Source organism: Schistocerca piceifrons, chromosome 8, assembly GCF_021461385.2.
Source record: "Schistocerca piceifrons isolate TAMUIC-IGC-003096 chromosome 8, iqSchPice1.1, whole genome shotgun sequence".
NCBI lineage: Eukaryota > Metazoa > Arthropoda > Insecta > Orthoptera > Acrididae > Schistocerca > Schistocerca piceifrons.
The window spans coordinates 64,054,933-64,127,021 of record NC_060145.1 but is presented as its reverse complement, the minus strand read 5'-3'; the positions used below and the strand labels follow the sequence as shown (position 1 = coordinate 64,127,021).

The 72,089-nt window shown below is 44.0% G+C and overlaps 1 non-coding gene across 1 annotated transcript; it reads left to right on the top strand.

Annotated features, from left to right (window-relative positions):
* Positions 1-44,397: 44,397 nt before the first annotated feature.
* Trnav-gac lies at positions 44,398-44,470 on the top strand. Its single transcript has one exon. It is a non-coding gene; the product is annotated as a tRNA-Val (tRNA).
* Positions 44,471-72,089: the final 27,619 nt, after the last annotated feature.

The following is a 72,089-nucleotide window of genomic DNA, read 5'->3' as shown; positions in this document are numbered from 1 at the left end:
TCACACAGCAATTCCAAACTGTATCAGGATCCACTGCAAGTACTATGACAATTAGGCGGGAGGTGAAAAAACTTGGATTTCAAGGTCGAGTGGCTGCCCATAAGCCACTCATCACGCCAGTAAATGCCAAACGAGGCCTCGCTTCGTGTAAGGAGCGTAAACATTGGACGATTGAACAGTGGAAAAACGTTGTGTGGAGTGACGAATCACGGTACACAATGTGGCGATCCGATTGCAAGGTGTGGGTATGGCTCATGCCGGGTGAAAGTCATCTGCCAGCGTGTGTAGTGCCAACAGTAAAATTCGGAGTTGGTGGTGTTATGGTGTGGTCATGTTTTGCACCCCTTCTTGTTTTGCAAGGCACCATCACAGCACAGGCATAAATTGATCTTTTAAGCGCCTTCTTGCTTCCAACTGTAGAGGAGCAATTCGGGGATGGCCTGCACAGAGTCCTGACCTGAATCCTGTAGAACACCTTTGGGATGTTTCTGAACGCCGACTTCGTGCCAGGCCTCACCGACCGACATCGATAACTCTCCTCAGCGCAGCACTCCCTGAAGAATGGGCTGCCATTCCCCAAGAAACGTTCCAACACCTCATTGAACGTATGCCTGCGAGAGTGGAAGCTTTCGTCAAGGCTAAGGGTGGCCAGCGCCATATTCAATTCCAGCATTACCGATGGAGGGCGCCACGAAATTTTAAGCCATTTTCAGCCAGGCGTCCGAATATTTTTGATCACGTAGTGTACCTCTTGTCTTCTCGGACGGTTAGAAAACAGCTCTCGTGCCTTGTTCGTACAGGGTCCTACATATTTTGCTAGAGATGAAAGGAAAGGAAGGAACGCAGTAGGCGAATTGTATCGTAATTTCACGCCGCAAGAATTCCCAAAATTCTGTATACGAAAATGTTGTCGCGGGAAACGTGTTCTCAAAAATAAAGGTGACAAAATGGCGAAAAAATATTTAGCTAAATTTTAACTACCTTGTTTTTCTCCGTTTTCAGCGCTATTGTTCTATATAAGGCAATTGTTGACGTTTGTGTTCTAAGAGTTTGTGTGTACACTGTCCACATAGTCTGGCACTAAAGATAACTTCTCATCTACCACTTTAGTAGTAGTTACAGTTGTAGTTCTGCGATTAGGTCGTGTGATTTGATTGGGCGAGCAGTCGTTGCGCAACGAGCACAGTTATTACGCAGCACTACGCGAACAGCCCAGACGGCCGGGTTCTTAATTCGCGAACAGCTGCGGGCCCTCACGGAGCAGTCAGTATTTTTGGTTCCGAAGGTATTGGCGGCCAGCAGAGGATCGGAGACCGCGCTACTGACTCCGAGTTCCAACATCCAGTAAACCAGGCGTTAGTCGCGCGCGAGCTACGCTATGCGAGTAAATTAAAATAATATGGCTTACAGGGAATATCATCTCAATATGAAGGGTGCGCTTTGTCGCGTTCACAGTAAATATCGGGAGGCTGCAAATACGTGGAAACACAGGGCGTTCAAAAAGTAGCGCTACTTTAAATGAAACTGACTTACGAAAGTTGCTCAAATAGGCCTCCATTATGCGATCCACATAAATTAATAGGACGCGGCACGTTATTTACCGCATTTCTGTAACGTGTTCCTGAGGAATTTCGTTTTTCTGTACTTGGGGAATGGTTTAACGTCGAATTCTGTAAGCATCGTTCTTGATAAATCCTCGCGAGTCGGTCTGGTTCAGCGAAGAACAGGAGACCGTGGACGCCACAGACCCTTCGATATCACTTGGAAGAGAACACAAAGTCAATTAAGTCGTGACAATCCTTCCTGCTGAAACCACGTACACTGTCTCTGGTGTCCAGGTACAATGTTTAGAAGTTGCTACGTCTGCATGTAGCGGTCACTGTTAAGTGATGCAGGTCCTCCAGCGTGTCGCACGCCACACACGCTTTGTGCTTGCAGAGGGAACTTGTAGCTTGTGTGGACATTCCGCGGCCAAAATGCGTGGATTCAGTGCGTTCAAGCGACCACTGAGATCGATCCATGCGTAGTGAGACAAGAACCAGTTACCTTCCCCATCCAACGCTACAGCTGGAATGATCTATTGACAGAAAGCTACATATTTTCTATTATGTTCAGGTAACAACCGACGTACAGCATCTTTGAAAATTGCGTGTTGTTGTGTTGACACTACAAACGAAGATGCCAGTCTTGTTAGTCTCCGTGGTACTAAAAATACATGTTACGAAAGTTATTCGGTCATAGCTGTATTAGGTATAGATACGTTACCTGTTCGTGATACATGAAAGTTTGTGTTGGGCAGGGACTCGAACCCAGATTCCCCGCTTATTTCGAGCACTCGCCTTAACCACTGCGGCTATCCGTACACGTTCCCTGGACAGACCCAAACCTCCAGACGCCACTCAGTGTCAACATCCCGCATATTTCGTGATTCCCGCAACAACGAAAATGAGACTACAAGGAATTAAGACAATTATTGCTATTGTCGTCGAGGCTTGTAACATCGATTTTTTAATTTTTACAGTGTCTATTCCTTTGGACATGAATGTCTGACATTGTTGACGATCCACAGCTGTATTAAATATTAAGAAGTTTATTCCCTTATGCCGAATTATTAATTCTTTGTAGCCTAATCCTCCCTTCTGGGAGAGTCACAATGTACGAGCATTAGGGGATGTAGACATCGTGTGCCGTGATGTAACGTATGTAGGGCAAAAGTGAGAATTTTTAATGAGAAATTGTACAAAGACTTCCAATGAAAATAAATTTTTATTGACAACCTATAATTATATTGTACAAAGATGTACATGAAAATTAATATATAATAGCGCTGAAGAGGTCAAAGGAATCTTGATAAAAACGAACATTTTCGAACTTCTTTTACCTTCTGGTACCTGTTCTGTGTTCTCGCATTAGCTGCACGGTAAGTAGTTCCTGTTGAATAATTCATGAAAAAATTTGTATATTTTATTGAAATACACTTCAAGAAAGTTTCTAATATTCTCTCTGTGAGTTGTTTAAAAACCAGCATGCAAATATTAATCTGTCACGGAAGATGGGAAAACACAGGTAGAAAGTCCGGTTGCTTTCCATTGGAATTGCACACGGCATGTCTCTATTATTAGAACAACGCCAAAGCCTACCACTTAGAGGGAAAAAGAAAACTTCGAAAAGGTTGCCTTTATTGGACACCACTCATAATGCGGGCTACGCAGCGTGTGAAAATACAGCAAGGAATATTAAATCCAACTTTAAAGGCAATAATAATAAAACATTTTGTTACCTTATAATATTAATCTTCCCTGTGAGGACAGCCGATTCATTCTCTCTTTACATGATAACATAAATATTTCAGGGAGGCATATGGAAGTTTGGGGAGCGTGAATGGTTAGCCGAAGTGGTTAAGTGATTGCTAGCGATAGGCGGCAAATCTTGGGCCGGAGTGTTTCACCGGCACAAACTTTCATGTGTCACGAATTGGTAGCATATCTTTACCTAACGCAGCTAAGTCACAGGATTCGCCATCAGCCAATAAATTTCGTAATATTTAATGCAGCAGTGGATCGTAAATAATGTCTGCTCTTTCAGACAAGCATATCTGTAGGAACAGACATTGTACAAAATAAAAACAACATGTACCCAGGACGTCGATGCAAGTGTCTGCTGGTGGTACTTTGGGTCGTCCATTTTTTGCTGCGTCTGTCACATTTTCTGCCTTCCGTAACTTGCCGTACAACAGTCTGAAGGTGGGAGCGTTTGCTGCAACAAAAACGTGTACATTCTTCCATCTCGTCCAATCTGCGTCACTGGCAATCGCAGTAGTTGTATTATGGTTGTCGTCGATTTTGTAATAACCGTGCAAGGTGTCAGCTCAACAGCTAGCACAAAGAGTATGAATAGGCGTGAAATTTACGTAATGAAGAGATAATTAATACTTGCAGTACTGGAATTAAAGCATGAATTCTTGTTGAAACTTAAATTGATGCCATGAACAAGTCTTCCTCGTAACTTTAGAAAAATACGATGCAACGTACCAATACTGAATTCACACAGTCACACATACAGTATTTTGCAAAACACACACACACACACACACACACACACACACACACACACACACACACACACTCTTTATATACATATATAAAGTTACGCTGGCATAATTTTCTGTGGTTGCCGATCATACAGCCCATCAATTAAATGTTGATAATTAGCAAATATATATTTTAAGATGTCTTGCACGAAGGTAGAAATTACTGTCTCTTTCTGTGATTGCGTTCGGAAGTCATGCTTGTGAACAAATACTGGAGTAAGAAAAAAAAAATATTGTTGCGTCTAAGATAAATCTTAATATATGCATTTTCTTGCATTTTTATCGCACGTATCATTTCCTTCACACATTGTTGACGCACGAGTAAAATTTACACGTCGTTTTTATGTGAAATCTAAAACATACGTACTCTAAAGCGAGATTGAAATAAGTTGTTAAAAAAAATGAAATATTCTCCGGACATCATTCTTTTGTTACAAAGATGATTTTAAAACCCTCTCTTTGCCGTGTTCTGCGGCACTGTAAAAATTTCTTATTACTAATGAGGGAAAGAAAACATTCATAGAAATTAATATCGAGAAATAATAAAAGGTTTGATGTTGGGAGCCAGTTGTTTATGTATTACACATTGTGCTCGAGGAAAGTGAAGGCGTTAAAGTAATATGCTAAAACAAACGGCACCGACCGTATCAGACATTGCAACAGAAAGCATTTCGTTAAACGATTCATTCGCCGCAATGTTGTACACGACAGATGCAAAGCGCCCTGTATATTTGTGATCAAGAAACGTTCTGTTTATTTGTGATACAAGGCAATAACAAGTGAATGTACTGATTACAAGAGGCTATAAATATTTAAAGCATAGGAATACATTGGTAAGAATTACAGATAACGTAAAATAAAATTCTAAATTTATTTTTTCATATTTTATTAGTGTTCTTTACGGTTGCCCTTGGTCTCACAGACAACATATAAACGTACGATAATTCGTTTGATGCCACACATTGTGAAGCATATGTGGGGCATGAGCACAAAAATCGTGTTTCTTCAAACTGTCGATGCCATCCGCAAATGATGTGGCGTATTTGGAGGTGCTCGGTTGTATCGCTGATGAATTTTTTTTTTCTGCTCAGTGATGATAGAATGACCACTGTCGAATTCTAACACGCAGAAAGCCTTCTGTACGGGATCCACCATTTTGCTTTATGCCACGGCATACACCCGTCTCCGATTCACCGCCATTACCCAGAGATCGAAACCTTAACACTTTCTTATACAATCTCTGTAACTCTTACCTTTGTATCGCTACGGAATGAACAGTTACAGTCGTTTGTAATCGCTTTCTTCGTTTTGAAATACTCCGGTATTCTATATCGTGCATCACGTGACACTTTTACGGCGAAATACACAACGCTAGACTCAATTTGCCGTAGTGATCAAGGTTGACGTATGCCTGCTGCGTCCTTAAGACTTCGCTGTGTGCGCCAGCTGCTGGCTGAATGAGCGCCAGAGCGTGGCTGCGGCTGTAATAAGCAGGAAACACGGCTCGTGGTTGCCCGGCTGCGGGTTTGCGAGAGGCTACGTTCGATGGCGGCTGTTTGCTCCCAAACGGGCGATTCCACGAGAGCCCCTAATGGGCCTTTTGGCTGAGCGCCAGGTAAGAGAAATTGCACTCGCTCTTCTGCGGGTGTGACTAATTAAATGGCGTGCACCTGTTATGCAGACTACAGCACACAGGACAACGTAACATTCCGTTCAGCCTTCATCTGCGAATGGGGAGGGGAAAGTGGAGGATAAAGGACGGCATAAATGGGAATGCAAGGGAAGGAAAAGATTGGTAGGTAAAACACAGCCTAGCTCCGTTTGAAATGAGATCCAAACAAAATATCTTTCAGTTGGTTATTGCTGTATAGCGGATGGATGCAGCAAGTTAGCTAAGAGATGCGCTCGCAAGAACGCGGTGTGCAGTGACGAGTGCAAGGGCAGCCGGGCAAGGCCGGAAACATCCACATCTACATCATTACTCTGCAATTCACGTTTAAGTGCTTGGCACAGGGTTCATCGAACCACAATCATACTATCTCTCTACCATTCCACTCCCGAACAGCGCGCGGGAAAAACGAACACCTAAACCTTCCTGTTCAAGCTCTGATTTCTCTTATTTTATTTTGATGATCATTCCTACCTATGTTGGTTGGGCTCAACAAAATATTTTCGCATTCGGAAGAGAAAGTTGGTGACTGAAATTTCGTAAATAGATCTCGCCGCGACGAAAACCGTCTTTGCTTTAATGACTTCCATCCCAACTCGCGTATCATATTTGCCACTCTCTCTCCCCTATTACGTGATAATACAAAACGAGCTGCCCTTTTTTGCACCCTTTCGATGTCCTCCGTCAATCCCACCTGGTAAGGATCCCACACCGCGCAGCAATATTCTAACAGAGGACGAACGAGTGTAGTGTAAGCTGTCTCTTTAGTGAACTTGCATCTTCTAAGTGTCTTGCCAATGAAACGCAACCTTTGGCTCGCCTTCCCCACAATATTATCTATGTGGTCTTTCCAACTGAAGTTGTTCGTAATTTTAACACCCAGGTACTTAGTTGAATTGACAGCCTTGAGACTTGTACTATTTATCGAGTAATCGAATTCCAACGGATTTCTTTTGGAACTCAAGTGGATCACCTCACACTTACCGTTATTTAGCGTCAACTGCCACCTGCCACACCATACGGCAATCTTTTCTAAATCGCTTTGCAACTGATACTGGTCTTCGGATGACCTTACTAGACGGTAAATTACAGCATCATCTGCGAACCACCTAAGAGAACTGCTCAGATTGTCAGCCAGGTCATTTATATAGATCAGGAACAGCAGAGGTCCCATGACGCTTCCCTGGGGAACACCTGATATCACTTCAGTTTTACTCGATGATTTGCCGTCTATTACTACGAACTGCGACCTTCCTCACAGGAAATCACGAATCCAGTCGCACAACTGAGACGATACCCCATAGGCCCGCAGCTTGATTAGAAGTCGCTTGTGAGGAACGGTGTCAAAAGCTTTCCGGAAATCTAGAAATACGGAATCAACTTGAGATCCTCTGTCGATAGTGGCCATTACTTCGTGCGAATGAAGAGCTAGCTGCGTTGCACAAGAACGATGTTTTCTGAAACCATGCTGATTACGTATCAATAGATCGTTCCCTTCGAGGTGATTCATAATGTTTGAATACAGTATATGCTCGAAAACCCTACTGCAAACCGACGTCAATGATATAGGTCTGTAGTTTTAGGATGAGTCGAGAAGTTATTAATGAATAAGAAATCACCTGACAGATTCGCGACATGTTGATGACCGATAAACTGCTGTTCTACCCTTTAATTTGCATATCTGGTTTATTTCGAAGTATGTAAAGATTCAACCGCGAATTAAAGCGTCTAGATAATTACAGAAACGAAAGAAACCTTGTAGTAACAGTACCCTACATACAGAGAATTGAAGTCTGTAAACATATTTCGGCTGCCGTCGTGTTTAGAGAAATTAATGAATAGTACAACATGGCGGCGGCCGTTAATCTGATTAAAGTTCCGATCAAGCATCTTGGTCTTGAGTCGCGCACGAACACAGAAAGGCCCGCCGTCCCAGCGGCGCCCTGCTGGCCTCAGTTTTCTTATATAAATACCATGCGCATTCTGATACTTACCAGCGCTTAGTTTGACGTGGATAAGACATCATAATATCTTAAGGTACGAATGGCTGGTACACATGGCTGTTAATCCTGTAAACACTTTTCTTTCTTACGTAGCACCGGGCTTTATAGATTTAGTGTCAGGGAACTGAACTGTTTTTGTTTGTAACCGATCTGAAGATGGCAGTAGCCGAAACCGGTTATAGTGAAGTGTAAACGTTTGATTGATCAAGACAGACCTGTTAAATAAAGGGCCAAAATATGATCACGGACTCATTTCCAGACTTCGTCTTAAATTGGGAGACACTCTCATTTAACAGTTAATCTCTCTACATTTTACTTCAAAGCTACCAGTTGTCTCGTTACAGGGCTATAATGAAATCGCAATCTGGCAGAGGCAGTGTCGAGAGAAGTGAAGATGCGCAGGGAAACAGCAGCTGGTACGTACAAGAAACAGCTTAGACCCTTCCCCCAAACCCTTTCATCCGCGCGTAGAAACAAACGCGCACGCGCAAGACTACAAGTAACCTCACACTACCGTAATCTGAAAACTGTGTATGTTAACAAGGAAAATTTGTATCTATCATCCGACAGAGAATAGAATAACCCCACTGACTATGCTGAAACTTCACTTGAAACTTCACCCCACAATCATTCAGCCACGCTGACCACTCAGCTACAGAGACGAATAACCACAAGACGAAGTGTCATTAATCTACAAAGGGGTAAGAAACAATCTGAAAAACCCGTAAGGGACTAAAAAGGTAGGGTGTGCTGAGAAATAGTTGTTGTTGTGGTCTTCGGTCCTGAGACTGGTTTGATGCAGCTCTCCATGCTACTCCATCCTGTGCAAGCTTCTTCATCTCCCAGTACCTACTGCAACCTACATCCTTCTGAATCTGCTTAGTGTATTCATCTCTTGGTCTCCCTCTACGATTTTTACTCTCCACGCTGCCCTCCAGTACTAAATTGGTGATCCCTTAATGCCTCAGAATTTATACTACCAACCGATCCCTTCTTCTAGTCATGTTTCGCCACAAACTTCTCTTCTCCCCAATCCTAATCAATACCTCCTCATTAGTTATGTGATCTACCCATCTAATCTTCCGCATTCTTCTGTAGCACCACATTTCGAAAGCTTCTATTCTCTTCTTGTCCAAACTATTTATCGTCCATGTTTCACTTTCATACATGGCTACACTCCATACAAATACTTTCAGAAATGACTTCCTGACAATTAAATCTATACTCGATGTTAACAAATTTCTCTTCTTCAGAAATGCATGCGTTACCGTTGCCAGTCTACGTTTTATATCCTCTCTACTTCATCCATCATCATTTATTTTGCTCCCCAAATAGCAAAACTCATTTACTACTTTAAGTGTCTCATTTCCTAATCTAATTCCCTCAGCATCACCCGAGTTAACTCGACTACATTCCATTATCCTCGTTTTGCTTTTGTTGATGTTCATCTTATATCCTCCTTTCAAGACACTGTGCATTCCGTTCAACTGCTTTTCCAAGTCCTTTGCTGTCTCTGACAGAATTACAATGTCATCGGCGAGACTCAAAGTTTTTATTTCTTCTCCATGGATTCTAATACCTACTCCGAATTTTTCTTTTGTTTCCTTCACTGCTTGCTCTATATACGGATTGAATAACATCGGGGAGAGGCTACAACCCTGTCTCACTCCCTTCCCAACCACTGCTTCCCTTTCATGTCCCTCGACTCTTATAACTGCCATCTGGCTCCTGTACAAATTGTAAATAGCCTTTCGCTCCCTGTATAATTATTAAGAAAAAAACTCTATACGTTGCGCTGTTTCTGAGTTAATTAGCATCGAAGTTAGACAATCAGGTCGTTGCGCCCTCAAATCCAAGAGGCCCGCCAGATGCAGTTGATCTCAGTTGGTCTCATAGGATATGTGATAGCGCACTAGACTGCACAGCCTTTGGCTCGGGTTCTAAAATTACTAGCGTCTCACGTTAAATTTTTGTATTGCTTTCTTGTTCGGTTTTAGGAAACAAAACGAAGGGCACATCTAGCGATGCCGTCTCTGGTGAACCGCTTGAATTTGCACGCGCAAGGGTCTGATTCGCTAACTTCGATGCTAATTAAATTGGAAAAGCCGCAACGTATCGAGTTTTTTCCTTAACAATTATTTTTCTGCACAACGTACCCTGCAACATCCTTACAAGCTTATCAGACTGTTTCTGAGAAGCCCGCATATGTCTCATATTTTGTCTCTACAACAAAACAATGACGAATACAAAAAGCATTAGTGAGCCCAATATCACATTGACTAACCACAACCAGAAAATTGGTACAGATGGGCAGGGAAATGAAACAGCACAATGTGGAAACCGAAAGACGTAGATACACTAAAAAAATCGGAAGGAAGCATTTTCGGAGTACAACATGCCGTTGTACAAAATCCTAGGGCCAACCTTTGATAGAGTGGCACACACTTTGTTCTGTACTGCGACAAGCTTTCGGCGATCAAGCCCCTATTAACGAAAATTGTGTCCAGTGGTACATCGTGCTGGTCCGCTGTTCGGTTTGTCATCCGGCGGAACGGAAGTTCAGGTCACGTAGCCCGTATTGGAGACGCCTCTGAAGCGTACGACATAAATAACCGCTTATGAATCCGCAAACATTTCAGAGTACATCATGTTGCCAGTATTATTTTAAACTCTTTAGCCCCATTCGATCAAGGTGGCTTACGCAGTTTAGCACACTTGGACTCCCATCGTGATTGTTTAGAAACCGGCTACAAATCTATGAAAAATTTTCTTTTCTCCCACCCTACACAAAACTCTCTTCAATAGTTTCCGTTCTCGTTTTGACTCTTCGTGACAGTACTAACAACAGTCACTGAAATGAGAAACTCCGATCGTTGGAGTTTACTAAAGCAGCTGACTAATCTGCACGGCGCCGTTGGTTTAAGTCTGTGCTCCGTCAACCGTTCTCATTTATTTTAGTCAGTGGTCTGGAGTCAAGTATTCGTTCCAAAACCTTCGGCTGTGCAGGCGACATGTGTACGCCTATCTAGAAAGTTCAGCTAGGTCCACCTCATTTACAAGTCACAAAATAACGATACTTGCGCTACAACACCTAAACTGACTGCTACAGCATTCAGTTTCCCAGGCTGCCTGAATGAAAATAATTTGTCCAGGCCATCTGGACCCCGTGTTGTTGTTCTACCCAGTATCTGACCGTGGGAAGACATGGACTACCCTACTTGCAAGGAGCCACTGAACTTACTGGATACTGGAAGGTGGTGGTGCAAATCTCAACACAAATAAGAGATTTAGACTCTAGCACGAAGAGATACAAAGGGCACTAGGAAAGTTTCGCAGTACGTTAGATTCTGCATGATGATTTCCAAGTAACGGAACATTGCTGTCTCCACATGCCGCATAGACCGACGGAAGAGCAGATGACACTACGTGTGATATGGTGCCGGGAGATTTTAAAGTTTTCTAATGAGCCATCTCAGTATGTGGAAAATACCGTGACGAGACTTGGCTGTACTATTATGACATGCTGACTAAGACTCAGAACAAAGTGTGGGTTTTCGAAGATGACAACACACCCGTAACTGTCAGAAAATCCCGATCAGTAAAGAAGAAATTGATAGCTTTTTTTCTTTTCTTTTTTTCCCCCCATATTCAGTAAAATTGGGGAGCATATTGTTTTGCACACATATTAGACAGTCACAGCTAAGTGGTACACTGAGCGGTGCCTCCCCAAAGTCATCCTTCTTTGAAGAACCTGCAATCGAAGTCAAGAATGGACACTTGATTTCACCATCACAACAACACCACAGCTCACTGCGCCAAACCATCCGCCGAATATTTGCAGGGTACAGGAATGAAACTTCTCGAGCACCCTTGTTACAGTCCAGACCTTGTTCCTTCTGACTTTGCACTGTCCCCATATGTGAAAATGAAGTTGAAAGGATTGCAGTTTTCAGGTGATGAGGACCTCCTGAGGGATATAACAGTGAGTGCGCCTTACTCTCTACAGAAACTTGAGAGAACTGGTTTACGGATTGGTTTCGGAGGATGGAGAGGTGTATTCAGTGTGGCGGAAATTACGTCGAAAAATATTTAAAAAATAAAGCTATATTACAAAACTTTACTATTACATTTGTATATTCTGTAATTAGCATAGAACAACGTAGTCTTAACCGAAGGCAGACACCAGTGACAAACATTCACAGAACGAGATATAGAAACAGCATTCACCGACAGCCACACAAGTTTAACAAAGAAACCGGTAATAGTGAAGTGTAAAAACTTGTGTGACCAAGTCGGACCTGTAAAATAAAGTGAAATAAGAGAATCTTGGCTTTATTAGCTAGAAAAGAGAGAAAGAACTCTCGGCTGATCTTCATGTAAAACCTCAAGACTGAAGCTGCTCGCCGCCTGTTAAGATGTTTGTTGTGCTGTGAGGCAGAACTCTGAAGAAAGTTCTATGCTATGATTATCTTAGTACATACGCACTTACACACATGCTAGTGCTGCTACTAGATATCTGTACTGGTGTAACATCGTATAAATGATTCACATGCTAACGAACATGAATAAATAGCTAAGCCTAGTTAATGTTTCCTATGTGCTGCTGCTGCTGCACTTCCACGGAACATATTACTCAGCCAGTACTGTTATACTCCAGGGGCTCATCCGTTGTCTGCCAAGCCACAGTCAAGAGTGTGAAGTACAGTCCCACGGGTTTTAGCAGGCCAGTGTCCGTTATTGCACTCAGCTGCTAGATTCTGATCAGAGCCAATAGGCGATCGCCCAACTCACCCCCCCCCCCCCCTCCCCAGCACAATCCAAGCCTCTTCTCCTTGTCGCGAAACAATGTTATTTTACACTACTGACCATTAAAATTGCTACACCATGAAGATAACGTGCTACAGACGCGAAATTTAACCGACAGGAAGAAGATGCTGTGATATGCAAATGATTAGATTTTCAGAGCGACACCTACATCGTGCTGACATGAGGAAAGTTTCCAACCGATTTCTCATACACGAACAGCAGTTGACCGGCGTTGCCTGGTGAAACGTCGTTGTGATGCCTCGTGTAAGGAGGAGAAATGCGTACCATGACGTTTCCGACTTTGATAAAGGTTGGATTGTTGCCTATCGCGATTGCGGTTTATCGTATCGCGACATTGCTGCTCGCGTTGGCCGAGATCCAATGACTGTTAGCAGAATATGGAATCGGTTGGTTGAGGAGGGCAATATGGAACGCCGTGCTGCATCCCAACGGCCTCGTATCACTAGCAGTCGAGATGACAGGCATCTTATCCGCATGGTAGTAACGGATCGTGCAGCCACGTCTCGATCCCTGAGTCAACAGATGGGGACGTTTGCAAGACGACAACATACTGCACGAACAGTTCGACGACGTGGATGAATCCAGGTTCTGTTTACAGCATCATGATGGTCGCATCAGTGTTTGGCGACTTCACGGTGAACGCACATTGGAAGAGTGTATTCGTCATCGCCATACTGGCGTATCACCCGGTGTGGTGGTATGGGGTGCCATTGATTACACGTCTCGGTAACCTCTTGTTCGCATTGACGGCACTTTGAACAGTGGACATTACATTTCAGATGTGTTACGACTTGTGGCTCTACCCTTCATTCCATCCCTGCGAAACCCTACATTTCAGCAGGATAATGCTCGACCGCATGTTGTAGGTCCTGTTCGGGCCTTTATGGATACAGAAAATGTTCGACTGCTGTCCTGGCCAGCACACATTCTTCAGTTCTCTAACCAATTAAAAACGTCTGTTCAATGATGGCCGAGCAACTGGCTCGTCACAATACGCCAGTCACTACTCTTGATGAACTGTGGTATCGCGTTGAAGCTGCATGGACAGCTGTACCTGTACGCGCCATCCAAGCTCTGTTTGACTCAATGGCCAGGCGTATCAAGAGCGTTATTACGGCCAGAGGTGGTTGTTCTGGGTACTGATTCCTCAGGATCTCTGCACCCAAATTGCGTGAAAATGTAATCACATGTCAGTTCTAGTATAATATATTTGTCCAATGAATACCCGTTCATCATCTGCATTTCTTCTTGGTGTAGCAATTTTAATGGCCAGTAGTGTATTATTTCTAATTTGTCATAAGTCTCTCTTTTGTATAAGAATCCTTAGCTTTTCTTTCCTCCACTTTCTTGTTAAACTAGATCACTCTCTGTACTAATTATTTGTAATTTTGGGTCACTATTTCACGCCATGGTTTGGTCCCACGACTATGGCGTCCGTTTGAAAATCTCCCTCCTCTCGAGAAGGCAGCGGGCGGAAGAAAGTGTCTGCAGTTTTCCGATGAAAGCTCCTCTGAAATGCGTTTTCCTGTGGTCGGTACGAAACTTTCCAGCATACTGACGCCATAGCCGACTATGTATGCTCCGTGCGCATCCCACGATGTCGTTACTTCACACGATTAAAAATCGGTACGCATGCGACAGCATGCTCCGCCAATATTGTCAAACCCTCGTGCATAAAAACAGGATTTTCCGGATCTCAAGTTTTGTTGATGACAGAAAGGTAGGGGTCAAGCGTTTCGGTGCCATCTTCCCGTTTTCAAAGATCTTTATTTTTTACCGAGAAACATCCCAAAATTTGTGTTTTGGGTACCAAAACCGAGCCATGGTTTGCAAGACGGCTATACACAGCAAATGGTTGTAATTTTTATGATATTTTCCTAAAATCTCGATCTCGAATAACCTTGGAAATGTTGTTATCTTTATCCGTTTCCAAGATACAAAGGTTCAAACTTACCCTACTTGTGCACGCAAAAAACGCAGGTAAAATCCTGTGTGAGGCGAAAACTTAGTTTTGAAAGTGACAGCACGAAGAAATACGGTGTAAAATGTCTGCGTAACCATCAGGTGGGTTTTGGGAACCGCATGTTATACTACTGAAACACATGCAAAATTGTTGTGTACGTAAGATCTGGTCTAAGGTCTAAAGTTAGTTGCACGTTATTTCAGTTTTATATAAACAAACTATCAAAATTATACTTACCCATAAAGTTAGTTTCATACGAGTAACATGTCTTGATGTGGCAGGAAAAAGTAGGGAACCTGTGGAAAAATGCTCCCATCCAAGCACAAAAGAGGCACATAGCCTCCTGTTTAAAGGACTCTGAAAAGTGTGGTATCACCTGCCTCATTTTACCTTCCTCAGCACCTTAAAAAATATCCCCGAAATTTTTTACATGCGAATATGTTCCTGCTTTTATGCTGAGATAGGAGGAAACGGTGGCAGTGGGAAAGAGACGGAAAAGTAATAAGTACTGGAAGATAGTAGACAGTGGTTGTGGTATAGAAAGAGCGAAGGAAACTGAGACATTGTGAGAGAAAGAGAGGGACACAGTGCCGTTGTAACACAAGTGACAGTGGCACAACTGTACTGGTGAAAGAGTGGAGGAGACGTTGCCACTGGGAGAGGAATAAACAGAAGGGGGAAGTGGCAGTGGGTGAGAGCCAGTGATAGCGAGAGTATGTTCATGACAATGACAACGAGGAAGAGAGGAGTAGTGACTGAGAAGAGACAGATGTGGGCCTACTTTGCTCCAGTTTGTCATCTGCAAGTAATGGGACTTCTTTGCATATTGCATGTACAGGGTGAGCGCCACACTCAGAAATTCATGGAAAATAAACAATACAACTTACTAGTTTCAGAAACTGACTGGTTATTACAGAATCTCTGGAAGTATTTTTTTTTCATAGGAGCATAATTCTTTCTTTCCAGATTAGCGCCGCCAGAGTGCTAATGTAGAAAATGGTTAATGTCCATGGCGTGTCCTTCATTTAGCAAAAAGGGAGTCGGTAACTGCTGTTCAAAGAGTATTTCGCACACACTTCACCGAGAGCCACCCGGCAGTGTTTGCATGTACGCCCGCACCAACAGTTTGAGGAGAAGGGCTGCATTTGCAAAGGCAAAAGTCATGGTCGGCCTTCCGTGTTGGAGCAAAAGGTTGATCGCGTTGGCGCAGCATTCCAGCCAGCGAAGCACGTCCAGCAAGTGGCGAGCTTCAGCTCCCACAGACAACCCTTTCCTGAATCCTGAAGGACACACCATCTCTACTGTCGTGGTGTACTTGCCATTTTTTATACTACCACTCAATAGCGGCAGCAATCTACAACAAAAGAGTTGTCTGTACGAAAAAAAAAGAAAAAACAATCCAACCATAGTTTAGTAGCAGGTCAAGGTTTGAAGCGAATAAGTTGCACAGTTTCGTTTCTGTGTATTTTTAAATGTGTGGAGTTCTACTGCGATCACCCTGTATTTATTGAAATATTAGACCTAAAATGAAATTAACCTTTTTCCCGATTAGTTAATGTTGTAGCACTGCAGTTACCTTACATTCTGCACTGAACATTGATTTGTGAATTATCCTTTAAACACCGTTAACAGTGTTAAAGTAATAGCTTTCTAAATTGGCATGTGGAGGGTACTTTGTATCTACTTTTTGTTTTTTCGATGTCGTCATGCCTCTATGCAAACTTACTTTCTAACACGCACTGTAGAGCAGAGTTACATTGCTGTGCATGCATTTCTTACATCGCATCTTTTCATTGTTTGGCTTTCCGCGTAAGACGATTTTTTCCATTATGCGTTTCTGTGGAGGGTTTTTGGTGCCTTTAAAAATTTTTGTCTCTGTGTTTGTCTGGTGGTCTGAGGTTCATATCTGTAAATGTAGAATGGCTGCCGTTACTCTCAAGTACAATTTTGTGTTAATTGCATCTAATGCTGCAATTTCTACCTGCCTCTCAAATATGAATTGAGTTACAGTCTTGGCATCTGAGCTGATAGATTACATGTATTGTGTTGTTTTAGCGCTGATTCTCTTTAGTTGCTTTCGTACTGAGTTACATGATTTGTAGGCTGCTTTCAGTCCAAGCCAGCGAGCTGCTTTGTTGCTGTAGGTGTGTGTTATTTTTGTTTGTTTGTGGTTGTGATCTGTGTGCTAGTGTTGTCTATGCGTCTGTTCGTGTGTTGCTGTCAGCTGTGTTGATGATGATGAAGAATATTGTTGGGTGTGTCTTTCATTTTACTTACGTGGTTACGTTAGGCAATTTACGACAGCTATTTATTCGTTTGTCGGCAGCTCATTTCTGTAGTAGTACACACAGACTCGGGTTTCATTCACCCTGTGTATCGGAAAGGTCTTGTTTGAGTTTCCGTAAATGGCTGTGCTGGTGGTAATCTGTTCACTGCGTATATAAACAGATATCTCTCTCTCTCTCTCTCTCTCTCTCTCTCTCTCTCTCTGTGTGTGTGTGTGTGTGTGTGTGTGTGTGTGTGTGTGTGTGTGTGTGTTTTGTGAGGTGTAACAGATTTTACTTTTTGTCATTCTCTGTTCCTGTGCTCAATTTTACCGTTTAGTGGACTGTGTTTGTTACTCCCCCCCCCCTCCCCCCCCCCGCCACACACACACACACACACACACACACACACACACACACACACACACCTCAAAGCCTGCTGTAGTAGTTCGCTGATCGTTGCACTGGGTGTAATTCCTGTTTATTTAGACCTTAAATGTAGCATTTGTTTCTTACCGGTTAACGATAGTGTCGTCAACCATTCTGCTGGTGAAATTTAACAGACTGGTGACTACAGCTTCCCTTTGTCGCCAAATACAGAGTTGGTTTTCCTGTGACCGGAACCAGCTGCTGACATTTTTTGCTCCACTGGTGTTAGCTTTCAGTGGTGGGCCCGCTGCGAGATACGCGACAGAGCTGCAGCTGTATAAAGCCAAACACTGGTAGTGTCGTTTTCGGATGCACCAGTGGGCCTATTGCAGTAGCAAAATATCGTGTGATGCTATAATTGCCAAAAGAATTAAAAGTTTCTGATCTTTTTGAATGTTAGGCTTCAATAGCCCTTCCTCACACACTTACTACAAGCTTTGCCCCTCTCTTTTCAAAATACATTTAATTTAGTTTGAAAGCAATCGGATCTTCCGAAGATAAACAGCTTGCAAAAACATCACGCCTGGGGTAACATGGAAACAGTGCACCTGCATCCCACGACCAACATGGCCGTAAAATACATATTTCAACTTCTCTCTCTCTCTCTCTCTCTCTCTCTCTCTCTCTCTCTCTCCGTCGGAAACTATAAACACTCAGAGCACACCACTACCAAAACAAACAAAAGGCGAACGCATCCCGGAATAGCAAAACAAAACACACGAAATGGCGAGAGGACAATAGTTCGTTTCAACACAGAAACGTAAATATTTAGTGCAGTGAAAGTTCTGTTTGCTGAATACCCAAACATACCCGTTAGAGAACAGCAAAAATGAAGCAGACAAAAAAAAATGAGTGTGACGGTAAGCAAAACGTGAGAGCTGTTCAGGATCCTATCTAACGAAATTGTAAGAGAAAAAAAAAAAACATTGTTACAGTGACTATTGAAGATGGTTTAGAATAAAGCGAAACGCGTCTGGTCTTAATACTTTAGTTGCAAAAGACTGTAATTAACCCATACAACTGGTATATCGGCAGCTGCGAAAAAAGAGGCCGAAAAACAAAGACGACAACATGGGTAATTATTCACTTGGTACTTTAAAGTTACGCTACTTCACTAGCTAACTGCTATGGATATTTCAATAGTGTACATGACTTACGATGTTCAACAATGTGATCACTCGCATGATCACATCCATGCTAAATTATCATTTATAAAATACAGATAGAAGATATTTGCAAAGAAATTACTAATAACGTTAGATTGATGTTGGAATTAAGAACGTGAACCATAAAAATTCAAAATGCTTCAGAAAGTCCTGTTGGATATCAACAAGAATAACCAACATAAATTGGCACTTCTATGTTCCACGAAACATACAGCATACGTTACAAAACACTTGTTCAAATTTGGTGACATCTAGGCTTCTAGCACTTTGTATTGTTACGAAACTTCACATCTGATGTTAATGATTTTGTTGCGTTATTTCCAAGCCGTCTATTTTTTATGTTGAGTGGCATGACTTAAGTTGAATGATGCGCATTTTGAAAGCTACATTTTCTGAGTCGTTTGGAGAAACTGTAATCCAGGACCAGGCTTCGACTGAATGAATGTGGGGAAATCTTCCAAAACCAACCTTAAGTGGTACGTGGAATAGACCTTCAACAACCTAGACCTGAACCAAGGCAGTTTTCGGCTCTCCAGTTTTCACATTAATTGTGCTGTCACGCTTACTACTCTAGTGCAGGATCCGTAGCGCTGTGACTGCTTTAGCGCTGTGTTGCGCTCCATACAGCTCGAGATGATCGCAATACATGGAGATAACGTCGTTTTGATATTGAAATTTGACAATGAATCTGGAGCTACACAAGTGCTGTGTGAAGAAGGGACAGAGGAAAGATTGAGGATATTATTTCGACACGGTTCCGCATCCATCTTGATAACACAACAGCACCTTAATCGTCCCTGTGCCTAGGAATCGGCATAATTTTCCAAATCAAAACTAACTATACCATATGGTGACTGCTAAAGTCAAAGTATTTTCCATTGGGCTCAGCAGTGCGAAAACTGCGCTTCAGTAGAGTCGCTAATAGTCATTGCTAGAAAGAGGTGGTAATTCTGTAAAGAATAGAAAGCTTGTAACCAGATCCCAGGCGGCGCAAATTAGCGCACCTGCTCATGAAGTCTGGAATCCACGGAACCAGATACGAATATTGGGTCTTGTCTTACACATGCACGAGAGGTACTTGGTGTCATTCAGGCGACAGGCCTGAAGATGAAGTGGTCGGAACATCGAAACTGCTAGCGTAATAAAACTACCAAAATAACAGCTGTTGGTAGAGTACAGGGTGTATCAAAAAGAATCATCCGATTTGGCACGTCTGTAGGAATTTGTACAGAAACCAGATGGCAGTTATAAGAGTCGAGGGACATGAAAGGGAAGCAGTGGTTGGGAAGGGAGTGAGACAGGGTTGTAGCCTATCCCCGATGTTATACAATCTGTATATTGAGCAAGCAGTAAAGGAAACAAAAGTTCGGAGTAGGTATTAAAATCCATGGAGAAGAAATAAAAACTTTGAGGTTCGCCGATGACATTGTAATTCTGTCAGAGACAACAAAGGACTTGGAAGAGCAGTGGAATGGAATGGACAGTGTATTGAAAGGAGGGTATAAGATGAACATCAACTAAAGCAAAACGAGGATAATGGAATGTAGTCGAATGAAGTCGGGTGATGTTGAGGGAATTAGATTAGGAAATGAGACACTTAAAGTAATAAATGAGTTTCGCTATTTGGAGAGCAAAATAACTGATGATGGTCGAAGTAGAGAGGATATCAAATGTAGACTGGCAATGGGAAGGAAAGCGTTTCTGAAGAACAGAAATTTGTTAACATCGAGTATAGATTTAAGTGTCAGGAAGTCGTTTCTGAAAGTATTTGTATGGAGTGTAGCCATGTATGGAAGTGAAACATGGACGATAAATAGTTTGGACAAGAAGAGAATAGAAGCTTTCGAAATGTGGAGCTACAGAAGAATGTTAAAGATTGGGTGGGTAGATCACATAACTAATGAGGAGGTATTGAATAGGACTGGGGAGAAGTTTGTGGCACACCTTAACTAGAAGAAGGGATTAGTTGGTAGGACATGTTCTGAGGCATCGAGGGATCACCAATTTAGTACTGGAGGGCAGCGTGGAGGGTAAAAATCGTAGCGGGAGACCAAGAGATAAATACAATAAGCAGATCCAGAAGGATGTAGGTTGCAATAAGTACTGGGAGATGGAGCTTGCCCAGGATAGGGTAGCATGGAGAGCTGCATCAAACCAGGCTCAGGACTGAAGACGACAACAACAACAACAACAACATATTTCTGAAACTAATACAAGTATACAATTTTTTTTTATGAACAGGGAACTCAAGAAGTTCATAAATCCCCACAAGGAATAATCACTTGCAGCCAGGTCCGGTGACCGTGGAGGCCAGTAATGTAAGGCTGAATCATTTGGTCCAGTGCGTCCGATCAATCTTTCCGTAATCCTTCGATTTAAAAAATTCCCGCGCTTCCAAGTACCAGTGTGGCGGTGCCTCATCCTGTTGGTAAATGAAGTCGTTTGAATCAGTCTCCAACTGTGGGAAAAGAAATTTCTCAAGCATATCGAGATACGTGCTTCCTGCAACAGTGCTCTCGCGAAGAAAAATGGACCATACACCTTCTCCCATGAAACTGCACAAAACGCATTAAATTCTGGAGAATCCTTTTCATGTTGTACAACTTAATGTGGTCTTTCCGTACCCCATATTCTAACATTATGACGATTCAGCTTTTCATTTAAATGGAATGTTGCCTCGTCACAAACACCAAGTGAGGAAGAAAACTGTCATCCACAATCTTGCCAGGATCGAAACTACAGAACGTTGTTGTCTTCTATCTTCGCAAATGGCTTGCAGTAGCTGAATTTTGTATGGTTTTGTGTGTCAAGGTCGACGCAACACAAGCCAGACGAACATCGGGGTCATGTTGAGCTGTCGAACTGCACGGCGAACGGATTTCTGCGAACACCTTTTGAAGCTGTGGCGGATGCGTTCGACGTCTGTGTCAGACACTCGGGGACGCCCTGGCGATTTGCATTTACACAAAAAACCTGCTTCTCGCAGCTGTTCATGCCATCGTCTAACGCTGTGTGCTGTAGGAGGATCTACCCATACCTAGTACGAAAGTCGCGCTGAACGGTTATTACTACCCGCACTACGCACAACGTAGAACACAGAACGCTTTCTGTTGTCCCGATACCATTTTTACTAGAACTGAAGTGGGCGCACACTGTTGCTACCTGGTGGGAACCATGTAAAACTCGAGAGTTTGCTCTTTCCAACAGTACGTTGTTCACGCACATGTCTCAACTAACATAATAGTTAACATTTCTTTAAATCGGATAATTGTTTTTGATACAGCCTGTATTATTACAGTGTTCGAAAATATGGTTGTCCACGGATTATGTAGGTTTGTCGAATCTCAAGTTCTTTTGTCCCCCTATCAAAAATGGTTCAAATGGCTCTGAGCACTATGGGACTTAACACCTATGGTCATCAGTCCCCTAGAACTTAGAACTACTTAAACCTAACTAACCTAAGGACAGCACACAACACCCAGTCATCACGAGGCAGAGAAAATCCCTGACCCCGCCGGGAATAGAACCCGGGAACCCGGGCGCGGGAAGCGAGAACGCTACCACACGACCACGAGCTGCGGACTGTCCCCCTATCAGTGTGGTTTCCCGGAGGGGACGAATCACAACCGACAATGTGGTCTGGATGGAAAAAGCAATGCACAAGCTTTTTCTAAACGTGAACAACTCATCAGTCGTTTTACAGCTACATTTGGCATTTGATACCGCTTTGAGTCATCACATTTTACTTACCCTCCATCACTGGGGCTTTCGACGCACTCGCAGATTTTTATTCGACTGTTTTCATTCTACTGGTTGTTCCAGGTTAAAGTCGCTAATTCACTCAGCTCTCCACGGATCCAAGAGAACAGTTTCCCTCAAGGCTCTGTACTGAGTGTCATATATCTGTCGGGTTATGTGTGTTTCTGCGGTTGTGCCAGGGTGCATCCTGAGCTCGCGCGGTGCTGCTACGGTCGCAGTTTGGAATCCTGCCTCGGGCATGGATGTGTGTGATGTCCTTAGGTTAGTTAGGTTTAAGTAGTTCTAAGTCTAGGGGACTGATGACCTCAGATGTTAAGTCCCATAGTGCTTAGAGCTATTTTAACCATTTGCCATCCTGACGCAAAACTCTACTTGGGTACTCAGTCCTGGGACGTTGTTCCACAGTCCCGTGTTCTGGGCCTCCTTTTCGATAAAAGGGTTACATGGCTGCCACATATTCGTCAACTAAAGATTAGCTGCATGTGGAAGCTTAACACCCTCGCTTTCCTTGCCCACATCTCTTTGAGTGCGGATCGTGCTGTTCTCTGTATTTACACGGCCCTGGTCTCGTCCTGGCTGGAGTGTAGTTGCAAGGTATACAGCTCGGCGGACTTTGAAATTGTTTGGCTAACTCCATTATCGCTGCGTACGACTGGCCGCTTACGCCTTCTAGTCTAGTCACCTACGCAGTCTCCTTGTTGAAGTGGAGGGCTTTTCCCTTCAGTGCCAATGGTACCAACTTGATCTCCTATGCAGTTGTCATTCGACAATTCCTTGATCATCCAACGAATCCTTCTTTTGCATTCTCTGGTACCCGTCCTTCAGTGGGATTACCAGTTGGAACGCGCCTCACAGCCTTATGCCAGGACCTCCTTAAAATGTACCCTTCTTGTTTTCTCGCATTCCTCACTCCCCCTCACCCCTCTCTTGATTGGTATCTATGCCACAAATTAGGGCTGATCTGTTTCAAAGATCTGAAGTCTGTCGCCCCCAATGACCTTTGAGCACATGTTAAGTTCAGCTCTTCAGGAGTTCCACCTTTTATACTGTCAGGTTTATAATCGTAGAAAAGATGCGCGTACTTTTACATCTCCTGTCGGCCAGAAATATCATTTGGTGCTGAAAACATAATTCTTTACGGCAGTGTTGACAGCCGTTAACAGAGTCCTCCGTTTTATTGAACGAGTCTCACTTGGTGGCGTTTTCATATTCAGTGACTAAATGAGGCATCTGCAGACCACTGACGGAAGTTGCTCTGTCGCCTTCTGGTCTCTACGATTCACGACCTTCTCGCTGAACTTAGTCCTACTACCTGCTCAGTTGTCTTTTTTGCGTCCCAAGTCGTGTGGGTATCACAGGAAATGAACAGACTGATTGGCTAGAGCGGGAGAGAGGAGCGATTATTCGCAGCCCCCCTCCCTCCCCCTCCCCCTCCCCCAATTCACTTTTGCGATCGCAGGTGCGGATTTGTACTATTGCATGACGCTCTTCCTCACGGGAAGAATCCACCGTTCTGTCTCTCCTTCGAATTGGTCGTACCAGGCTAACCCATAGTTTTATTCTATGTAACGAGCCGCCGCCACACCTTCCATGCTACTTTTTGCCTCTAATATTGGCAGATGCTCTGTTCTGACCTCCGTACCGCCCCGATCCATATGCTTCTCGTAAACTATTTCCCAACTCTGGCATCAGTAATGCCTTCAATGCCTCGATTTTCCCTCTCCTACTTACTTTTATAATCCAAACACATCCTTCTCGGACTTCACAAGTTCGCGAGGAACAACTACTGGATCGAGGGGCTGACGTCCTTTCTGTGTCCCTTAACTACTATTTGAACCAGGAAGCAATCAAAACTAAATAGTTTTATAGACAGTCCTTACAAACAATTTTTGCACAGTCATTGTATATTGGTGTGCTACAACTAATACAGAAAAATTTTGTTTTCCTGCTTATGTTAAGTCCCATAGTGCTCAGAGTCGTTTGAACCTGCTTATTAATCTAGCTGCATCTGACATCTCTTAATAATCTACCTATTTTCAGATTCCTCTCCCTCGTCTAGCTCTGAAGCACTTCCACATTCGCGTCTATAATCTGGATCAAGAGCTGTCATCGTTGTAACTGATCCCATTGTCTAGTTCATCAGTGACTCATTCCCATGTCATCACATCAGCAAAAGGGTGTAAACTAGAAGATAGACTAAGAACTGAAGATCTCGGAAAGGATCTTAAGTTTTGAAATGACAGAAAAAATTGGCACAAATAAGCAGAGATGTAAGGAACAAGTAAGCAGGGTGCAACAACGCAGATGTCCTAAAAAGATGTATGTAAAACACACACAAAGCAATAAGACTTTTGACATGTTGTCCCCCCTTAGAAAAATTTATGAATTACTGTGCTGGTAAACCCCTTACGTTATTTGATTTTTAAACAGCTGAGCACAACTGAACGTACTCATACATTTCTCTCTTTACTTATTCTGATCAACACTAAACTGACACACAGTATTTTTACCGCAACGCAATCTGACTTTCAATCCCCACAAAACAATGGCCCTGGCTGACAATACCTATACCTCTCATGAATCACTTACCTCACAAAAATCTTCGTTGCTCGAACCACTGCAATACAGCGAGCGCCACTACTGCCAGCTAAATAAAAGATTCTAACTACTGAAGGCACTAACTACTGATAGGCATAGTTAGCAAATGAAAGATTTTGATAGAGAGCAAACATTGTATTTACCTTAATAGTGCTCAAAAGTCATAATATATATATCGGTTTATGATATCCAGTCTTAAAAATTATCTCTCTATGATGATGGACACACGTCCAGATCATCCGCTCTCAAAACTCCATCTCACTCCCCGCATCCATCACTGCTGGCGGCTCACCTCTAACTGCGCAATGCTACGCGCTGTTAACAGCCAACTGCCCAACACTACAATAGCAAATTCCAACAATGCAAACCAGCGACAGACTGCACACCGCACAGTCAGTGATTTTCATATAGAGCGCTACATGGCGTTACCAACATAAAAACCTAAACAGCCTACTTACAATGTGATCACATAAATGTGACAGGACAGTGTGTAATAATTACTCAGACAGTCTTGTCCTGTCGGCTTGAAAATGATACGTTCGTTTGTCTGGGCGCCAAATGAGTGTCACTGTTTCGGTAGAAATTCACTTCCTAGCGTAGTGAGCATGTCATTCAGTATTTGTAGCGAAAGTCCCTTGTGTTGTTACGTGGTGCTTACGCAGCCATCGCACATGATACAGCTGTAACACGTTGGGATGATTAATGTTTTCTATGTCTAGGACGTCTGCATGGGGACACAATAAACAAAAGAAATGCGTTACATCTGGCGGCGGAATATATGAAATAACGGCGCTGTCTGTGCATTTTATGTAACCGTGTCGAAATGGACGACACAAAAATAGCTGGCTTGTATTTAAAAGTTTACCGTGGGCTGATGAGACGTGAGATATATTTAGCTGCGGCGAATAACTTGAGGGCACGCGGCTCAGAGACGTGGCTCGTCCAGAGTTGGCGACGAAGCCAAGGCCGGTGCGGCCACCTCTTGGACTGGCCGTTATTCTCTCTCTGGCCGGCGGCACGCCTGTTGTCCCTGATACGCTCGTTTGACGACCCGTTCCCTTGCGCTACAGTGCGGTGCGGGCCTGGTATTGTATTCGTAAACAATACTGGTGAGTAACGCCAGGCACCGCATTTGTAGTAACAGCCTGCTTTGTGAACGCAACCGCAGCGTCCTGCCTCCGTAACCAGGCTCTTCTTGAAGCAGCCGCAAGAAATCACACGTTTTCTCATCTACGGGCGTAATCTGTTCGCTGCTTGTATTACGTAGTATTGCTCCAAAATGATGTCCGTCAGTATACGATTATAGGAGAGGGCTGTTACACATTGCCGGCCCAAGTGGCCGTGCGGTTAAAGGCGCTGCAGTCTGGAACCGCAAGACCGCTACGGTCGCAGGTTCGAATCCTGCCTCGGGCATGGATGTTTGTGATGTCCTTAGGTTAGATAGGTTTAAGTAGTTCTAAGTGCTAGGGGACTAATGACCCCAGCAGTTGAGTCCCATAGTGTTCAGAGCCATTTGAACCATTTTTTGTTACTCATTCAGTCAGTTCCACGCAGTAAATGGAATGTCACCATTAATAAATATAGACTTCGACCAGAAATCGGTAGCTAAGGTGGTTGTTGTTGTGGTCTTCAGTCCTGAGACTGGTTTGATGCAGCTCTCCATGCTACTCTATCCTGTGCAAGCTTCATCATCTTCCAGTACTTACTGCAACCTACATCCTTCTGAATCTGCTTACTGTATTCATCTCTTGGCCTCCCTCTACGACTTTTACCCTCCACGCTGCCCTCAAATGCTAAATTTGTGATCCCTTGATGCCTCAGAACATGACCTATCAACCGGTCCCTTCTTCTAGTCAAGTTGTGCCACAAACTCTTCCTCTATTCTATTCAATACCTCCTCCTTAGTTATGTGGTCTACCCATATAATCTTCAGCATTCTTCTGTAGCATCACATTTCCAAAGCTTCTATTCTCTTCTTGTCCAAACTGTTTATCGTCTTTGTTTCACTTCCATACATGGCTACACTCCATACAAATACTTTCAGAAACGACTTCCTGACACTAAAATCTATACTCGTGTTAACAAATTCTCCTTCAGAAACGCTTTCCTTGCCATTGCCAGTCTACATTTTATATCCTCTCTACTTCGACCATCATCAGTTATTTTGCTCCCCAATAGCGAAACTCCCTTGCTACTTTAAGTGTCTCATTCCCTAATCTTATTCCCTCAGCATCACACGAGTTAACTCGACTACATTCCATTATCCTCGTTTTGCTTTTGTTGATGTTCATCTTATATCCTCCTTTCAAGACACTGTGCATTTCGTTCAACTGCTCTTCCAAGTCCTTTGCTGTCTCTGACAGAATTACAATGTCATCGGCCAACCTTAGACTTTTTATTTCTTCTCTATGGATTTTAATACCTACTCCGAATTTTTCTTTTGTTTCTTTTACTGCTTGCTCAATTTACAGATTAAACAGCATCGGGGAAAGGCTACAACCCTGTCTCACTCCCTTCCCAACCACTGCTTCCCTTTCATGTCCCTGGACTACTATAACTGCCATCTGGTTTCTGTACAAATTGTAAACAGCCTTTCGTTCCCTGTATTTTGCCCCTGCCAACCCTTAGAATTTGAAAGAGAGTATTCCAGTCAACATTGTCAAAAGCTTTCTCTAAGTCTACAAATGCTAGAAACGTAGGTTTGCCTTTCCTTAATCTTTCTTCTAAGATAAGGCGTAAGGTCAGTATTGCCTCACGTGTTCCAACATTTCTACGGAATCCAATCTGATCTTCCCCGAGGTCGACATCTACCAGGTTTTCCATTCGTCTGTAAAGAATTCGTGTTAGTATTTTGCAGCTGTGTCTTATTAAACTGATAGTTCTTTAATTTTCACATCTGATTTCTTTGGGATTGGAATTATTATATTCGTAAACTCCAGATAACGACGTCCTCTTGAGTGGTCCCCGCCCGGAGATCCGAATGGGGGACTATTTTAATTTCGGAATATTTTACCCAAGAAGATGCCATCATCATTTAACCATACAGTAAGGCTGCATGCCCTCGGGAAACATTACGGCTGTAGTTTCCCCTTGCTTTCAGCCGTTCGCAGTACCTGCACAGCAAGGCCGATTGGTTAGTGTTACAAGGCCAGATCAGTCAATCATCCAGACTGTTGCCCCTGCAACTACTGAAAAGGCTGCTGCCCCTCTTCAGGAACCACACGTTTGTCTGGCCTCTCAACAGATATCCCTTCGTTGTGGTTGCACCTGCGGTACGGCCTCCCCACCAACGGCAAGGTCCATGGTTCATGGGGGGGGGGGGGGGGGGGGGGGTAGCTAATGTAGAATATTAGAATATTCAAAATTTCTAGGTGTATGCATTGATGAGGGGTTGTTGAATTGGGCCGGTCGGAGTGGCCGAGCGGCTCTAGGCGCTCAGTCTGGAACCGCGTGACCGCTACGGACGCAGGTCCGAATCCTGCCTCGGGTATGGATGTGTGTGATGTCCTTAGGTTAGTTAGGTTCTAAGTTGTAGGGGACTGATGACCTCAGATGTTAAGTCCCATAGTGCTCAGAGCCATTTGAACCATTTGGTTGAACTGGAAAAAACACCTGAAGATCTGCTGAAACGTTTGAGTTCAGCTACTTATGCTATTAGGGTCATTGCAAATTTTGGCGATATACGTTTCAGTAAATTAGCTTACCACGCCTATTTTCATTCTCTGCTTTCGTATGGCATCATAGTCTGGGGTAACTCATCACTGAGTAAAAGTGTGTTCATCGCACAAAAGCGTGTAATCAGTATAATTGCTGGAGCTCATCCAAGATCATCCTGCAGACACTTACTTAAAGAGCTAGAGATCTTCACTGTAGCCTCGCAATATATATATATATATCCATTTATGAAATTTGTTATTAACAATCCGAACGAATTAAAAAGTATTAGCAGTGTACATGGCTACAACACGAGAAAAGATGATCTTCACTACTCAAGGTTAAATTTAACTTTGGCTCAGGAGGGGGTAAATTATGCTGCCACAAAAGTCTTTGGTCACTTACCTAATAGCATCAAAAGTCTGACAGATAGCCATATAGCATTTAAAAGGAAATTAATAGAATTTGTTAATGGCAACTCCTCCTACTCATTAGATGAATTTTTGGATAAAGTAAGTGGGTAATTTTCCCACCCCCCCACCCAAAAAAAATTAAAAATATTGTCATGTAATATTTTGTGGAATGTAATATCTTGTAGAGACACCTTTTATTAACGTGACACGTTCTACATCGTTACGAAGTGTCGTATTCATTATCTATGGAACAAGTAATAATCTGACGTTTCCGGTTGATCCTCTACTTAATTTTAATGATAACACCACTCCTTGGACATTATTAGAGACAGAATGTAGCTGCTGTTGCAAGTTTCGAGCGCCAGCATTCTACACACATCCGCAGCCACTGCGTATCGAATGGCACGGATTTGAATCTCTCTCCCTGTTGTCGGCATCGACATAATTTCATCTTTGTCATGTTGGTACATGACATAATAATCTATCGCATTATACACTATCTGATCAAAAATATCTGGACACCCCAATGCAATACAGCATTCGCCACTTGATGTCCCGAAACATGTTAATAGAGAACTAATAACAACAGAACTGTTAGGTCAGCTGAGGTAAATGGCTTCGACATCCACATGGTTACTCTGTAAATCACTATTAGGTGCCTGACACACTTCGAACGTCATTGGATGTTACCTGAGCAACAAATTTGTGAGACATATCTGAACTCTTCTAAAGTTATTCAAGTCGACTGTTGATGATGTTATGAAGTGGAACTGCGAACGAACAGCCACAGCAAAACTAAGATCAGGCAGACCTCATGTGGTCACGGAAAGGGACCGTCGATCACTGCGCAGGGTGGTTGTGCAAGGTCGCGGAAAGTCACCAGAAGCAATCACTCCTGAGAATTTATGAACTGTATTGTTCCAGAATTCAGTGTTCCAATACGTTCACTGACTCCCTCTACACACTTCATATTCAGGTCACCTTTAGACCAGTCTTTAAAATGTAATATTTTTCCTTTATCTAACGCACTGACGAACTGCAGATATGTCAAATGGAAATCAGACGTTGATAAGCAGCAAAAGCGAAGTGTTAGTTCAACATTACAAGTTTACTTTGAAATAACAAGGCATTTGTGTTGACCTGACATTGTTCAGTTTCATGAAATGTGTTCGCAGCTGCGAGTACGAACCACCTACAGCTGTATAATGGAATGACGACAATGGAAAATTTGTACCGTACCGTGACTTGAACCCTGAATTTCCGCTTTACGCGAGCCATCGCCTTACCGTTGGCTATCAGAGCACGACTCACGGCCACACCAACACTTCTGTATGTCACACCTAAACTCGTGTCCGCCCCCGGTAGCTGAGTGGTCAGCGCGACAGAATGTCAATCCTAAGGGCCCGGGTTCGATTCCCGGCTGGGTCGGAGATTTTCTCCGCTCAGCGACTGGGTGTTGTGTTGTCCTAATCATCGTCATTTCATCCCCATCGACGCGCAAGTTGCCGAAGTGGCGTCAAATCGAAAGACTTACACCCGGCGAACAGTCTACGCGACGGGAGGCCCCTGTCACACGACATTATTATTAATTTGTACTCGTATATCTCATTAATGTTATTCCCTTACGGAAAGCGGAGGGGACAGGAGGGGGATGTTTTAAATGTAAGCTGCAGGCCCGGGATCGGCCGATAAATAGGAAACTGCTGTGTCTTTGGTGTGAAGTAGTCAGAAGGGCTCTTCGCAGCTAACACAATAAAGCAGAATCACAGGGCTAAGAGCTTCTAAAAATGTGAAAAGACAAAATACGAACTACAAAGTACGGAAGTAATAAAATTGTTACTTATAGTACAAAATAATGCAAGTAAGTGGAACACCAGCCATTTGAAACAAATGTCCAAAAATAATTTCTACATCTACATACAAGCTCCGCAATCCACCATACGGTGCGTGGCGGAGGGTACCTCGCACCACAACTAGCATCTTCTCTCCCTTTTCAACTCCCAAACAGAACGAGGGAAAAATGACTGCCTGTATCCGCAGCTCGTGGTCGTGCGGCAGCGTTCTCGTTTCCCACGCCCGGGTTCCCGGGTTCGATTCCCGGCGGGGTCAGGGATTTTCTCTGCCTCGTGATGACTGGGTGTTGTGTGATGTCCTTAGGTTAGTTAGGTTTAAGTAGTTCTAAGTTCTAGGGGACTGATGACCATAGATGTTAAGTCCCATAGTGCTCAGAGCCATTTGAACCATTTGAACAGGCAGAGCTAACCTGATTGACTGTACGCAAAATGAGGCGATGAAAACTGCTTCCTAAGTATTTTGAGTGTCGTTTTTCTTTTACTCATTGCATTGTACTACAACAGCCTTAATTTAATAATGTTCCTAGCCACAAACAAGGTGACGATCTGTGTAAGGCGCATTCGCCAACTGATGTTATTTTCGTGTCAACATCCATACCATAGCAGCTGATCGGCACGAGTCGCACACTTCTGTTAGTTGACAATACTGGAACACAAACAATAAAACATTACCTTTCTCGTATCCTCTTACGGTGCAGCAGTTGCGCTACTTCCCTCTACGCCCCTTGGGTAGTAGGGCAAGTTTACTTAACTCACGGCCGTATTCATCACATATTACTGTATCTGTAAGCATTTTTGTTCGTGACTGAGCTGAAAAACTACTCTCTTTTAACAGTTGTTAAAGTCGTACTTGGGCTCGACTGTTAGTTGTTAGATGCATATTATTATAAAATACGACCGAGAACCGCTGGCCGCACCAATACGTGAGTTCGCAGGTTGACGATCACTGGTATAAGAGTACAGCTGCTGTAAAACGTGTTGCTGTGTAAAGATGGCTCTCGATGTCTCATAACGAGCGAAGCGTCGGGGCCTGAGCAGCTGTTCTGCCGTCTCCGGAGGTTGCCGCCGGGCGAAGCGCGCTGGAAGAGATGCTTGTTAAGGAGCTGTCCGTGCTTAAGCCGCGTCCTGTGTGGGACCATTTTGAGAAACGCGCGCTGTATTTGATGTCCCCCGTTCTTGTACAGTGTGACGTTGTGCACCATCTCTGACGTCCTGGTCGTTGTAGGGGCTGCAGTCTGCTCACCGCTAGCCGCGTGGCGCTGTCAGTGGAGTGCAGATCGTATCCGCATTCCAGGGACGTAGAGGGCTGCTGGCAGCGCGGGAACTCGCGGCAAGTCCCTAGTATTGTTGTGGTTTACGAGGAGACCGTGAGAACTTCCACCGAGCGAGGTAACGCAGTGGTCAGCACACTGGACTCGCATAAAGGAGGACGACGGTTCAAACCCGCGCCTGGCAATCCTGATTTAAGGTTTCCGCAATTTCCGTAAATCGCTTCATGGGAACGCCGTGATGGTACCTTTGAAAGGTCACGGCTTACTTCCTTTCCCGTCCTTCCCTAATCCGATGAGACAGATGACCTTACCATATGGTGCCCTCCCGCGGAATCAATCATCTAACCAACCAACCAACCAGCGAACTTCCACTCACCGATTTCATTCGTATTGACAGGGGGGGAGGGGAGTGGGGAGGAGGCTGGGGGAGAAGGCACAACTATTTTCAGGGAGTACGGCGGCGATGTGGGTAGGAGTTGCAACCCGTGAGCTGGCGACGACGTCCCCGTCACTCGTTTCACATCTACACTACTGGCCCTTAAATTTGCTACACCAAGAAGAAATACTGATGATAAATGGGTATTCATTGGTCAAATGTATTATACTAGAACTGACATGTAATTACATTTTCACGCAATTTGCGAGCATATATCCTGAGAAATCAGTACCCAGAACAAACACCTCTGGGCGTAATAACGGCCTTGATACGCCTGGGCATTGAGTCAAACAGAGCTTGGATGGCGTGTACAGGTACAGCTGCCCCTGCAGCTTCAACACGATACCACAGTTCATCACGAGTAGTGACTGGCCTATTGTGACGAGCCAGTTGCTCGGCCACCATTGACCAGGAGTTTTCAATTGGTAAGAGATCTGGAGAATGTGCTGGCCAGGGCAGCATTCGAACATTTTCTGTATCCAGAAACGCCATTACAGGACCTGCAACATGGGGTCGCATTATCCTGCTGAAATTGTTGGGTTTCGCAGGGATCGAATGAAGGTAGCGCCACGGGTCGTAACACATCTGAAATGTAACGTCCACTGTTCAAAGTGCCGTCAAAGCGAACAAGTGGTTACTGAGACGTGTAACCAATGGCACCCCAGTATAAAGATGACGAATACACGCTTCCAGTGTGCGTGCACCGCGATGTCGCCAAACACGGATGCGACCATCATGATGATGTAAACAGAACCCGGATTCATCCGAAAAAATGACGTATTGCCTTTCGTGCACCCAGGTTCGTCGTTGAGTACACCGTCGCAGGCGCTCCTGTCTGTGATGCAGCGTCAAGTGTAATCGCAGCCACGGTCTCCGAGCTGATAGTCCATGCTGCCGCAAACGTCGTCGATCTGTTCGTGCAGATGGTTGTTGACTTGCAAACGACCCCATCTGTTGACTCAGGGATCGAGCCGTGGCTGCACGATCCGTTACAGCCATGCGGATAAGATGCCTGTCATCTCGACTGCTAGTGATACGAGGCCGTTGGGATCCAGCACGGCGTTCCGTATTACCCTTCTGAACCCACCGATTCCAGATTCTGCTAACAGTCATTGGATCTCGACCAACGCGAGCAGCAATGTCGCGATACGATAAACCGCAATCGCCATTGGCTACAATCCGACCTTTATCAAAGTCGGAAACGTGATGTTACGCATTTCTCCTCCTTACACGAGGCATCACAACAACGTTTCACCAGGCAACGCCGGTCAACTGCTGTTTGTGTACGAGAAATCGGTTGGAAACCTTCCTCATGTCAGCACGTTGTAGCTGTCGCCACCGGCGCCAACCTTGTGCGAATGCTCTGAAAAGCTAATCATTTGCATATCACAGCATCTTCTTCCTGTCGGTTAAATTTCGCGTCTGTAGCACTTCATCTTCGTGGTGTAGCAATTTCAATGGCCAGTAGTGTGTATGATTCCCTCTCGCGGAAATCAATCGTCTAACCAACCAACCGACCAACGAACTCCCACTCTCCGATTTCATTCGTATTTACAGGGGCGGTGGGGGGGGGGGGGCAGTGGGGAGGAGGAGGCTGGGGGAGAAGGCACAACTATTGTCAGGGAGTAGGGCGGCGAAGTGGGCAGGGTTCGCAACCCGAGGGCTGGCCACGACGTTCCCACCACTCGTGGCGATCCCTGTCTCAAGTTAGGAATGTAGAGTATTTTTTTCACATCTACATCTACATCTACATCGTTACTCTGCAATTCACACTTAAGTGCCTGGCAGAAGGTTCATCGAAACATTTTCATACTACTTCTCTACCATTCCACTCTCGAATGGCGCGTGGGAAAAAGGAACATCTGAATCTTTCCGTTCGAGCTCAGATTTCTCTTATTTTATTATGATGATCATTTCTCCCTACGTAGGTGTCAACAAAATACTTTCGCATTCGGAAGAGAAAGCTGGCGATTTTTATTTCGTAAATAGATCTCGCCGCTAAGAAAACCGCCTTTGTTTCAGTGACTGCCACCCCAACTCGCGTATTATATCGGTGACACTCTCATCCCTATTGCGCCATAACACGAAACGGGCTGCCCTTTTTTGCACTTTCTCGATGTCTTCTTTCAATCCTACCTGGTAAGGATCCCACACCGCGCAGCAATATTCCCACACCGCGCAGCAATATTCCAGCAGAGTACGGACAAGCGTAATGCAGGGTCTCTCTTTAGTGGGTTTGTCGCATCTTGTTAAGTGTTGTGCCAACAAAGCGCAGTCTTGGTTTCGCCTTGCCCACAATATTATCTATGTGGTCTTTCCAATTTAATTTGCCCGTAATTGTAATTCCTAGGTATTAGTCGAAATGACAGCCCTTACATTTGTGCGATTTATCGTGTACCCAAAATTTATCGGATTTCTTTAAGAACCCATGTGGATGACCTCGCACTTTCCTTTGTTTAGTGCCAACTGCCACTTTTCGCACCATACAGAAATTCTCTCTAGATCATTTTGTAATTGGAATTGATCGTCTGATGATTGTACTAGACGGTAAATTACAGCGTCATCTGCAAACAATCTAAGGGGGCTGCTCAGATTATCACCTAGATCACTTATTTAAATGAGGAACAGCAGAGGGCCTATGACACTACCTTGCGGAACGCCAGATATCACTTCTGTTCTATTCGATGATACACCGTCTATCACTACGAACTGTGACCTCTCTGAGAGGAAATCACGAATCCATTCACAAAACTGAGACGATACTCCATATGCACGCAATTTGATTAATAGTTGCTTGTGAGGCACGATATGAAAAGCCTTCCAGAAATCTAGGAATATGGAATCGATCTGAGATCCCTTATAGCAACACTCATTACTTCATGGGAATAAAAAGCTAGCTGTGCTACACAACGACGATGTTTTCTGAATCCGTGTTGGTTATGTATCAATAAGTTATTTTCTTCAAGGTGATTCATAATGTTAGAGTACAGTATATGCTCCAAAATCCTACTGCAAATTGAGGTCAATGATATGGTTCGGTATTTCAATGGGTTACTCCTATTTCCTTTCTTGTTTGTTTATTTATCTGTTGTTATTTAAACTGAGATATGTATATGTATTATGTCCTGGCATTGATGCGTTAAGGGTATACTTCCGCAACTTCTTCGAATGTCTCTCTTACTCACTTGGAGAGACTAGGCTTTTGCAGCCTACCGTTCTGAAAAAGTGTGTCGTGAGGTGTCAGGCATGTCGAACGTCCGGTACCCCCCAACTGAGGGGGCGGGGTAGTAAATTACACGGTGTGAGTAAGTAGCAAATAGACGGCGGTAGTTTGGCATTCCTTCAAGTGTGGTGTGAGCATCCTGTAACCTCCCCCTCGCTTATCGACCTTAATGACAGTGAAAAATTAAAGCGCGTGTACCTAATGGGAATTTGGGAAAAGCAATCGTCACCGAAGTTAATCTGTCGGTAAAGAGGGAGGAAAGGGTTACATCTAAATGAAAGGAAAAATGCAAATGAAATTGGTGGAAATTAATTTTGAGAAAAGGGTATAATTAATAAAGAAAGTAAATGTGCGGCCGTTACGTTAACAATTAACTAGCGGTAATTAGATATTTGAGATTTGGGGAAAATTACGGTCGCCAGTCCTAAGGACAATTACTATAGTAACTGAAAAAGAAAGGTTATTACACATACAATTAGCACTAGAAGCGTGGCAACTGAAGGTTGACACGTGTAGTGTGAAAACTGAATGTTTGTCAGAAGTAACAAATTTCGTTACACTCTGACTTAATTCAGCAAAAGAATTAATAAAACCGGGAAATTGAAAGTTAATTTAGTGACTGAAATTAATAGTGAGCTTTGTTTTTGAAGCACATCGAAATTCAGTAAAATACGGTTAGTCTTGGGGTACCTCAACAATCATTTCAAAAGCTACTTGAATCTACGCAACTTAGAAATAAGAGATTTAACTTTGAACTTGAATTAAATGATTCTGAACAATTAACAATAGTAAAATTTAGTACGTACCAAGCTGAGCTGTAGTCACAGGTAAGCTAAAATACGGTAACAAAACTCGCACTCTTAATTTGTGACTGTGTAATCTAAATATTGTAGATAGCTATGAATACTTTAACTGAACTTTGAAATTAAAGCAGTGAAATCGAATGATGCTGGCGTTCGAATTTCGACACTCGGGTTCATTCCGGAAAAGGAAGGGACCCTGCTTGGTAATGCAATTGGGACAATGAGCAACAAAGGTTCATGCTGAGTTGCTGTAACTTAGTTATGAAAATAGATCAGTTTGAAAAGCTGAGGTCTGCCATACAGTTCTAAAACTTTACGTGCTTCCAGTCTTCCTTGTTGGTTGATTGAAGGTTTGAAGCCGTCGATCGAGGAGGTGGCGACAGTCACTCATTATCGGCCGTCGCTGTTGCAGAAGCTGGATGTTGGCGCGCCTCCTTCTCGACACGGTCACCAGGCGAAACGGGCTCTTGATGTGCGCCAGCTAATGCTTCCCGTCCGCGACACCGTGTCAGAAACTATCATAGCAAGTCGAGCGCAATTACATGCTGCCCAACCCCGAAAGCGCGGCAACTCGCGGGAGCGTCACACAACACACCTGCCCCACCGCCCTACTCCAGCCAAACTCCCTCTGCCCGCGCTCCACGCGACAGAGTTAACACTACCAAAGATCCTAAACACTTTGGTTCTGCACACGACCTATCGATGTATTCGTTCGATAGCATAGTTTTCCCTAGGCCTGACCCAGCGTATAAATGCAAATAATATTCACAAAACAAACCAATTATAAATCGACATAAATGCATATATATACAAATAGTAAAACAATTACAATATACAAAGATACAGAAATGTTATATCTTCAGGTAACAAAATAAGGAAAAAATTTGCAGTGCAATAGATGGAAGTAGGAGGATATGCATTTCCGGCGTTACACGTGCCCCACATTGTCTGAGGATGTTCGTGTAACCTAAACAGACTCAGAAAAGTCCCGAAAAGAAAAAAAAGCGGAAATGCATATGATCAAAACATCAAGAGATTTAGCATTAGGCTAATTAACCATAAACCAATTTTTAGACCATAATAATTGAGTGGAGACACTCCTAATCTTATTCCACTCTGTCATCTTACACAACAGAAAACAGGTTGACAACATATTAAAATTCATAGGAGACATAGAAAATGGTTTAGCTATTCAAAAAATCAAAATTCTTAACAGTATCAAGAAATGTACTTTACAAAATTAGAGTGCATGGTCATAGAAAACAGGTATATCAAAATACGCAAATTAATAATTAATTACATAGAATACACATTTTATATAACCTTTTCATAATTAATATTCTCGTCTCTTAACGCTAAACAAGAAAATAATATACAGCAGATGGACAAAAACATAAATATTGACAGCAGAATTCTTTCACATCAGCCGTCCGGAAAAAAAACAACTCCGCCTTCCGTACTCGCATGTACAAAGAATGCCGACAGCGGCACAAGAGCCAACAGCGGCACAAGAGCCGACGGCGACTCCGCCTCGCCAGTATTGTTGCGCCCGCCTGTGCGGCACGCTTGATCTCACTCGCCTGTGTAACGGCATTTCCAGAACGTCCGTTTCACTAAATTCTTTCGGAAAAACCCACTCCCCAGTAATCTCAAGGAGTCCATTAACACTATCACAGTGGATAACTCAACACTGTCCATCATCACACGCATGTACTAGCCTGAAACTTAAAACAGTGTCTAAGTACATCGGCTATGACTAGTAAAACACATATTCATGAAATCTTACAGCTAGTTACAAAATCATATTTACATTGCTTAATCTACTGTGACTCGGCTGAAAACTTAAACTAGCAGCTTGGATTTTTCAATTGATAAATAATCACTCTCTCTTAAATCATTTAGTAAAAATTAATTACTTACTAATTACAACTTCTTTAATGTCCTCTTGGTCAGGCAAAAGCATGGCAATCTAGCAAATCGTTTAAATCTTACACTCTATATTTACATACTGTACAAATTACCCATTCTGTGGTATTAATCAATCCTAGGTTGGTACAATTTCAAGTCTACAATGTTCCGTATACCTAATAGTTTTCCAGAGCTTGGATACACTAAGCAATAAGCATTTGTGTGAGGTACACCAATGACTTTATATGGTCCATTATAAACAAACTTAAATTTAGAGATTTCATTGTCTATCTCGCTCGATTTCTCATGAGCTTTTACAAGTACTAAGTCTCCGATTGCAAACGTAGCAAAACGCGCTTTAGCGTCATGACGACATAGGCAAGCATCGGCTTTTAGCTTTATTATTTCTCGCAAACGATCATTTCTCGCAAACGATCTTTTTTTCACACCAATACTAATGTCAGTCCGTGGAGGGAATTTGATTATCTCTTCCAATTCACTTTCTACACTTTTGTCAATGCCGAGATTCCTCACGTTACGGCGGTGCAAATTCATTCCTACGTAAATTTCATCCGGCCAGTTAACAATGTGCATAGGCATCATGTACGTAGCTGAGTTCAACAAAGTAGGTCGATGTGTGTAAAAGTGTTGGGACAATGTGGGCCACACTCAGTGGTGGGACGGGGAGGTCGACTCCCACGCCAACGCCTCATCGTAGTAGATCCAGCCGTAGTGGAATCGTTCCCGCCTGTCGTCCATTGACGGGAATGCTTGACATGGCACTGGTAAGCAGGCAACTCAAGGTGTGCGCGAATGCCAGGGCAACCTGCATACGCATCACCACCGTTAGAAGCAACTGGTGTCGATCCAATGAAAGGCATTTTCGAAGCCGATTGATACAGTGGTACGTGTCGAGCGCGATGAGATCCCAACATTCGCCTGTGGCAGTTTCTACACTCATGCTCATAAATTAAGGATAATTGCAGAATGTGGTGCCACACAATGTGGCACTACACAAAACTGGCGCTAACAGCATAGGCACATAGGGAACACACGCGACACAGATCTGTAAGTCCACGGTATTGGTTGAGAAAACCGTCCCGAAACACATGTGCTACAAAACGCCACTGTTTCCTGCGCATGTACCCGACGTCAATATGGGATATGATCATCATACACACGTACACAGGCCGCACAATGGGTTGGCGTACCCTGGATCAGGTGGTCGAGCAGCTGCTGAGGTATAGCCCCTCCCATTCTTGCACCAGTGCCTGTCGGAGCTCCTGAAGTGTCGTAGGGGTTTGAAGACATACAGCGATACGTCGACCGATAGCACACCAGACGTGCTCGATGGGGTTTAGGTCTGGAGAACAGGCAGGCCACTCCACTCGCCTGATATCTTCTGTTTTAAGGTACTCCTCCGCGATGGCAGCTCGGCGGGTGGGACCCACTGCACCCCTGAAAATGTGGACATACTGGTGAAAAATGACGTCCCAATACAGCTGACCTGTTACAGCTCTTCTGTCAAAGGCATGCACGAGTGTGCGTGCACCAATCATAATCCCACCCAACACCATCAAACCACGACCTCCATACAGGTCCCTTTCAAGGACATTAAGTGGTTGGTATCTGGTTCCAGGTTCACGCCAGACTAAAACCCGGCGAGAATCACTGTTCAGACTATACCTGGACTCGTTCGTGAACATAACCTGGGACCACTGTTCCAATGATCATGTACTGTGTTCTTGACACCAGGCTTTACGAGCTCTCCTGTGACTAGGGGTCAGTGGAATGCATCTTGCAGGTCTCCGGGCAAATAAACAATGTCTGTTCAGTCGTCTGTAGACAGTATATCTGAAGACAACTGTTTCAGTGGCTGCGGCAAGGTCCCGAGCAAGGGTACCTGCAATACTCAGTGGCTGTCTGCGGGCACTGATGGTGAGATATCGGTCTTCTTGTGGTGTTGTACGCTGTGGACGTCCCGTACTGTAGCGCTTGGACACGTTTACTGTCTGCTGGAATCATTGTCATAATCTTGAGGTCACACTTTGTGGCACATGAAGGGCCCATGCTACGACCTGCTGTGTTTGAGCAGACTCCAGTCGCCCTAGTATTCTACCCCTCATAACGTCATCAATATGTATTCTTTGAGCCATTTTCAACACACAGTCGCCATTAGCACGTCTGAAAACGTCCACACACTTACTCGCAGCACCGTACTCTGACATGCACCAACACACCTCTGCAAATGTGGACTGCTGCCAGCGCCAACGTGCGTCGACCGAAGGTCAGATGCACCGCATGGTCCTACCCCGAGATGATTTAAACCCGCAAACCGCCCACCAGAGCGTTGTTTCACCATCTGTCAGCTTTATCCTTAATTTATGAGCATGAGTGTAGGTTGCCGCCCCGCTTGTGTAACATCTGGTCTGTTGGAAGGATTGAGTCAGTACTGTGTGTGTGTGTGTGTGTGTGTGTGTGTGCCGCCAGTAGGCGCTCGTAGATCTTACCGTCCGCTCTGAGAAGAGTAAGTGGGAGAAAGTTTGTGGTCTCACGACTTCCGGACGGTTTATGTAGTGGAATTAAAATGCAGGCCACAAAGGCCGTTGGCACGTAGAATTTGGGTGTGAGCAGCACCTGGAACATTTCGATCCAGCGCTGGATCATCAGGTCGCGGAACGCCCAGTAGAATTCAACCAGAAGGCCGTCAGGGCCTGGCGATTTGTTCGTCGCGCGATAGCGTCCGTCATCTCGTCCGTAGTAATTGCCAACGCCAAGGATGCTGTCACTGTAGCTTCAAGAGTACGTGTGGCGTGTTGGAGAATGTCCTCAGATGCCGCATGGTCCGCGGTTCAGTCGTCGTAAAACTGTCGATAATGGCCAGGAAAGTTGGGGACGTGGCTACCGTCTTGCTTGAGGAGGTTGCTGATAAGCTATTTACGACGACGACGACGACTACGGTCAGACGTATGGAGCATAGATGGTGTTTCCTCAGGAGCGATATCCCGTCGGCGTGACGCACCACCATACTCTGTAACGAAAGGTACTTGGCTTCAATGTGTTGTCGTCCTCTGTGCTTTTCAGGCGATTGAGGTTGGTTGTCTAGTCCCCGCAACATGGTGTAGTAAAAATTCATGGTGTGCGGTGCCACACAGCCGATTCTTTCCCGCACTGGACCAACTCTCTCGTGATGATTGGTTTGGCGCAGTTGAGCCATGACGTAAGTGTAGAGGGGTACCTGGGAAAGTGCGTACGCAGGAAGTCTCCACGGCTGCAACGCGCTGTCTACAAATTTGATCGTGAAGGGTGGAAGTGTCAGACTTCCATGCCACCCCCTCCAGGGTGCGCCAACCTGACCGTGGTGGAAGTAGTAGGGAGTTGACGAGAGCGCAGTGGTCGGGAAAGGCGAGAAGCCATTTTTCTTCGGCGAGAATTCCGGACTGGAGGGTGTCGGAGACATAGATGCGATGTATCCTGCTTGCAGAATGCCCGGGGGCGCCGCCGTGCGCCTTCTCCCGTGCGTCACTGAGGTGGAGACCTTGCACCATTGTACGGTGGGCTGGACACGGTGAGTAGCCGGGATGTTGGTCTTTCGGATGTAACGCGCAAGTCGCCTCCAACTATAGTGTGGTCAAAACGGCCAAGGAATAGGTGGTGGTGTCTACAGAGTAAAAAACAGACTTTGACGCCGGTTGGATATGCCGACAGAGCGTATAGATTGGTAATATGCATTCCGAATAGAGTAATGGCCATGCCGCTTGCGGATGGGAGTATGGTCATGTCTATTCTTGGTAGCCCCTCTCGGATGTGGACTGCCACGCCACACCCGGCCCGATCACCAACAGAGTGATAAAATGTTACTTAAAATCCGTCTTGATTGCAAATTTTTTTATTATTCATATGACCGGTTTCGGTTCATTCAGAACCATCTTCAGATCTGTAAAAATAATTATACTAATTTACTATTTCACGAAAGCAAATCTTTTTTCATCCTATCTAATCAACATCAAATGTACCAGAACGTACATGATATTTCAGTTACAGGAGTAACCCGTCCAAATCCAGCAACTTTCACATGCTACGTCACATAAAATTGGTTGGCAGAGTGCCCGTCATTTATATTAATTATAACACTATTACCGACAGGTGGCGACTGGTACATTTGTTACATTCCATTTGCACATACTGTATTCAGTAGATCTTTTTTATATTAAAAATATTTAATTAAAATATGTAGATGTCAAAGCTGAAATCTGTACTTGTCAGGATTAAAAAAACAGTAAAATTATCATTTTTATACGATCTAAAAGGCATAGGGCGATTTATATATCTATGGTGCTGGTGTGAACTTGTTTTCTTCTACGGTCTGCTTCCGTGGTTCCCGCCATTACGGTGTTGTGCCGCGGTCCGCTCAGTCGTCTGCTGTCCATCGCCGCGGGCAAGAGGGCCGCACAGGAGGGCCCCGTCAACGACGCCAGGCGTTGCACGAGTCTTCCGGCTTCTCCACCGCGCACCATCTCTCATCCCTCGCCCTGGATCTCCATACGCAACAGTTGTCATCTTAATAGGTCGTCATAAATGCTAAAATAGGCGTTATGATTGAATTCGCTTTGTTCGTTGAGGATTAAATCCGGATCTTTATTTTTGTGGGTGTATATTTCGATCTCTTCTAAAATGTTAAGAAACCGTCCCTTATGAGCTCTATGCAGGATGTCTAAGTTGTTTTCAATTTTCGTGACTGAGTGCTTTGTCGCAGCCATATGCGCCCCAAAAGCTGTTTTGTTTTGAGAGTAGGTGTGCTCCCTGAATCTGGTTTCAAAGTTCCTACCAGTCTGCCCTATATATTGTTTACAGCAGTCATTACATTTGATTTTATATACACCTGTATCCTGAAATTTATTCCTACTATTACATATTCTATGCTGGAGCTTCAATTTTAACGTGTTATTTGTTAGGAACCCTATTTTATCGTCGGATTTACGAAAGCATCTTTCAATTTTGTCTGCAATTCTTCCATTGTAAGTGAGAGCTACATATTTTTTCTTGTTGTTCCTCTTAACTGCTACTTGACTTCCTTCTGTTTGTTCCATTTGCCTCTTCTTTATCTTCCTATAAATATTCATCACCTGCTTGCACGTATATCCGTTCGCTACGGCCACTTGTTTTAAGTACAGATTTTAGCTTTGACATCTACATATTTTAATTAAATATTTTTAATATAAAAAAGATCTACTGAATACAGTATGTGCAAATGGAATGTAACAAATGTACCAGACGCCACCTGTCGGTAATAGTGTTATAATTAATATAAATGACGGGCACTCTGCCAACCAATTTTATGTGACGTAGCATGTGAAAGTTGCTGGATTTGGACGGGTTACTCCTGTAACTGAAATATCATGTACGTTCTGGTACATTTGATGTTGATTAGATAGGATGAAAAAAGATTTGCTTTCGTGAAATAGTAAATTAGTATAATTATTTTTACAGATCTGAAGATGGTTCTGAATGAACCGAAACCGGTCATATGAATAATAAAAAAATTTGCAATCAAGACGGATTTTAAGTAACATTATAAAATCACTGATTGCTCTTATCCCATAAGACATTATGTCTGTTTTTGCAAAGACTGATAAAAGTCGTATCCGTAAATGTCCAGAATCGTCGCAATAGGCGCCTCTTTGCAATAGGGCAACGTCGGCATCTGACGCGCGAATCATGTCTCTGAGTAATCGTAGCTTCACCGTAATGCGCATCACCACTGAGCACAAGCTCCTTGCGGCTAACGAAGTGATTGCTTTTGGTGACATCATTTGCAATAGCGACTGCGCGAATTGACGGTACCTCGTACGGAAAGAAGGAGTAGCTGATGCTATTGAGGACTCGGCCGCGAGCATTTCCGACGACTTCTTGGCTCTTATTCGTGACGGCATTCAGACAGGCAAGGGTGCTGTCGATTGTTGCATACGAATGCGAAATACCTGCATTGTGCGTTTCCGCAAAGTGATTTTTACGCCAAAATTGCGATCATCCTAAAAGTTGTCAGATGTGCAGCGCAGAGCGTAGCAGTTTCCGTGGTGTAGCGGTTATCGCGTCTGCCTGACACGTAGAAGGTCCCCGGTTCGATTCCGGGCGGAAACACTTTTTCGTCGCACTCAACAAGACACTTGCTACAATCTCTACTGTGATCATTTAAATCAATTTGAAACGTCCCACCACCAGGGTGCAGATGGCTCAAATGATACATGAAACTCTTTCAGAACTGGCTACTTGGTTTTTGTGCTTACTTGGAGGGCTGGAAATGCGCGAAACAGCCGCCGGCATGCCGGTAGTTGCCACACGTTTGCACAAAACGCAAGGGCTCGTCCGCGATTTGAACCCGGGACCTCCTGCACCCGAAGCAGGAATCATGCCCCTAGACCAACGAGCCTGTTCGTAGCGGCTAAGCGCTGCACATGACTGACGTCTCCGTTCTTGGTATCACCATGTAGGGCTGCTGCTCACCCAGCTTTCTCCCTGGCTGTTCCGGTTTGATTGTTTTCATCGATGTCTTTTACTACAGCAACTTAACTGTGGCCACTCTGTATGCTTGTCGCGGGGTCGCCGAAAGTTGATCCACCATCGCCAAGAGAGGACGTGAGTTTGCTCAACGGGTGACATTACCCCACCCCACCTGACTGCAGGGGGCACACTTTTAAGTCATAGATGCGTGGAGCTAACTGCGTGCGTCGACCCAAGTGGGATCGCCGACGCATCTTCTTCATCGTCTTCTCATGTCATGGTGGGGCGGGGGTGTTCTACATCTACATTGATACTCCGCAAGCCACCCAATGGTGTGTGGCGGAGGGCACTTTACGTGCCACTGTCATTACCTCCCTTTCCTGTTCCAGTCGCGTATGGTTCGCGGGAAGAACGACTGTCTGAAAGCCTCCGTGCGCGCTCGAATCTCTCTAATTTTACATTCGTGATCTCCTCGGGAGGTATAAGTAGGGGGAAGCAATATATTCGATACCTCATCCAGAAACGCACCCTCTCGAAACCTGGCGAGCAAGCTACACCGCGATGCAGAGCGCCTCTCTTGCAGAGTCTGCCACTTGAGTTTATTAAACATCTCCGTAACGCTATCACGGTTACCAAATAACCCTGTGACGAAACGCGCCGCTCTTCTTTGGATCTTCTCTATCTCCTCCGTCAGACCGATGTGGTACGGATCCCACACTGATGCGCAATACTCAAGTATAGGTCGAACGAGTGTTTTGTAAGCCACCTCCTTTGTTGATGGACTACATTTTCTAAGCACTCTCCCAATGAATCTCAACCTGGTACCCGCCTTACCAACAATTAATTTTATATGATCATTCCACTTCAAATCGTTCCGCACGCATACTCCCAGATATTTTACAGAAGTAACTGCTACCAGTGTTTGTTCCGCTATCATATAATCATACAATAAAGGATCCTTCTTTCTATGTATTCGCAATACATTACATTTGTCTATGTTAAGGGTCAGTTGCCACTCCCTGCACCAAGTGCCTATCCGCTGCAGATCTTCCTGCATTTCGCTACAATTTTCTAATGCTGCAACTTCTCTGTATACTACAGCATCATCCGCGAAAAGCCGCATGGAACTTCCGACACTATCTACTAGGTCATTTATATATATTGTGAAAAGCAATGGTCCCATAACACTCCCCTGTGGCACGCCAGAGGTTACTTTAACGTCTGTAGACGTCTCTCCATTGATAACAACATGCTGTGTTCTGTTTGCTAAAAACTCTTCAATCCAGCCACACAGCTGGTCTGATATTCCGTAGGCTCTTACTTTGTTTATCAGGCGACAATGCGGAACTGTATCGAACGCCTTCCGGAAGTCAAGAAAAATAGCATCTACCTGGGAGCCTGTATCTAATATTTTCTGGGTCTCATGAACAAATAAGGCGACTTGGGTCTCACACGATCGCTGTTTCCGGAATCCATGTTGATTCCTACATAGTAGATTCTGGGTTTCCAGAAATGACATGATACGCGAGCAAAAAACATGTTCTAAAATTCGGTGTACGTACGGTCTTCCCCTGTGAGTGAGTGGTTGTACGATGCTGGCCGGGAGACAATTGTCTCCATCCGCGCGTCTTTCATTACTCCATCCACAGAGGGGACTGGCGCTGGGGTGATCGTTGTGGAAGGTCGTCCGTCACTGTTACTGTCACCGCCAACTGACATCGGGGGGTGAGCGTCGTCAACACGTGTGACGTCATCCTCGTGCATGGTATTGTCACAGGTTCTTGGTATCGACCTGCACCTTCGCTAGTAGCGCCGCAATGAACATTACTTGAAAACGCGTCTTTCCGCGTCAGACGAGTCGAGCCGTCCGGGTTCCATAGCTGCCGTCGGCAGCACAGGGGGCCAAGTGCGCACACGGCGGCGACTCCGGTCGTGATGTTAGGTGAAGGTAGCTGCTTCGTGGCGGCCTCCCTGTCTATTTGTCCTGTCGCTTTGTCCAAAGCGTCGTTTTGGGATGCGGGCTGTTGCGGATAAGCGGCAGGCTTCGTGAGACAGTGGCGGCGGTAAGCACCTCTGCATATGTCAACGGCAGAATGTCGGGTTGGGTGGAAGCGTCACGCCCACAGGTGGTAGTTGTGCGATTCGTCGCTGTATATATTTCAACCAAAGATGTCCTCCTTCACCGCATACTGAGCACATGCGGGGTTGGCCGTCGTACACGATAATGGCTGTGCAGGCACCGGTGCGGAGGTAGGACAACACGTGGCAACGGAGGCCGATGCGCACTTGTGGGACAGGATATGTCTTGTACTGTGCCTATTTCTCGGCTCCGTGGTCGTGGACCGTGCTGTAGGGGCGGAGTGCGGCTATCACAACTCCAGCAGGTAGTTCCAAAGGCAACTCGAGAACTCTTAATTGTTCGGACGTCCAAACCTTCGTGATTGACGGTCACAGTGTCTAAGTTACTGTCTGAGGGACAGAAGCGGAGTCGTCGACTTGTGTCCCTGATGATCTTGTCGTACGTGGCGTCACTGATCATATTTACAAACACTGTGCTGTTAACGATGAAACAATGTCAACAGATGAAACTTCCTGCCAGATTAAAACTGAGTGCCGGACCGAGACCCGAACTCGGGACCTTTGCTGTGAGGACGGGGCGTGAGTCGTGCTTGGGTAGCTCAGATGGTAGAGCACTTGCCCGCGAAAGGCAAAGGTCCCGAGTTCGAATCTCGGTCCGACACACAGTTTTAATTTACCAGGAAGTTTCATGTCAGCGCACACTCCGCTGCAGAGTGAAAATCTCATTCTATGTCAACATACGATTTCCGATGCTGATATCTTCAACTCGTCTCATAAGAAACGTTCCTCACAAAGTGCTTTGTGTCGCAGAGAGTCCAAACAAAATGTGAATCGTAGCGTTGCTTTACGATATTGGTTCGCTATGTCGTCTTGCTAGTACAGCCGGCGCGCGTGTAATGGCCGATATAAACATAACACGGGCGAACGTTGCCTCGCGCGCGGAATATAGGCACAAGTCCGCCCTGCAGCCCTGCCAAAGTCAGACTCTGTTACTCGTTCAGCTACGAACTCCTTGAATGAATGTTACCACCCACACAAAGTAAATAAACACGCCTCAAATTTTCAAACATTTTTTTTCTCAAAAACGGTGCAGAGTTGCGTGTTCCTGTTTAGGTATGTTGAACTCTAAGTCGTGCCCTACGTACTCTGTCAATATGGAGTGAGGCGTCTTTCGCGAAGAGTGATCGTTCCTCTAAAGAAGATGCCTACCTTCGTTGGACGCCCGTCAGTAGGGACCGTATCGCGGACTTGGGCAATCGTCACTAATCTGTCGTCAGTTTCCATGCGGCTTTTAGCGGATGATGCTGTAGTATACAGAGAAGTTGCAGCATTAGAAAATTGTAGCGAAATGCAGGAAGATCTGCAGCGGATAGGCACTTGGTGAAGGGAGTGGGAACTGACGCTTAACATAGACAAACGTAATGTATTGCGAATACATAGAAAGAAGGATCCTTTGTTGTATGATTATATGATAGCGGAACAAACACTGGTAGCAGTTACTTCCGTAAAATATCTGGGAGTATGCGTGCGGAACGATTTGAAGTGGAACTGTCATATAAAATTAATTGTTGGTAAGGCGGGTACCACGTTGAGATTCATTGGGAGAGTCCTTAGAAAATGTAGTCCATCAACAAAGGAGGTGGCTTACAAAACACTCGTTCGACCTATACTTGAGTATTGCGCATCAGTGTGGGATCCGTACCAGGTCGGGTTGACGGAGGAGATAGAGAAGATCCAAAGAAGAGCGGCACGTTTCGTCACAGGGTTATTTGGTAACCGTGATAGCGTTACGGAGATGTTTAACAAACTCAAGTGGCAGACTCTGCAAGAGAGGCGCTCTGCATCGCGGTGTAGCTTGCTCGCCAGGTTTCGAGAGGGTGCGTTTCTGGATGAGGTATGGAATATATTGCTTCCCCCTACTTATACCTCCCGAGGAGATCACGAATGTAAAATTAGAGATATTAGAGCGCGCACGGAGGCTTTCAGACAATCGTTCTTCCCGCGAACCATACGCGACTGGAACAGGAAAGGAAGGTAATGACAGTGGCACGTAAAGTGCCCTCCGCCACACACTGTTGGGTGGCTTGCGGAGTATAAATGTAGATGTAGATGTAGATCTCGGTCCTGGCCAATTGTATCAGTACAGCAGACAGACATGGTCAGTTTTGAATGAGTCTCCCATAAGAGAATGCTGAAGATTAGATGGGTAGATCACATAACTAATGATGAAGTATTGAATAGAATTGGGGAGAAGAGGAGTTTGTGGCAGAGCTTGGCAAAAAGAAGGGACCGGCTAGTAGGACATGTTCTGAGTCTTCAAGGAATCACAAATTTAGCATTGGAGGGCAGCGTGGAGTGTAAAAATCGTAGAGGGAGACCAGGAGATGAATAAACTAAGCAGATTCAGAAGGATGTAGCTTGCAGTAAGTACTGGGAGATGAAGAAGCTTGCACAGGATACGGTAGCATGCAGAGCTGCATCAACCAGGACTGAAGACCACAACTACTACTCCCATAAGAGTATGGACGTAGTGGGCGATTTCTCGCAGCGCAGCACAACCTAGAGCAGTGAGACTACAGTGCTGTTACGCATGGTGGATGAAATTCAGCCCTACACTACATTACGAAAGGTTTTCAACTGTAGCTGTCATTATGGATGTTATTGCGTAGCTTATTGGACGATTTGGTAGCTTACGCTCGAAACTAGTCACCGAGTAATAAAAAAATAATACTGCAGTTTCGACGGTTCACTACACTGTTAGATAATTTGGTAAACAACAGAGTTACTGTCGTCGTGCCATCCAGAATGCTGGAAATCAGTACATAATTGTATCGAAGGCCGTGTCTCCGTGACGGTTAAATGTTCACAATACTTCGAGCAAACAAGTGTGGAGGGTGTAGGGCTGTTAAGCGTGCCTCTGCCGGCCTTTGCCGGTGTCGGTGTACTCAGCCGCCCCTCGCCACGCGCGTGAATACCGTGCACCCTCTTTCATGTTCCCCACTGTTTGTTAACACGCCCCCTCCTTCCTCACACACTGCCCCACTTCTCTCACTGCCCGTCCCACTGGTTAGACCAGGGGTCTCCAAACTTCTTAGTCCGCGGGCCACATTGACTCCTCCACGAAGTCATAAGGGCCAAGATCTACCTAGTGGGATTAAAGCACCCTAGCACTCCATGATCACCGTAATGTAAGGCTAAAGGAAAGATGAAACCGCAAAAATCTAAGGTTTTGGTAATACCTAGCAGTAAAACGAACTGCGATTTTTATTTAATTACATAATTTTGGTTTGGTTTGTTTTGGGGGAGGAGACCACACAGCGAGGTCATTGGTCTATATAATTTTGATTGGTGGGAGTACCTGACAGAAATTCTGGCGAATTTCACCGACAAAAAAGTATCACTGGACATTTTTCACGAAAGCGTCCTGCAAAGTTAACTAAATGTCAAAATCATTGTTAGCAACACGGTTACTGCAAGACGTAACAGAGGTAGAGTATGTCAACGCATTGTTATTTCAAGCGGCGCAACAATAAGTTTAGTTATGTAGTCTCGTAGCGAGTAGCAGAGACAATGTGGCGGCGTATTGGTCGCGATAGGCCTCGAAACTCAATTGTTGGCAGTATAGGCACCACCTCAAATATTTGGCGGGCCAGATACCGGGGATGTCCGGCCAGCTAACGCGTGCCGGTTTGCCGGCCCTCGCGGGCCGGTTTCGGCCCGCGGGCCGTAGTTTGAAGACCCCTGTACTAAAGCCACAATAATGATTACCATTCTCCCTGTACGCACTCGTTATCCTCGTACATCCTTCTTCCTGACTAGATCTTCTTCTCCCATTATTCTTAGCTGATGCACTCGCCTTAAATTTACTTTCCCCAGAAAAAAAAAAGGAAGGTTCAAATGGCTCTGAGCACTATGCGACTTCTGTGGTCATCAGTCGCCTAGAACTAACAACTAATTAAACCTAACTAACCTAAGGACATCGCACACATCCATGCCCGAGGCAGGATTCGAACCTGCGACCGTAGCGGTCGCTCGGTTCCAGACTATAGCGCCTAGAACCCCTCGGCCACGCCGGCCGGCCCCAGAACATCATGTACACCTATAAATACCTGCTATATCTGGCACTATCATTATTGTGATTATCGCCGCCGCCGTCGGCATTACTATCATTAGTAGTAACAGTAGTAAAAGTACTTCAGTATTGGCTTTTCAATATTATTTACTCAAATTGCTACTCCAGACACTCAGAATATTTTAATACGCCGTACCATATTAAAATTGTTATTTCTTGGGAAATTCTGATGTAAAAAAAGTGCTGTATGTGTGAAACCCTGGTTCGATGTAAGTGGGCCTGAAAGGCGTAATCAGATCTGGTTAAATAAATAAATGTGGGCCTTAGGGACGATGAGCTTGTGAAGTCTTATTTTCCAACTTCCCGTGACTGTGTGTGTGTGTGTGTCGTTTATACAATTTTTATTAATTATGTTCAGGTAATGTGATGCTACACAGCGATTGTGGTTCAATTACTGTACTTTCTGAAATACGGTTCAGCTTCGAACCACAATTTCTGAAAAGGGCATGAGAAGCCGCTGCCGTGACGAGTGTGGCGTGACGCGGTGCGGTACAGTAGTTGGTGGAACTATTCCCTCTCCGGCGGCCCTATCCAGCCATCTGGCACTCTGCGGTGTCGGTGGCGGGGGCGCCGGCTTCAAGAATGTGGGCGGTGCGTCAGGAGAGGATGGGAGACGCGGGAGCAGCCGAGAGGGAGGGAGAGGGACAGAGCGGCGCTGTGCGGAGCCGACGTTAAGATCAATACTGCCAAGGCGAGGCGCCGCGTTACGTCTCGGTCCGCTGCGACGGCCACGCAGGACCGGCCCGGCAGTCTTAATCTGCAGGGCAGAGGTCTGCACAGCGTCCCACTCGCGCCGCAACCCGCGCGAAGCGAAAATCTCATTTCGGAAACCGATTTTCGCTGGCGTCTCTACACACAGTACCTCAATTGATTTTCGTATCCAGATCGAAGGTCAGATTACAGAGTGTCACGATTATTGCCTGTAAATTAGGTGCTCCGATTTCGTAGCGCGATGGAGTGACGTAGTCAGCACCTTCGTAATTTTCAAGTAAAGAGAAAGTAAGATTTCTTTGTGGATGTTAGTTGGGTTACTAGGTCGGTTTTCTGGGATTTGTTTTACTAAGCTAATGAGAGATGATATGGTTAAAACATTTAAAATTCCTTACCAAAAAGTAAAAAAACGAAATCTAAAAATCATTCACCCTGCTCCATTCCCACTCGTCCTCACACTATCGAAATACATAGTGTAGTGGACCGCGCTGTTATTATATAATCATGAGTTTAACCTCTTCCTTTTAAACTGATGAAAGATGGCCGTCAAGAAAAGTTCCTTAGGTAAGTAGTGTCTAGAAAGAACTCCCCGCAGTGCGCGCATTTTTCTCTGTTTGTGTACAGATGTCAGGGGAGAGATGTGAGCGCAGAGTATCAATAAAGCGTGACGGCTGTGGGGCGACTCCACCTGCGAGGGGGGGGAAGGGGGGGGGGGATCGCTTACACATTGGCATCGCTACTTGAAGGTGGTGTGTAAATTCACACAACAAGAGGGGCTGGTGCCAATGGCCACAAAGGAAGAATGCTCTGTACCATGTGGTGACATTATGAGAGCTTCTGTCCTCATACCCTACATTGTAATTTTTTTTAAGAGAGAATAAAAATAAAAGAGCGTTTGTTAAGAGTGGTTACGTGATTTCGTAGCTAGTTGGCGTAGATGTGAGCTACCTTACCACCCTCGACCGTTTGCATATGGAGAACTCACACAGTACAGTTAGTGGCACTACATAGCAGGTCCACAGCACCAAGAAAGTGTGAGAAGGCGACCGTAAGAAAATAATGAAGCTGAAAGTGAAACGTCCTCTTACAAAAATTATAAATGACTGTGCTTAAACTGACACACAATATTTTTAGTGCAACGCAATCTGACTTTCAAAAATCCCTACAAAAAATGGCCCTGACTAACAATAACCTATACCTTTCATGAATCACTTACCTCACAAAAATCTTCGTTACTCGAACTACTGCAATACAGCGAGCACCACTACTGCCAGCTAAATAAAAGATTCTAATTACTGATAGGCATAGTTAGCAAATGAAACATTTTGATAGAGAACAAACAATGTATTTACCTTAATAGTGTTCAAAAGTCATGACATCCAGTCGTACAAATTTACTCCTTCTGATGGACACACGTCCAGATCATCCGCTCTCAAAACTCCGCCATCTCTCTCCCCACGTCCACCACCGCTGGCAGCTCACCTGCGCAACGCTACGCGCTGTCAACAGCCAGCTGCCCAACACTACAATGGCAAATGTTCCAACAATGCCAACCAGCCACGGACTGCACACAGCGCAGCCAGTGATTTTGATATAGAGTGCTACATTGCGTTACTAACATAAAAACCTAAACAGCCTACTTACAAAAGTGATCACGAAAATATCAAAATGACAAAAAAAAAAAATGGTTCAAATGGCTCTGAGCACTATGGGACTTAACTGCTGAGGTAATCAGTCCCCTAGAACTTAGGAACTACTTAAACCTAACTAACCTAAGGACATCACACACATCCATGCCCGAGGCAGGATTCGAACATGCGATCGTAGCGGTCGCGCGGTTCCAGACTGTAGCGCCTAGAACCGCTCGGCTACTGCGGCCGGCATCAAAATGACAGATGGTTAGCGAAGTTGTTGACTTTAAGACGTAAACGCTTCAATATGTAGCAGCCATTTTGTAAAATCAGTTGTTAAATACACAGACTACAACCGGACAGTGGCTAAGATAATGTGACAAAGAACAATTGCTGGTTGATCACCAGACAGGAATAGAATGAACCAGTCATCCTCAAAACACATTAAAATCACCCTAATAACCTCTTTTGAAGATAAGACTTAAAACAGAAACCACAATCGATTCCGCATCTCCTTGAACAAAGGACAAAAAAATGGAAGTGAGCATATGGCATCGTTGGCTGGGTGGCCCCATTCGCGGAAGTTGGGCTGCCAAGTGGAAGTCTTACTTCGTTCGACGCCACATTGGGCGATATGCGCGCCGGTGATAAGGATGAAATGCGGATGGGGACCCGCTTGCATGGCAGACCAGCACGTTACCACCCAGCTAAGCCTGCAGACAAATAAAGGACATAAGCCCTCACATCTTGAAATAAACACTTTCTGTTAAAGTGTGATGTACAGAATTCTGTAAACTACAAGCACTGTTCACTGATGGTTCCTCTCGCCACAGGAGGGACTCACGTGCGAGAGGACAGTGCCTTGTCTTTTTTTAAAGAAATTATTAATTACCTTAAAAATGAGTATTCACAACATCACAGCACATTTCAGTCATATGAATAACTAAAAAACCATTGATAAACGTGTCGCCACTCAAACTGTTACCTTTCTCCGCTGCTCTTCCCCCCCCCCCCCCCCCCCCCCCCAGCTGAAATTAACACTTGTGCGCTGCTGGTGCGGAGTGCCCATTTGAATTTTCGTCGTGGCTGCTTCGTCGCCCTGCTACGTTTGTCTCTTCAGTTTATTCCTCAACGATCTCTTTTGATTTTTCTTGGTGCAACGTGCTACGTTTCAAACCAGGATCAGTTGCACACGTCCCAGTTTCAATAAGTCGCTGCTCAAAACTACCAGCGCCAGTGCAGGATTATTCATAGGTACCCCCAGCGTTTCACACCAAAACTGCGCGAGGGCAAGACAAGACATCGTAATATGACACACATCATTAGACAGAGCATATCTCCCAGTTTTGAATAGTGATACTTGCTGTGGCGTAGTTGCAGAGCACGCCAAAAGGGAGAGGCGTGACAGAACGTGGCATATAATGGACCGATGCCTGCATTTTGGTCCTTGAATTCGCTAAATGTTAGTAAACCGTCGTTGTCCAGTGAAAATTTTCGTACAAAATATCAGGTAGTCACCAATAGACAAAAATATTCCATAGGTGACAAAGCACATTCCATGAGATCGGCTGATTCTGTGGTGCGAGGGAAACAAAATGGCCAGGACCACCAGTATAATCGTACAAGGTGGAGCACCAGAGGAAGTCATTGGCCAGAAGAAATCGACGGCAGATGCGAGCAGAGAACATTCTACGCAAATGTCTGTCTGTCTGAGTGTGTGTGTGTGTGTGTGTGTGTGTGTGTGTGTGTGTGTGTGTGTGTGAGAGAGAGAAAAAAGTAACGCCTGCGGTTGTTACATGCATTTGACTATTCGGGACTAAGACCCCCACGGTCACCTGTCTTAATGCAATGTGATTTCTTCTAACGGAATGTCGTAAAAGATGGTGTTTTTCTGCCTCCACTGAAATTTAATTAGGAAGAGTTACATGGGAAGATTATTAATATGGTCGCTCATATCGACAATGACGTGTTGGGATGTGTGTGGTAAGAGATTGTCTTCCGTATTGGTTACCTGTGTCGCAAACGGTGCCCATATCGGTCACCTGTAAATGAGTTAACTTGGTGATGCGCTCTATCCACTGATACGTGTCTGTTTGCAGTATGTCTAGTACTTTGCATGTAGTCGTCTTCTGAAAGCCCGGAAGTACTTCCGAATATACCTGTATTTGCTCCTACCTCAAGGGTCAGAGGGGCGGACGCCACGGCCGCGTCTTTTGTTTCATTGACCGCAGCTTGCACCTCCTCCTACGGGGGCATGTGGTCATGCACTGTCTCTGTCGTAACAGGAGGGGATGATTCAAAAGGTACTCAACAACTTTACCCCCGCCCATTAGTCCGTGAAAAACAGTAGTAAGGAGTGAGAAACTGCGTTGACGAACAGCAGCCGTATTCAATTAAGAATTAACTCGCAAACTGCGATGCTGATTCCGCATCAGCTGTAGAATATTTCCGTGAAAAACTGTTTTATTACACCCACCTGGGTCACGCTTGCCCAGAGAAAAGAAATGGAATAAAGTAATTTGGAGTAGTCGTGGAATTACTCCGAAATGTAACAGGGATGTTAAGATTCTAAAAAGTATCACTCTGTTTGTCGTAAGTTCGGAGTGCAAGTCACTGACACAAAGGAAACCTTTCCGAAAAAACGATTATTCCTCAAACGCCACAGCAGGGCAAGCAGAGCCCAGCGACTGGTTTAATTTCCTTGTAGGGCGGGAGCAAACTTCCAGTGTGGCAACACCCAGCGTGTTGGGCAGTCAACCATTCGCAAGAGCGACCGGAAACGATCATAATCTCACCAATCGCATTGCTCATTGTAGGTGCGAAACGTCATGAACTGAAGACTGTAGCTTCCAGAAGAGGCTCTGTGGAAGAAACATCGTATTGGGGAAAGCTCTTCTTTGTGAACATGTACAGTAACCTCGTTCATATTTGTACGAATTGCAATAATAATTACAAAATAATGGAATGTAGTCGAATTAAGTTGGGTGATGCTGAGGGAATTAGATTAGGAAATAAGAAATTTAAAGTAGTAAAGGAGTTTTGCTATTTGGGGAGCAAAATAACTGATGGTGGTCGAAGTACAGAGGATATAAAATGTAGACTGGCAATGGCAAGGAAAGCATTTCTGAAGAAGAGAAATTTGTTAACATAGAGCATAGGTTTAAGTGTCAGGAAGTCGTTTCTGAAAGTATTTGTATTGAGTGTAGCCATGTATGGAAGTGAAACGTGAACGATAAATAGTTCAGACAAAAAGAGAATAGAAGCTTTCAAAAATACGGTGCTACGGAAGAATGCTGAAGATTAGATGGGTAGATCACATAACTAATGAGGAAGTATTGAATAGAATTGGGGAGAAGAGGAGCTTGTGGCACAACTTGACTAGAAGAAGGGACCGGTTGGTAGGACATATTCTGAGACATCGAGGGATCACCAATTTAGTACTGGAGGGCAGCGTGGAGGGTAAAAATCGTAGAGGGAGACCAAGAGATGAATACACCAAAGCAGATTCAGAAGGATGTAGGCTGCAGTAGGTACTGGGAGATGAAGAAGCTTGCACAGGATAGAGTAGCATGGAGAGCTGCATCAAACCAGTCTCAGGACTGAAGACCACAACAGTAACAACAACAATAGTTTATACCAATTTCTAATATATGATATGGAATTAGCATATTACGAATTTTAAGTTTTAGTTTTCTCGGGTTTGGCGGAACTTTTCGTAAATGTCTCGTTTCCAACATCCCTCGCGTTTCTTTAACAAAATTTCGGGGCACGTTTAAACAGTAGCAGCTTTTTAAGCAACAGTGCCACTCAGTAAAATTCGTCTTCCATAAATTATCCGCGAAATATAGCTCCACAATCTTCCAGTTTGCAAAATGCTATGAATTATTTTGCGCTCTGCTTGAAGTCATTTACGCCGTTTTCTAGCATCTTTATAAGCCGTATAGCCTTTCCAGCGGTAAATATCGGGGATACTCTCAAAAGAATTGCATGTATAACCACGATACAAGCGGGGCAAAGTACAATGTGACCAACGGACGCAACGCACAGTGTTTCCATGGATCACTCCTGTCTGGTTGCTGAAGTGCAAGCCGTGAAACACAAACTTCAATTGCGACGTGTTGCGCGCTCTGAAACGGTTCTCCCGTGAGTGACTGGATCTTTCTTGAGAAACTCAAAGATTCCGCTAGAAGGCTTTCATATCGTGAGGATATCCACGCCCTTATCCCAACACTCGACGAATGCTGGCTCCAGACTCTACGGAACACTTCGCTGAAACATAGTTAGCATCACCATGAACTGTTACTCGTGCCAAACGTGCTGTCGCTGACCACGAGATTTAGACTAAGGTCTGCGCGACGGGAAAATAACGCACCACTGTAGTCTCTCCTTGAGAAATACGTCGCGCGCGTCCTCCGGCGCTTTCCGTTCTAAGGCGGGCATAAAACCAAGTCATACAGTCTTGTCGGGAAAATTATTGCCGATCAAAACATTGTCCATTTCTTCGGCGACTGACATAGCATCCTGTGCTTTCAGCGCCACAAGTCCCACACTTCTTCACGGGATTACCGCCAAGCCTCAGTGAGCCGCAGCCTTTGCAGTAAAATTTTTTGTGTTCTCCTTAATGGCTCCGCGATATAAAGCTGTTAATATCCGTCTTGCATTTTTTGTCGACGCGTAAACGACGCTCTTGGTAAAGAGCAGCTTTGAGACTGTAGATTTTATGGGAGAGGCGGCTCGGTAGGGGCGCCGTTGCAGCAATTTTCTCCCCCTCCCCCGTCGGCCGTAAACACATGTGAGTGTTTGAGTGAGAGAGAAGCGGGGTGGAATTAGCCACGGCTGCCTCGCCGGCGCCTCGCGGTAACTGCCTTACGCGCACTGCACAGTACTGGCTATAAAATCGATCTACATTTTACCGACGATCTACATAAAAACTAAGTACCGCGAACTCTTTGCGTGCTGCAGGACTTCTATTTACTTCGGAGCATTCCATTAGGTTTACTTCTATTAAGGCACTTTGGGACTTCGTATTTACTCGCATATCGCGTGAATTGAGTTTACAGATTCTGCCCGCATCCCGTATTTTGTACTGCACGCCAATTCAGTTGTGGAATTCCTAGCACGATGCTCATCCATACTTATAAACGTGTAATGTACACCATTCAATCATCTCTGTTGCTTACTCAACAAACAGTAAATGCTATTACACTGCACATTTAATTTAATGAAGGGGGGTAGGACGTCAGACGGGCCGACTTGGAGCAGTAGAGGCACCACGGGACATTTTAATTTCTACTGTCTATACTTTTACAAATAAATTCATAAAACTTTGCCAGCATGACCAGAAAGGATTCAGGATTCATACTCGTAGCAGTGGAAGTTCAAAAAAGTAACAAAATAAATTTTTTTAACATGTGAAATTTCATCATTTTTTCCCCTTACTATTGGCAGCATTTGTTGCTATAGGTCAGGGGTCTCCAAACTTTTTACTCCGCGGGCCACGTTGACTCCTCCACGAAGTCATAAGGGCCAAGATCTACCTAGTGGGATTAAAGCACCCTAGCACTCCACGATCACCGTAATGTAAGGCTAAAGGAAAGATGAAGTCGCAAAAATCTAAGGTTGTGGAAATAGCTAGCACTGAAACGAACTACGATTTTTATTTAATTACATAATTTTGATTGGTGGACGTACCTGACCGAGGTTCTGGCGTATTTTATTCTGGCGAATTTCACCGACAAAAAAAGTATGTTACTGCACATTCTTCACGAAAGCGTCCTGCAAAGTTAACGAAATGTCAAAATCATTGTTAGCAACACTATTACTGCAAGACGTAACAGAGGTAGAGTATGTCAACGCATTGTTATTTCAAGCGGCGCAACAATAAGTTTAGTTATGTAGTCTTGTAGCGAGTAGCAGAGCCAATGTCGAGATATATTGGTCGCGATAGGCCTCGAAACTCAATTGTTGGCAGTATAGGTACCACCTCAAATATTTGGCGGCCGGATACCGGGGATGTCCGGCCAGCTAACGCGGGCCGGTTTGACGACCCTCGCGGGCCGGTTTCGGCCCGCGGGCCGTAGTTTGGAGACCCCTGCTATAAGTATACTTTTCTTCATCAGTAAGAGAGATTCTTCGATGAATTTTGCACAGCATGCAAACCATACTTACAGGTGTGTGAAACTCTAGAATTTTCCAAATCTATTAAAAACTGTGGTAAAAATTGAGATAATTAACTATAAAATTTGAGTTTTTTTCCAAACATGCGTTTAAAATGTAACAGCTCATTCAGTTTCTCATACATTAAATAAATTTTAGAGTTTCATACACCCTTAAGTATGGTTTGCATGCTGTGCAAAATTCATCGAAGAATCTCTCTTACTTATGAAGAAAAGTGTACCTATAGCAACAAATGCAGCCAATAGTAAGTGAAAAAATGATGAAATTTCACGTCTTAAAAAAATTATTTTGTTACTTTTTTGAACTTCCACTGCTATGAGTATGAATCCTGAATCCCTTCTGGTCATGCTGGCAAAGTTTTATGAATATATTTGTAAAAGTATAGACAGTGGAAATTAAAATGTCCTGTGGTGCCTCTCCTGCTCCAAGTCGGCCCGTCTGACGTCCTACCCCCCTTAAATGAATCCTTGTCCTATTTTTCAGTTAAAAGCAATTATTAACTTTTGGAAGCTGCCTCTGAGCATTTTCTGGCTTCAGACAAGTTTTGCAGAGCTTAGTTTAAGAACGTGTGATGCGTTCCCTCAGAGCTAGAATACGAGCTACGTTTACTCAGGCAGGATCGCCGAGTTGAAAAAGTGCTTTTACAGATTAGTAGGGGAACTTTTTTTCCAACGATTTCGCCATCATTAGTTTAAGCAACCCAGTGCGGGAAGCTTAAAACATCGACATGCTGTAGAGCCAAAATAACAGACTCCCCACCAAACAATACAAACAGCATCGGAAGCAGTAAAACAGAATATCCGTATCATTAAGCCTGCAATCGTCTCTTGTTTCTTAATGTGTTTGTTCGCATCGCAATCTTCCGCAGAAGCTATTACAGTCAGCTAGTATTGACTTTCCCGCCTTAAGATTACTACAGTTGAGTATTTTCAACCAGAGGCGTTTCGCTTTTATTCATAAAGTACCTTCGGTGGTCATTCTGAAAATAGGGATACATAGTAGGTCTCTAAATTTGGTATTCACAGATTAAAACCAGTTTTTCGGTATAAAACTGTCTGGAATGGACGAATGTAGTGCCCATAACTGTTTCCGTGAAAGACAGCTAGCTGTCAATCTTTCGTTCATGAACCGTCAGGGTGTCAAGGTGTCTCATCGCCTAATTGATAGTGTTAATTAAAGAAATAGGGACAGTGGGAAAGTTAAACATAAGTTGTAGTCAGTGAATGCGATTAATTCGGATATATTCCAGAACAACACACACACACATATGACGAAGTCTAGTCTCACAATCAGTGTTCTATAGTGGGCACACACAGTTCTGAGTAGCTTGTCTAGGAGCTACCCCTTTGTAGGGCAACGAATGGAATACATTCGAAGACAAAAAAAAAAAGGGGGCGCACCACAGAGGAATCGTCTGAATGGAGTAGAAGTAGGTAGATGTGATTTACATGCACGGACAGACATGATTAAAGTTTCAGAAAAATTGGCAAGAGAAAGAGCTTCACAAATGAAACAAGTCAGTAACGCATTGGTCCACTCTGTCCATGATGGAAGCATTGATTGGTAGAGATGTCGGATGTCTCCCTGACAGATATCGCGCCAAATTCTGTCCAATTGGCGCGTTAGACCGCCAAAATTCCGTGCTAGTTTCAGGGTACTGCCCATAATGCCCCAAACATTCTCAATTGGCGAGAGATCCGATGTCCTTGCTGGCCAAGGTAAGGTTTGGTGATCACGAAGGCAAGCAGTAGAAAGTTCCGGAGTGTGCGGGCAGCCATTATCTTGCTGAACGTAAAGCCAGGATGGATTGTAATGAAGGGCAACAGAACGGAGCGTACAATGTCGTCAACGTACCACTGTGCTTTAAGGTTGAGGCAAATGACAACCAAAAGAGTCCTGTTACGAAATGAAATGGCACCCCCAACCATCACGCCTTGGTTGTCGAGCCGTATGACGGGCGACAGTCTTCGAAGCGGAACACGTCATCGAACTCAAATCTACTCCAGTCGGTGAGATTCCCGGTCGAAGACGTGTTTGGAAATGCCCCAGATAGTGGTGACATACTACCCAGGCTGTAGCCCTTCATACGACTAGACAACCAAGAGTCGTGGTCTGGGGTGCCATTTAGTTACGTAGCAGGACCACTTTGGTTGTCATCAGCAGCGCCCTTACAGCATAGCGGTATGTCAACGATATTCTACGCCCTTTTTTGTTGCCTTTTTTTGTTGCCCTTCCTATCAAGCCACACTACGCTTACCTTTCAGCAAGATACTGCCCGCCCACACAAGATGAGAGTTTCTACTGCTTCACTTCGTGTTTGCGAAATATTACCTTTGCCAGCAAGGTCGCCGGATGTCTCCCCAGGTGATAACATTTGGAGCGTTATGGGCAAGACCCTCCAACCATCTCTCGGTTTTTGACGATCTAAGCGCAGTTTGAACAGAATTTGGCACGATATCCGTCAGGAGGACATCGACAACTGTCTCAATCAATGTAAAGCTTGCATAAGACCAGACTGTTACTAACTTGTTCAATTTGTGAAGCTCTATTTTTCAGGAAAGAAAGGTACCTGAAAAAAGAAGAAAGTGGACACAGGATGGAAAGGAACGACACTATCGAAGGATGAAGCAGGTCTGGGAGCAACGAAAATTAAGCAAAGAGAAGCAAAAACCAAAGTTGCTTTATCGTATCCTCCAAAAGGGTTATTAAAATTAATAAACAAATAAATAAATAAATTATGGCTGTGTAAAAGGACCAGGTTGTTCAGTGGCTGAAACAATCGTGCGTCATTCACGCACTATTTTCAAACATTTTGTGTTATTTCGCAGAGAACCTGCCTTCATTGAAAACGAAGTCAGTTTATATTTCAATGAATGTCTCAGTATAAGAGAATTATGCCACTGAGCGATTATGGGAGACAACATTGCACATTGACGTGATTAAAGCTCGTAAATGCGATGGCAAAACGGTTCTAAAAGTCAGTTTAAAGTAGCTATCTCAATTTGACATTACTTTTCAGTTCCATCGCTTTTGAAGTCTGTGTGCTTGTTGCGACGATTTCTGAAGATGAATGCTTTACGTAAATTTTCGTTCTTCTTTGTTGCAAACTTCAAAAATTAATTTTAAGATTACTAGGTTGTAGCCAAGAGATACACTTCATCTCGACTTACTTTCTTTTCTAAATTTATCCCAGTATTGTCTGCAACTGTCTAGTGTCTTAAACTGCCACCGTGCGGCTGCGTGGCATTTGATTCTGTCAATGTGCTTTTCAGTTTTCGTTTGTTGTGCTCTGTAATAATCCGTTCTCCTCCACATAAAAGAAAACTGGGAGAAAAAGAAGCATTGGCACATCTCGTTTTGATCGTTTTGTAAGTGTGAATCCTATGAATTCCGCTCTACACATACATGGTGGTTAGTCAAAGCAGTGCTACATGGGATAATGTAGAGTCAGTGAACAACATAAACTAGGCTGTGTGGCTGACACTCTGCACGTATTGCTTCCCAAGCGGACATCGCCCGGTCACTGCGACTATCTGTTCGGTGTGCGGGAGCGGAGACGGAGGGGTGAGCTGCCCGCAGAGTATTGGACTGGCTGCGGTTGTGGCCTGGTGGTTAGCTAGTGGTCAGATTCCAGCCAGGCCTGCCTTCCGCAGCTGTTCCGAACACTGGACAGCCACACAGGCAGCAGCTGCACTCGCTGCAATCTTGGCGTCAAAAACTGCCTCCTACACAAGTCCAAACATCTAGAGGATCGCTGTCTCCTGATGCAACATGCGTTACATTTTTTAGCCACGACGATACTGAAATATCTGAGCATTTATTGTTTTAATGGAACCGTTTAGTTTATTCGATTTAACAGAATTTTATCCACAATAAGTATAATATACGGAAGAAAGGAAGGAAAATTGAGGCTTATTAGATGACGATCAGTTTTGCTTTAGGAAAGGTAAAGGCTCCAGGGAGAGAGCCTGGAGTGATAGTGGACGAAGACTGAAGAGAATTTAATGTTCGGATAATAAGTTGCCGTCTCTTTAATCTAAGAATAGATGATCAATGCATCTAGCCGCTATCTCTGTGTAATGTCTTGTCTGTATAGACGTCTATCTGTTGTCTTTAAGATCCCTTCACCTTCACACCTAAGTCTATACAGTAAAGTAAGACCCTCCCAGTTCTTGGCTGATCCGTGATAAGACAGGCGAAAAATTAGACTAATTGAGGATTATTAGTGTTATCTCTATTTTCATTCTCTCTCTCTCTCTCTCTCTCTCTCCCTCTCCCTCTCCCCTTTATCTATGTACAGCTTTTAATATAAGATTTCATTAAGTGATATAGTGATAAAAGGAATCAGCCGAATAGAATCTTGGGTGGAGTCCTTCGTCTTGGTAATCAGCGGTTGGCTTACTGTAAGAGATCTTTACATTTATTATTACTGTTAAACACTGCAGTCAGTCGGGAGAATCAATCGTTTAGACAATTTGTTCCTTTTACGAAAGATTGCGAATTTCAGATGTGTACGAAGCCTTTTTGGACGATTTAACACACTCAGTGATTGCAGGCTCTCTTTGACACAGCTGAAACTTCCCCACTAATTACAGGGCCAACGTGATCAACAAATGACTCAGATAAAAACTCATTCGTTCATTCACTCCAGAACAAAAAAGTCACAAGCCTTATTTATGGTGGAAATCGTGTATTAAATCCATCTCCATTACATGTCCAGATCTCCGGTGATTCCACGCCTTAATTAATTTCGTTTCACAATCTCTTTCTCTTCAAAACAAACCGCTAGCGGCACAAATGTTAACTGGCTCGCTTTAGCGAGAAGAAAAGCGGAATATGTATCTCTCAGAAACACGTCAATCCCTCAACAGATACTCCAGAAGCTGTCCTAGTTACCACTCTAACAACCATGGAGAATGCATATATGCATCTCTGTTACTTCAAAAATAAATGCACTAGAAAATACTTTGGCGTCGACGAGCTGTCGCCGCATATATTACGAGAAAATCAGATCAGATAACTTTTCCAAAGTGAATGAATGTGGATGGTTTGATTGAAAATGATTAATTGGTGCGTGGTAGAGGGTATTTGCTGTGGGGACATTACAAGAAGCCAAGACTATAACGGTACTTTGCGGGCAGGCGTGTCAATTAGCATCATATTAATTAAAATCGGGGATAAATAGACTTTATTTTGGAAGAATTAAAAAGGGGAAATTAATACGAAACTTTAATAACTGCACAGTATTACTAAGAAGCAATATAATGAAAAGTAATAAAAACCAAAGTAGCAAAGACCAAGATAGAGGGGCGCGTTTGATTTTTTAATACATGTAAAAGAACACGTAACACATTATTGAGCTCTCTACCTTCAGTTATCGCGATCGCGCGATCGGGCTAGTCGATGGAAAGAGTGGTACACGACTGCGATATTCGTAAAGGAGATTATTTAAAGACTCTTCAAGCACGTTTAAAATACGTGTGACGAAGTGATCAGAGACGTTTGTTGTCGGGTGAAGTGAAAATGATTCCGACAACATAATTCGAACTTTGTGTTAGCTGAGAAAAATACTCTTGGGAAGCTATTATGGTTGTGGAACCCACGAAAGTTGTACGCAATGGAAAGCTATAGTTTACGTAATTCTGCATTATATAAAATTGTGAAACGCGTGTGCGCAGAACTTTAAAGAGAATCTTATCCTTGAACGGTTGCGGGGGTAACTGATACAAACAACGCGCCAGCATAAAAATAGTTCGCTTATTAACTACCAGATATTAATTAACGGGGACCTAAAATACTAAAAACAGTGCATACACCGTTAAATTGAACCCTGCGTGTGAAAGACAATCACATCGAACATTTCGAGAGCGAAGAATAGACATTTAAATGCCGAATTGAGAGCCTGGGTCGTGTCGATAGTTGGACATTATATGACACGCGTTATTCAGAACACGATATCGACCATTCTAATACTGAAAAGAAGGATAGGATCATCACCTCCAATCCCGATTCATATTTCATATTTAGTTAGTGAAAAGAAAAGTGTTTATAAACAAACGTCGCAGATGACATGGCATAGATTACAGATTCACTAGACAATGCCCAAGAACAAATAAGAGAACTACAAAAACAAGCAGCCAAAGTAGGACTACAAATATCCTATGAAAAAACAAAGTTTATGACAAACATCTGTGATGCTCCTCAAAATATTGCAGTTAACAACACAATACACAAAACAGATTCCTTTAAATACCTAGGAGAGTGGATTACATACAATGCCAAAGAAAAGATAGCTATAGAAACTAGAGTGCACAAAATGGAAAGAGTATTTCATATGACCAAAAAGCGTTTATAATAAAAAATCCTTGTCCTGGAACACGAAATTAAGACACTACCAAACAGTGGCCAGACCTGAAGCTCTCTATGCGGCAGAAACACTTAAACTAACAAGAAATGGAGATCTTGAGAAACTAGAGAAGGTCGAAAGAAGAATTTTAAGGAAAATACTGGGAGCTAAAAGAAATGATAATGCTGAATACAGGTTAAGACCAAACAGATAGCTATATCTGAAAACGGAGAAACTAACTGATGTAATGAGGAAGAGGAGACTACAGTTTTTTGGACATATATTCAGAATGGATAACAACAGACTAACCAAGCGGATATTCACATTACTCAATAGCTACAAATCCAAGCCAGCATGGTTCATAGAGACTGAAAAGGACATTGAAAATGGTGGAGTTACAATAGACACAATAGAAAACAGAACACATTTCAGAAAGGCAGTTCAAAAGGCAGAGTTTCAGGAGAGAAAGAAAATAACTAGACGAAAGTGGACTGAAGAAGAAAGGGAACAACACTCTAAAAGGATGAAGGAAATTTGGAAACTGGCTATTCTTCATTGTATTAGGTTTCTTCAAAGTTGATTCATCGTACCCTCCAAATGGGTTATTCGAAAGAAAAAAAAACTAATTTCAATTTTGTCCACGATTTTGGCTTCATTACGTAGTCTTGACTACATGATAAACAGTATCTGTGGGTGTTGTATACAACGTATCGTCATAATATTTAGCCAACCAATATTGTGGGACACCAAAAATGTAAATGCATGAAATTCATCTTACAGCGGATGTATAATGTGTGAGTGCGACGAGCTATATTGAGAAACTGAACATCCATTACGTACTTGCATGTTTATCTGCGAAAATGGTCCTTGTCGGTACATTAGCATAGAGTTCGAATAGAATCGCTGGAACATTGCAAACCATTCAGATTAATCGAACATCTCAATACGTATAATGCTGGTATCACCAGGATGTATTCTTTCTCCTCACCCCTGTGGCAGTAATTGAATTAAGAGTCAACCGGGAATAACACTTAAATCAATTGACGACCATTGAGCTAGCGTCACGAATTTTCAAACGTTGACTGCCATGTATGAAGGAGAGTGACACCACGAGTGCTAACGTCGATCGAGGGGTGTCGTCGTGATAGTATTGAATGACATAGAGCGGTCACAAGACACATTTATAGCATTTGTCGACCTTGAAAAAAGCTTTTGACTATGTAAATTAGTGCAAGATGTTAGACGCTCTGAGAAAAATAGGGGTAAGCAATAGGGGAAAGACTGGTGATACACAATATGTACAAGAGCCAATAAGAGTTTAAGACCAAGAACGAAGTACACGGATTAAAAAGGATGCAAGACGGGGGTGCAACCTGTCGCCCTACTGTTCAATCTGTCTATCGTAGAAGCAATGTCGTAAATGAAAGGAAGGTTCGGTTCAGGAGTGGAGTCGAAATTCAAGATGAAAGGATACCAATGATACGATTCGCTCATGATATTTCAGTGAAAGTGAAGTAGGATCTGCTGAACGGAATCAACAGTCTCCTGAGTACAGAAACGTAACATCAGAATTGGGGATCGCGAAGTAGACGAAGTTCAGGAACTCTGCAACCTAGACATCAAAATAACCAATGATGGACGGAGCAAGTAGGAGCTCAAAACAGACTAACACTGTCAAAAAGGGCATCCATGGCCAATGGAAGTCTACTAGTATCAAACATTGACCTTTATTTGAGGAAGAAGTTTCTGAGAATATACGTATGGAGCGCAACATTGTATCATAGTGAAACATGGACTGTCGGGAAAATCGGAATAGAAGTGAATCGAAGCATTTGAGATGTGGTGCTAGAGAAGAATGTTGAAAATTAGGTGGACTGATAAGGTAAAGAATGAGGTGGTTATCTGTAGAATCGGCGAGAGAAAGAAATATGTGGAAAACAATGACAATAACAAGTGACAGGATGGTAGGACATCTGTTGAGACATCAGGGAGTAACTTTCATGGTACTTGAGGGAGCTATAGGGGGGTGAAAACTGTAGAGGAGTACATCCAGCAAGCAACTGAGGACGTAGGTTGCAAGTGCTACTCTGAGATGTAAGGATTGGCACAGGAGAGGAACTCGTGGCGGCCACATCAAACCAGTCAGAAGACAGATGATAGAAAATAAAATAAAAAAAAATCCGCCACCAATCAGCAGATACAAGAGTCGAACGACATGAAAGAAAAGCGGTAATTGAGAAGGGAACCAATCCCTCATTTCATTCCATCTTCATATAAGAAAAGCGCTAAAGGAAACGACCGACAAATCTAGAACACTAATTAAACTTAAGGAGAAGGAATACGATACAGATATTCTAAGGCTTGCCGATGACATTCATACATTTTCCGATACAGTTGGTGCATAACATGTTAACATTAGGAAAATTTGGCTGCAGCTGCTGACTTAATGACCTACGTGTCAAGCGTGATAAAAATTCCGCGAATACGATTGTGGCTTTCCTGAAAGTTTCACATCACTCTCGTATTAGTGTGTGCTCTGCAAAGCAGCACTTGATGGGAACGTTAATTAGCGATGATTTGTTACTGACTTGTTTGAGAGTGACACAACAATAAAAGTTATGAAGACTTATATATATATATATATATATATATATATATATATATATATGGTAGTCCATTGATCGTGACCGGGCCAAATATCTCAAGAAATAGCGTCAAACGAAAGAAACTACAAAGAAAGAAACTTGTCTAACTTGAAGGGGGGAAACCAGATGGCGCCGCCATAGGTCAAACGGATATCAACTCCGTTTCTTTAAATAGGAACCCCCATTTTTCATTACATATTCGTGTAGTACGTAAAGAAATATGAATGTTTTAGTTGGACCACGTTTTTCGCTTTGTGATAGACGGCGCTGTAACATTCACAAACGTGTAAGTACGTGGTATCACGTAACATTCCGCCAGTGCGGACGGTATTTGCTTCGTGATACATTACCTGTGTTAAAATGGACCGTTTACCAATTGCGGAAAAGGTCGATATCGTGTTGATGTATGGCTATTGTGATCAAATTGCCCAACGGACGTGTGCTATGTATGCTGTTCGGTATCCTGGACGACATCGTTCAAGTGTCCGGACCGTACGCCGGATAGTTACGTTATTTGCGGAAACAGGGAGTGTTCAGCCACATGTGAAACGTCAACCACGACCTACAACAAATGATGATGCCCAAGTAGGTATTTTAGCTACTGTCGCGGCTAGTCCGCACATCAGTAGCAGACAAACTGCGCGAGAATCGGGAATCTGAAAAACGTCGGTGTTGAGAATGATACATCAACATCGATTGCACCCGTACCATATTTCTATGCACCAGGAATTGCATGGCGACGACTTTGAATGTCGTGTACAGTTGTGCCACTGGGCACGAGAGAAATTACGTGACGATGACAGATTTTTTGCACGCGTTCTATTTAGCGACGAAGCGTCATTCGCCAACAGCGGTAACGTAAACCGGCATAATATGCACTATTGGGCAACGGAAAATCCACGATGGCTGCGACAAGTGGAACATCAGCGACTTTGGCGGGTTAATGTATGGTGCGGCAGTATGGGAGGAAGGATAATTGGTCCCCATTTTGCCGATGGCAATCCAAATGGTGCAGTGTATGCTGATTCCCTACGTAATGTTCTATCGATGTTACCACAAGATGTTTGACTGCATGACAGAATGGCGATGTGCTTCCAACACGATGGATGTCCGGCACATAGCTCGCGTGCGGTTGAAGCGGTTTTGAATAGTATATTTCATGACAGGTAGTTTGGTCGTCGAAGCACTATACCATGGCCCTCAAGTTCAACGGATCTGACGTCCCCGGATTTCTTTCTGTGGGGAAAGTTGAAGGATACTTGTTATCATGATCCACCGACAACGCCTGACAACATGCGTCAGCGCGTTGTCAATGCGTGTGCGAACATTACGGAAGGCGAACTGCTCGCTGTTGAGAGGAATGTCGTTACACGTATTGCCAAATGCATTGAGGTTGACGGAGATCATTTTGACCATTTATTGCATTAATGTGGTATTTACAAGTAATCACGCTGTAACAGCTTGCGTTCTCAGAAATAAGTTCACAAAGGTACATGTATCACATTGGAACAACCGAAATAAAATGTTCAAATATACTTACGTTCTGTTTTTTAATTTAAAAAACTTACCTGTTACCAACTGTTCGTCTAAAATTGTGAGCCATGTGTTTGTGACTATTACATCGCCATCTGTCACAAACATTCATATTTATTTACTTACTACACGAACATGTAATAGATAATAGGGGTTCCTATTTTAAAAAAGCGCAGTTGGTATCCGTTTGACCTATGGTGGCGCCATCTAGCGGGCCAACCATAGCGCCATTTGGTTTCCCCCTTCAAGCTAGACAAGTTTCGTTCTTTGTAGTTTTTTTCGTTTGACGCTTATTTCTTGAGATATTTGGCCCGGTCACGATCAATGGACCACCCTCTATATGAACGAGGTTTCTATGCCTGCCGCCACCTCTCTCATCCCAACCTCCATCGTTCACAGTCATTCCAGTCTCATTCATTAAGACCTTTTGCCGCCATTGCTTCGTTGACGTCGTCTTTCCAGCATCTTGCAAGTCTACCGCGCTTTCTTCTTTGATGTGGAATCCATTGCCATACACGTTTTGGCCATCTTGTGTCTGGCATACGCTGTAAGTGACCATACCAGAGTAGGCGCTTGCTTTCTATGTAGTCTAGTGTTTTCGACATTCATAACCTCTCTGATCCTGTCATTTCTAATATGATCAGGCCTGGAACATCCACAACTCCGTCTGCAGAAATCCATCTCGACAGGCAGCAGGCGATCTTTCTGCCTCTGAGTTAGTTCCCACAACTCTGCAACCATATGTTGTGATACTTTCAATAATTGTGTGGTAGATGGTCTGTTTTGTTCTGCGCGTTATGTTTTTGTTCCAGAGAATACCATTTAGTCGTTTTATGGCTCGCTTGCCCTGGCCAATTGTATTGGTTGTATCATCCATACTTGTACCATTGGACGACAGTGTCACTCCCAGGTACTTAAAATTACGACACCCTTTAACAGTATCAGCACCGAGTTGTAAGTCGTTAACAGCATTTTCTCCTACTTTCAGATATTCTGTTTTAGATACGTTTATGAGAAGACCCCAGCCGGCCGTGGTGGCCGAGCGGTTTTAGGCGCTTCAGTTCGGAACCACGCGGCTGCTAGGGCCGCAGGTTCGTATCCTGACTCGGGCATGGCTGTGTGTGATGCCCTTAGGTTAGTTAGGTTAAAGTAGTATTAAGTTTTGGGGCTGATGACCTCAGCTGTTAAATCCCATAGTGCTTAGAGCCATTTGAACCGAGAAGACCCCATTTTTCATATTCTTCTTTTAATTTGCGGAACACGTAATTTGCATCTTCCTCATCTCCAGCTACTAACACTTGGTCGTCAGTAAAAAATAAAGTGAACAAGATCTCATCGTCTGTAGGGATACCCATTCCTCCGCATTTCCTTTTCCAGGATTTTAGTGCCGCCTCTAGGTAGATCTGAAGAGTGTAGGGGCGACTGTGCATCCCTGGCGTAGTCCCTTTGTCACCTCAGTGTCTTGAGATAGTTGATTTCTCACTTTTACCATTTACATACAACCTTGGTAAAGGAGTTTGACAGCTTTCACATAGCTGTGTGACGCGCCGTTATCAGTTAGACTTGTCCATAGCTTGTTCTGTGGAACTGTGTCATAAGCTTTCTGGAGGTCTACAAAGACAAGGTGGGTCGTAAGGCCCCTTGCTGTCTTCCCTGTGGCCGAGCGGTTCTACGCGCTTCGGTCCGGAACCGCGCTGCTGCTACGGTCGCAGGTTCGAATCCTGCCTCGGGCATGGATGTGTGTGATGTCCTTAGGTTAGTTAGGTTTCAGTAGTTCTAAGTGCAGGGGGCCGATGACCTCAGATTTTAAGTCCCGTAGTGTTTAGAGCCATTTTGTCCTTTTCTCCACTAGGTTTTTGAGGGTAAATACTCCATCAGTATAGGAGCGACCAGATCTGAATCCATTTTGTTCTTCACATTCAGTTATTTTTTCCTCTATCCTCTTTTTTATGATAAGGCCATAGACACTCGCCATGGATGGCATCACACTTATGCCACGATAGTT